This window comes from Scardinius erythrophthalmus (assembly GCF_964197995.2).
Source record: "Scardinius erythrophthalmus genome assembly, chromosome: 9".
Lineage (NCBI taxonomy): Eukaryota > Metazoa > Chordata > Actinopteri > Cypriniformes > Leuciscidae > Scardinius > Scardinius erythrophthalmus.
The window spans coordinates 20,052,788-20,124,876 of record NC_138229.1 but is presented as its reverse complement, the minus strand read 5'-3'; the positions used below and the strand labels follow the sequence as shown (position 1 = coordinate 20,124,876).

Here is a 72,089-nt window from a genome sequence, read left to right as displayed (position 1 = left end):
CGCCCTTCCGTTCACAATGGCGGTGTTTGGGTATTATTGAGCGTTCAAAAACAGGTGAGCCCATGCCGGCCCCGTCCCCGCGTGATTCACATTTTACAGACAGAGACTTTTTTTCTCCTGTGCTTATGCACCAAATGGACCGGCCCCAGCCCCGCGTGACTCTTTCTTATTGAGAGCTTTCTCTGTTGGTTTTGAGTCCACTGTATGTACGCTCCCCTGCAAAACATACGCCCCCTCTGGCTCAAAAGAGGGAGAGTTTGAGTCCCACCGAGGCCAGACCAATCTCCTGAAAACGTCTCAAACATTCCCCAGTCCCCTCTTTTCAGGCAGCTGGAAATGTTAATACTGCAGTAAACGGGTCTGTTACAAAACACGCACACCTGCAAACAAACACAGTTTTCACGACGACACAAATAAAGCACGAAAAGAGCTCTTTTCTGTCTGTGTCATATGTAGGTCACATGCCCACTATAATGTACGCACCCCTACTCACAAATTCGGCCGGGGGATTGGTTTTTCTTCAGTGGATCTGAAAGATGCTTATTTTTACATCCAGATATCGCCTCATCACAGGCCATTCCTGAGATTCGCCTTCGAGGGGCAGGCTTACCAGTACACAGTACTACCATTCGGCCTGTCACTGGCACCTCGTACATTTAAGAAGTGTATGGATGCAGCAGCACTAACCGAGCTGAGACAGCGGGGAGTGCGAGTGTTAAACTACCTCGGCGATTGGCTGATTATAGCTCAATCGAAGGCGCAGTTGATAATGTACAGATCCTGGCTCCTCAGCCATGTAGAATGCCTGGGTCTCAGGATCAACGCTGCCAAGAGCACACTGTCTCCCAGCCAAAGTATTTCTTTCCTGGGTATAGTGATAGACTCTATGGAAATTAAAGCACGTCTTACACCAGTGCGCATGCTCTCCATTCAACGCCTATCAGCATTTTTCAGAGCGGGCGTGCGCGCCCCCCTCAAAAGATTTCAGAGGATGTTGGGTCTCATGGCTTAAGCATCATCAGTACTCCAGCTAGGACAACTGAACATGCGTCCTCTTCAGCGCTGGCTGAAACCCCGTGTACCCGCTCACGCGTGGCGATCTAGCCAATTACAAATCAGAGCGAGGAAGGCGACCGACTGGTACCAGTCTGGCGTGAGTTTGGGTGTGGTTTCAAAGAGAAAAGTGATCTCGACAGATGCCTCCAACTTAGGTTGGGGGGCCCTTAAAGAGGGCAGGCCCATCTCTGGCCTATGGTCAAACCCAGAGAGGCGCTTACATATAAACTGTCTAGAGATGAGAGCGGTGGCTCTATCACTGAAAGCTTTTCTCCCATATCTAAAATACCACCATGTCCTGGTCCGGACGGACAACATGGCAGTGGTGTTTTACATAAATCGCCAGGGTGGTCTCAGGTCAAACAACCTGCACATCATGGCCAAGAGTCTCATTCTATGGGCTCAGCACAACCTGCGCTCACTGAGGGCGGCGCATGTGCCAGGCATTCTGAACCAGGGTGCGGATATGCTATCCAGAGACAAAGTTCTCCCAGGGGAATGGTTTCTTCAGTCGATTAAACCTAGATGTCCTAGGCTAGATATGGATTATTTATAGGCAAAAGCCACACCCATTTTGGCGGGCTCTGACGTGTGAGGGTGGGAAATGCCTCGATTGGTTCACACGTCTGAGCCGCCTCGCCATAGCTTCATGCAGTTGCTGCAGCACAGCCAATGACCGCGTTGACGCTCATCTGTGTCTGCTTTGCAGCTGCACTGCGTTTTAAAGATTTTGCAATAGATTTTGTAAGATTTCTCAATATTCTCGAGAAAAGGAGTTTTCCCCTAGCGTAAGCTAGCCTTACGCAATATTCGTTCCCTCATCTCAGGGAACCGAGGTTATGTTAGTAACCGAGACATTTTCTTTAATGACTAGGCTACAACACATAGGCCTATTAGCCTAGTACAGAGAAATTTAATGTCGGAGCACTGCACACGACATTCGCATACGATTGTCGCATTTCTCCCCCTAATGGCAGTCACATGGAACTTTCATTACGATCGTACACGGCAACATGGGAGAGAAGGATATGTATGATATAACTCTTGAATCATACAAAGACGTCAGCAGGAAAAAGCCAGGTAGTGTTTTACCCACACTGATTTGGAGTATTTCTTTTTGCATCTCCAGTAAATGAGTGCAACAACAAGAGCCTTTATTCTCTGTGCATTTACCATGGTTGAATGAATGAATGAATGAATGAATGAATGAATGAATGAATGAATGAAAATTTGCACAGACTGATTTGAGTGTACTACATTGGAATTCATCACATCCGGTCGGCCGGTCGCATACGGTCTATTCGCAGAAGTTCAGAAATTTAAACGGATCCGAAGCTCGAATCGGATCCAAATTTTCCACATACGCATATGATCGGAACTCCCCACAGCTCCCGTACGACTCTCCATTGGAAATGAATGACTTCTGGTTTGACGACTGTTGTTTGTCTTGTGCAGTGGAAAGGCAGCTTTTGTTCGCTCAAATCCCGGAAACATTAAATTTCCGGTGAGCATATGGGGGGAGAAAATGCGCCGGTGCATTTGTTGACCCCAGAGGATTAACTTTAGCCTAACCATAAATTGTGATTAAAATATATATGATCACTCACATCAAGACGCCGCTGCGGTGGTGGAGTCCATGCAGGAGGAGCAGCGTTTGGCACTGCGTCGCTTTTCAGCGCGAGCTGTGTGGAGAAGCCCATTTCCACCTCTATTGCGTTGGAGAAGCAATCCAACGTAAAATGCAGGTTGCACACTTGACCTCTAGGCGGAAACTCACGGTCTTCCAGGCCAAGTGCATGCAACCACTGGTGCATAATTTCCAAGTCTGCTGGAAAGCTATGCAGTCCAGCAGTGCTGTTGCAAGCAGCAACACCACACCTACGTACCATTCTGACCACTGTACTAAATACAGATAAATCTACGCTAACTTGAAGCTATCCTAACTGATTCAATACTATGCTACTAACTAACTATGCTTCTAACAATACTACACTAACTATGCTAATTAACTACCTAGGCTACACGAAATAATCTAAATAACTATATAAATGCTATGCTAAATAGATGCTAAAATACTCTATCCTGATCGTTTTCAATACTCGCCATTCCAACTCCTGACTCGCTACAGTGGTTTTGACGAAACAAGATGGTTTTTATACTGCCAAGGGGGTGGTGAGCTTGTACCAAGGGCGTGGTGAGCTGGAACCTGCTTACGTCATGCAGTACTGCAAACATCCAATAGGAAAATTCAACTGCAGTAGCCACCGTTCAACCTGAAGAGGGCAGCACTCAGATGTTTTTACACCATATATTGTAGAATTAAAACACTTTATACCCAAATGTCAAAAAAGTTACTCGAATCAATGAACAGCACTAATAAAGCCCCACTCTTACAGATCATTAACTAAAAAAAGTTGGTTTAGGGTTTAGTTACCCTTTAAATAATCAATACTTTCCCAAAACACCTTTTGTCTTCTGCCCCCTGGTGGATAACATGTGCCAATGTAGAAGATCTTTTAACCCTTTTGCACATACAATCACACTGGTGTGATCAGTCTAGGCTGATCCCTGGAGCATACGATCACACAGGTGTAATTAGAATGGTCAGTGCATCACATGATCAACTGCTAAATTCAAATGTGATTTTGGCGTTGGCTGGCGCTGAGCCAGACACAGGGTGCTCAGAGCTGTCATATATCACAACTTTTCAGTGTTTTCAACCAAATAATGTTTATTTTAGGTTTCAGACATATAAATCACATAAGTACTAAAAAAACAATACATTTAGAGTTTGTAAAATACACACTGATGTCTATGGAAAATCCTTTCCATTATAATTAGACACATTTTGTTCATATCAGATACACAAGGTGTATTACAAGGTGTAAGTTTACTCTATTCTTCTCCCAGTTCACCACCCACTTACTTTTATGTATTTCGGGAGAAGTGGATGAATTCAAGTGCTCAGTATTGCCAACTATTTTCACAGGAAAGTAGCTAACGCCTTCCCTAAAACTCGCTAAATGTCGCTAGATGACATCATACGTCAATTAGCATATTCATGACGTAATCGCTTCGTACAGTAAGTGCATTCTGCCTGCCTAATTTAATTTCTCTCTAAATTAATACGCACATACTGTATTTAATATAATATAATATAATATAATATAATATAATATAATATAATATAATATAATATAATATAATATAATATAATATAATATAATATAATATAGCCGAATGTCAAATAAAGCTGTTCTCATTTCCTATCTTTTTTTTTTTTTTTTTGTCTGACAAGAAGGAGTAGCTAGCCTATATAGTGAAGGACTACATTTTTTATAGGCCTATGTGGAAAATTATCTGAATTGAGAGAGTTCGGGAACCGGATGAACTAAAGCTCTGTGATAGTGAGTATTACAAGTATTAAGCACAAGAAAAGAAAGGAAATTAAAATGGTTAAACTAAATTCTTTAAATATAAAACAAAAGCAGATAGGGGAGAGTGGGGTGATTTGTGCCGGGGGGAAGTAGTTCCACCCTTGTTTCTGGAAAACCATAGAAGAAATTGGTCATGTGACCACATAATTTTGAAAAGCAATCACTTTTACTCTCCTCCAAAGAAGAGAGACACATGGCATGAGAGTTAAGCATATTTTAGTGCAAAAAACTGTTTTTTCCATTTCAAAGTAAAATTTCTATGATTAAGGTTTTTTGATTGTAGTGTCTGAACAATTATAGACAAGTTTGAAAACATTTCACACATGTTTTAGTGCTTTAGTAGGCCACTCAATGAGTCTATACAGTTAGCATGATGTTAGCTCTTACCTGCTGGATCATGCTAGTTTTTCAAACTTGTGGGTCTGGGGTGATTTGTGCCAAAGGGCTTGGGTTAAGTTGTGCCAGATCCAGACCACCTAGAGACCTACATACTCACAGGGGATAATCTTGAGAAGTGAGGAGATGGGCATGCCTCATCAGTGTTTGACTTAGGCCTACCTGCTATTTGTTTAATTTAGCTAACACTGATTTCAGTTTTGAGTTTGCGCTATGTTATTAAAGAGAAGTTTTATTCCGTTTTTAAGTAGCCTATGTCACAACAGGATGTTTAGAAATTAGCCTAGTCACTTTATTCTTATATGTTACATAATTGACAGACAGCGCTATGTCAACAGGCATCTATTGCCAAAGCCTTTTTGCCTGAAATGATTCACAAATATCATATATTGTGTTGCTATGGTGCTCTAAATGGTTGCTAGGGCATAGCTTGATAGCTTCACAATGATCCTGAGAGACTTGAGTAAAATGAGCCCGCCCCCTTGTCTCTATGACACTGTGATCAAGAGTTATGTTCAATACAAAATCCCAATGCAATTGACCATAGGAAAAACACATGCTATGGTATTCAAGGGTGACAATATCTAAATAAACCTTAAATTAGTAATTTTGTATTGAATTTATCTTGCTTTCATATAGCAGTATGGTTCACAACATTAAAATGTTCTGTTTTACTACAGAAATCACTGGCACAATTTACCCCCAATGTATGCCCCCGCACCAGGGGCAAGTTGTGCCACGAGACCACTTTTTTTCCAAGAGCTATTTCTGAAACAATTTATTTCAGATCCAAAGTTATTGTTCTCAGGGATGCACCACGTCCTGAAATATATGTATATCCTTAAGTTGAAGGCATTACTGCCATGGCCTCACTTTAAAGTCACTTTGAGTAAAAACTGGCTCAACTCACCCCACTCTCCCAGTGATAAGTCCGTGGAAAAACACTACTCATTCACGTCTGTCAGCAGCCGTGCGCTCAACAGATGAACGTGCTGCTGCTTCTCTCAGCCATTCACTGAACAAGGTAGACGCAGCTAGACGTGACGGCGTGGAGAATGCAAGATCTCGCGCTCGCAGGAGAGTATTGGCAACATTTGAAGGTTACTGAGGTTTGTGTTGCATGCCCATCGTGCATACAGCTCAACTAAAGCGATCGTTATAAAGGTGTTTAAACAACAAAACATTTCCATTTGCATATATTTGACAATCGGAATATCAGATATTTCATGCCACAGCTAACAAATTTGTGTATATTTTGAATAAAAAAGGAAAAATGACATAATAGCAGATCATCATTCATTCAGCGCTGTTGCTGCTGCTGTGTGTCACGCGACAAGCAATGACGCGTCACCATGGAAACCATAAAGTGACACGTTCTAAATAACGGTTGCCTTGAAAAACGTCTCGGTTACTAATGTAACCCTCGTTCCCTGAAGGAGGGAACGGGAGACGTAACATCGACGTGACAAAATAAGTGGGATCACTTCAGGGAGCCCTATCAACTTCGAGTGTCTACAGAACGAGCCAATGAACGTTGGCGTGCACGCGTGAATTGCGTCACGCAGCGCGGGTATAAACAGGAAGCGGGCGCACGCACACATTGTTTTTCGCTGAGGAGCCGAAATTTGTGACGGCCATGCAGCGATGGTCAGCAACGGTGGCGACGGGACGTTACGTCTCCCCTTCCCTCCTTCAGGGAACGAGGGTTACATTAGTAACCAAGACGTTCCCTTTCAGTCGCTCACGTTCGACGTAACGTCGACGTAATTGGGATCCCTTGGAAAACGCCACGGTTGCTGCCACATCCAGCGCCCTACGCAAGACTGCATTGTGCATTGCCATTACTTGCTTACACCTTTGATCAAACCTTTGCGATTGGTTTGTGAAAGGTGTTTCATTGAGTTGAGTTTTCTCTACACTTACACTGTTCTTCTGACCAGCATGGGTCGCCATCGAGGCCGCTTCAAAACAAAGAATCATTTGTGCCACAATTGACTCCTTTGATTCAAAGCATCGAGGAGCTTTGACTCTCGTTACTCGTGTTCAAATCACTATCCCTTTGTTTCAAGGGCCAAGGTCCAAAGTCTATAGTCTTTGGTTTAAAGGTTACACTTTACACTCACACGTGTCTAAGTTTTAGCCGGCGCTAAAAGCTATGCGTCGAGGTAAAGGGCTTTAACTTGTATGCGTGTAGGGTTGCTAGGGAGCAAGCTTATCACAAGGGTCTGTGAGGTTTTGTGCTGTTATCAGATTATCAAAAGTGCCTGCTCGCACTTCGCGGTGTCATGTGTTGCTAAGAGACTCATGCCAACCAACAACACAAATCGAACGGAGCAGCGATCGGGTTGTGATGAAGGTTAGCATTGAGAACTCCAATTTAAACACATTAAGTTGCATGCAAGTGATGCAACTCTTTCACAAATCAAAACAGCACAGTCCCTTTACAGACAATGGCAAATTTCTAGTTAGCTAGGCTAGAATTTATACCACTAATTCGACCTGATTGTTTCATATGAGCGTTTCAGCGGTGAATACAATGACGTAACGAATAATAAGGCCTTAATCGGTGACTGAGGAGCAAAAATGCTGAAAATGGGGATTTCTTCGCCCACCTCAGATTAATTTTGTTCTGGTACCCTTTATACGTGCGGCTAATCTGAGATTTCTTCGTCAGAGAAGGCTTACGCTCGGTGTGAACACGGGTGAACAGAATGCCCTTGAAAGCAGGGGGGCACCGGGCGAACTGAATCGCATAGCCGAGTCTGATGGTACGGATGAGCCAGCGAGACGGGCTGGGAAGCGTTAACCTGGCTCCCAGAGACCGAGCAAGCGGGACCAACGGCACCACAGACGTACCCGGGGTGGGGCAGCGCGGCGGAATGCAGGGACCCGACTCGGGCGACACAGTGGCCCGAAGTGGGGTCTGAGTGTGTGGTGCAGCACATACTACCTGCTTCTGTCGAAGGGCAGAGTGAGTGTGCGGAGGCGTCAGAGCGTCCAGGACACAGCCACTGCTGCCTGCTGGCGATAAAAGAGGGGCTCGGGGGTGACAAGGCATAGCGTTGTCGACCGCCAAGTGCACCCTCTTGGGGCCCAGAGGTTTCATAAATTGTCTTTTTTTGAAAAGGTGGGACAAAGGCGGAACAAAAAGAAAAGGAAACAAAAGATTCTCCACCTGGCCCTCCAGCGGGGGAAGGAGTGGCGCGTTCGCCATCTCCTGAAGAGCAACTTGATCCACCTCTGGACCGCCCATCTCAGGGTCGTTTGCACCGTCGCTTGCCTCCTGGAGCCCCAAAGGAAACGGTTGGTCGTTCCGGAGAAGGACCAAGACGTTCACTAAGGGACTCCAATGGCAACAGCGCTTTTGAGGCATGAGGGGCCCACGGAGGTTGTCTCGACGGGGAAGCCCCCACGGTAATCCTCAGATCACCAACGCCCACCGATACCGACACACACACAATACACAAAACAGCCGTGCTGTGAAAACAGCAGTTGTGAGCTGCAATGCTCGCGGCCACCGCTGATCACGGCGTCACACCAATACGAATGAGAGTCTTCTCGTTCTCAGTAAGCAGTCTGTAGGTTCAGAAGTCAAACGAAAGCTCGGCTCCGAAGTGAAGCACAATGTGGGCGTGCGTCCGCTTCCTGTTTATACCTGCGCTGCGGGGCGGGGGCGCGATTCACGCACGCCAACGTTCATTGGCTCGTTCTGTAGACACTTGAAGTTGATAGGGCTCCCTGAAGTGATCCCAATTACGTCGTTACGTCGAACGTGAGCGACTGAAAGGGAACTCACACTGGGGGGTCAGCCAGAATATTTTAAATTTACATGTGAAAGGTTTTTTTTTTATATTGTTTCTACAGTATCTACCTCCATTTTGCAATGCACACGTCTTTTAAAGTAACGTAACAACCAGAAAAACCTTTATATTGATATTTCACTCCTATTTTGTGGATTATATGTATAAAATGTGTATGTATAAAATACACATATTTGCACATTTACAGTATTTATTTATAACTTAGTTTCGTAATTATGTTGGCATTTTAACTCTTGACTACAACAAAACAAAATTAAAAGGCTAATTTATAAACAATAATGTTCATGCAGTGTTCAGTAAATGGAATGAAAAATTCAATTCTGTTGTTATCAGTAAATTGCCATTAAAGCCTAATGGGAAAAATATGATGCATAAAAACAAATTATTGTTATAATATTAATATAATATAATAAATTGCCATTAAAGCCTAATGGGAAAAATATGACGCATAAAAACAAATTATTGTTTTATTGGCAAAACAAAAATGGCAAAACACAGGCCAGGCAAAACAATCCAATGGCAGACGAATCCAAAACAGTAGGCTAATCCAGAATCGTGAGGCAAAAGAGCGAAAACAATGGTCATAACAGTAATCAAATACAATGGCATGGAAAAAAATCACTTAGTAAGGCAGTGAAACTGGCAATACTTAGCAATATTGCAGTGGGAACAAATGGCTTAAATAAAGGGTGACAGGAAATGGCAAGACAGGAACTGATATAAGAGGAACAAAAAGTGACAGTTACATTTTCTGGTGACGGCTGAGAGGGCGGAAGCCTGATCAGACGTTACACAGGGTTAGTAATTACTTACATAATTCCTGAAGTTAATTAATGAATCTGCCCATATGTAGAAATCAAACAATCATTTTGTCTTTCCATCTGTACTGTAACTCCTTTAAAAGCTCTGTACATCTCTCTCTTGAGTTTTCTTAAGGCTTGTTTAGTTTGAATGCATAGTGACGTGTGTGTCAGGCACATTTTATTTAGACACACAGGTAAATTAAGTCTTCTCACACATTTGCTGTGAAAGAGGGACCACTTGGTGAACATTAAGTAAACTTGTTGGTAAAAATATACACATGATTTGAAATAAATAACACATTTCTAAGATGGTAAAATCCGTTTTCAGAGCTGCAGCTGTAGAGTGAAGAGGGCTACATAAAACAGCCTCCTTCGACATCCTTATAGCACACTCGTTACATTTTTCATCTCCATCTCTCTCTAGACTACAGACAATAGTCAGGGAATAGAAACCATATTTAATTAAAAACCAGAAGGAAAACCAGGCTGTGAAGGTTTGATGTGCAGTCTGCTGACAAACAATTGAATGGGCTGCAAATATATGCCTCACAGGCTCATCTCTATTTGCATACAATCAAATATGACATCTATTTAGGTATTTTATGCCTTATGTATTAGCTCACATATTTATTATTATTATTATTATTATTATTATTATTATTATTATTATTATTATGATATTATTTTCATATTCATCTAAAGAAGATATTTGGTAGAATGTTTCAACTGTTTCTATGTACATACAACATTGGACCTGTATGGACCAAAAATAAATTTTTCTAAATATCTTCATTTGGTTTTCACAGAAGAAAGAAAGTTATACAGCCTTTGTACAACATGGGGGTGAGCAAATGATGAATTCTTTGGCTGAACTTCTTCAACTTCTCTTTAGTTAAATGTTAGTTTTGTTAGAAATATGGACTATTTAAGGAAGGATTTTTTTTAAGTTACCTTTATTTATCTAATACAATACAGTTTGTTTCAATACAGCTTTACATTATTAAACAGGTAAATAATGATCAATGATGCAAACAGAATTCTAGAAAGACAATAGTATCATTATTCATTTGAAATCAGATAAATGTTGACTCAGTTTAGTTCATAAATTTTGGAATGAGTTCAATTAATCTATAAAGCAGCTCTGGAGAAAACAGTAATGTCATCATCTAGCTCAGTTCAGTTCTCATCCGATAGTGTCAGTGCAGACAAATTCATAATACTACAGAATATTAAGTGTCCCCAACTAAGCAAGCTAAAAGGCAACAGTGGCGTGGAACCCAAATTTAATCTGTGACAGAAATGGAGTAGAAAACCTTGGAAGAAACCTGGCCAGACAAACATACATGGTGTGGTTTAATTCCAGGCTGCATCACAAGTCAGATTGTGGATTGATATCATTCACAATTTTTCACTTAGTTCCTTCTGCAGAAGATACATTGGCATAACATTATGCCAGCATTTGGTGGGAGGCAGTTGAAGCTGGAAATAGAGTCTGTGCAGAGGACTTGTCTGGTTATTGTGGTCTTCACTGAGGATCTGTGCTGATGGCTGGCTAGTCAATGAGGTCTTCGCAAGGGATCTGTCTCAATGGCTCGTCTAGTTGTCATGGTCTCCCCTGACATTTAGGGCAGTTGTGGTCATCTGCAGGTGCAGGTCCATCATCATCTGGTCTGGATACGGACAGGATCCAGCTGACTACGGTAACCTCGGGATAAAGAATGTGACAGACAGACTAATATTACCGTAGTTAACACTCCTCTTATGATGTAAAAAGCACATTGGATGTTATGGGAGTGTTCCCAGTTCTGGTCACGTAATCTATGTTGCCTAACAATTCTTTAAGGGATTTGTTTAAGGGAATTATTAAAATGTGATAGTGTGTTTTGTGTAAGCAAGGTTAAAAAGATGGGTCTTTAATCTAGATAGAAACTGACAGAGTGTGTCTGCATCCTGAAAAAGGCTAGGAAGAAAAAATGGGAAAAGGATATACCACCTGCAGTCGATTTTGATATTCAACTGGCCATTGTATTATCAACTGGACAGAATTTTGAGATCACAATGAACATGAAGGACTATAATGCGATACTATAACATACTGAGGAGCTAAACCATTTAGTTTTTATAAGTAATTAGCAAGATTTAAAAAATGTATGCCATGTTAAAAGGGAGCCAGTACAGTGTTGACAAAATCTGGCTAATATGATCACACTTCCTGGTTCTAGTAAGAAAGCTAGCTGCTGTATTTTGGACCAGCTGGAGTTTGTTTATTGAGCCTGCAGGGCAACCACTCAGTAAAGCATTACAGTAATCTAGTCTTGAGGTCATGAATGCATGAATTAACTTTTCTGCATTTGATAATGAGAGCATATGTTTATGTGTATCTATGTATCTATCTATCTATCTATCTATCTATCTATCTATCTATCTATCTATCTATCTATCTATCTATCTATCTATCTATCTATCTATCTATCTATCTATCTATCTATCTATCTATCTATCTATATATATCTATCTATCTATCTATATATATATATATATATATCCCACGAGGTGAGATCTTGCATGGTGCCCCAGACCGAGGGAGACTGACCGTCATCTTGAACTTCTTCCATTTTCTAATAATTGCTAATAATAATCCTAATGATCTACCAAGGGTAGTATACAGGGTGAAGAGCAACAGTCCTAGCACTGAGCCTTGCGGTACTCCATACTGAACTTGTGATCTGTCTGATACCTCTCCTACAAATTTTATAAATTTAAAAATTTACAGCTACAAATTGATAACGGTCAGATAAGTATAATTTGAACCATGCTAATGCAATTCTACTAATGCCAGCATCATTTTCAAGTCTATTCAAAATAATGTTGTGGTCAATAACGTCAAATGCAGCAGTAACACTAATAGAGAGATGCAACCACGACTGGATGATAAGAGCAAGTCATTTGTTAGTCTAATGAGAGCAGTCTTAGTACTATGATATAGTCTAAATCCTGACTAGAAATCCTCACAGATACCATTTCTGGAACATAGTTGTGTGGATACTGCCTTTTCTAGTATTTTTGACAGAAAAGGGATATACAGTATACTATAATAGTATATGACTTAAAGTTGAACTTCTAAATGACAAATAGCCATATGTTTTCACAGTGCTGCAAAGTCCTAAATATAACTGTTAATTTAAGATTTTAGCATTGACGTTATATTCATTGTATAATGAGGCTTATAAATTGCCCCATAAAAAGTGAGTGACCAAACCATATGACCTCAGAAGAGATGGATGCACCTATACTTGCACTCATATATTCGAAAATATGAGTGAAAATTCTCATATTATGAAAATTCTCATCTAGTTTTGGAGGAGACGATATGGAACTCAACATCAGAACAATTCTGTTGAGTATATTGGGGTGAAGGCCTAATTATGATCCCTGCATTTTCGAAAACATAAAAAAAATAAAGCTGCAGGGTCAGTTCAATTAACCGCTCGAGCATTCATACAGCCAAACTGAAACTATTTTAACTCGGATCCCCTCAGTGTTCTAATGCAGAAAAATGTCGGAACATGATCCCATTTTAAAGAGGCTATGTGCGCCATGCCCTGTAGAAGCCCTCAACGCTTTCATCTCCAATTCCAAATACCACCCTTTAGTAAATTATTTCCTTTCACTTCATTTGCCCTTTTAATGTGCAAGACTAATTTCTGATTACATAAACTCTGCGGTTCAAATTTGACTGACTCGCACCAAGCTGCTGACCTACATAAGTCAAAATGCCACTAAAACAAATGATAGAAATTACGTTATTTTATTATGGGGTGATTATAAACTAGAAGAGTCATGTTGTGGAAAAATCGAGACTAGAAAACGCTTTTGGATGAATGTTAATGTCAGAGGTAATAAGGATTGTGTAAGCCCACAATTGCAGAAGAATGATGCCCCATATGGCAGTGGTGATATTTGAAATATTGTTCTGAAATGCCTTGGGTAAGATTATAGGGGCCGTGGCCTTTCAAACAGCTGTTTAGCCTTTGCGTGGATCACCCGTGGCAATCTGCAGCAGCTCAGTTATATATTTTTTATTTGCAAACCCGCTCAATTTAGGAATGAACTCTGCTAGACTTCTGCCTTTTGTGTGTGCCACTGAGTGGGCATATTACACTCCGCTTCATCGTTCAATGGCTCTGTGAGTTGTTTATTTGATGAGAGTTTTCTTATTGAAAGATGTTGTTTTGTCACTCAAGGCTATCCAGTATGGACACACTTTATCTTGTTTCACCAACCCAGAGTGGATACATGAATCCAACTGATGGGTGACTCAGTTCATATGTCTCTCCCAAAGCGCTACACATCCTTTTATCCAAGCCTTGCTTAATCCCAACAAGAAGAGAGGGCCTCTAAACTGTACTGGGCTGCTGATGATAGATAGTGGGGATGATAAAATAATGCGAGCATGATGCCAAGAGCGCATTTAGCCCCATAGAGGCTGTACACAAATGAGAGGGGAGGAGGATATGAGAGGGTCCTGATGGATGAGGTTTAGGGGGTGGACCAACATCAGGACAGTGATGGAGGGGGAGATGTGAGCCACAGCAGGTTCAGGTAGCGTTGTACGAAGTAAAATAAATAAGGGGTGTTTGCCATGGTCTGTGCATCTGCGGTTGACCACCCATAGTTATCTAATCCCAAAAGTCAAGCCTTATGTCGAGGACTGTGCACAAATCAACAGATGACAAATGAGTGTCACCTGCAGTGTTTTTGGCTCAGTGACAGTCTGTGATCTGTTTCTTATTATACTTGTCAATAATAGGAATTATAATAAAAATTAAACATTGCAAACACATTAGGGATGCATAAAATATTAGCACCTTATGAATTATCAGCCAATGTTAGAGTTTTTTTTAAATGCATCAGTATCGTTGATATTTAATATGAATTTTTTCATGATAATTCCCCTAGTTTTTACAATTAGATTACCTTTACTGCCATCTAATGCTCATTTAATCTTTAAAAATATTACTGTTAAATATATCCTTATTAAATCTCAAAATGAATGTATAAAATATTTATTTTAGATACAGTACATTATAATGCTGTGATGCCTAAATTCACTTGTAGCATTTAAATTGTTGATTTAAGTTTTTAGTGTTTTAGTGAATTTTAATATCGATTTACCCATCAACTACATTCCAGCAAACAATTATGTTTTTATTTTTTTTACCAAATATTCTCAATAAGTTATAAAAAACATTATTTTCTAAAAGTGAACATACAGAATTTTCAGTTTTAAGAAAAATGTTCTTTGGTTATATCATGAAGGTCAAGGAAAACATTGACAGAACAACTGCTGTAATTGTATTTTTATGCCAAGCATCATTTAGAGGAATTGAAAACATGTACAATAAACATTCAAACATGTATGTTACTCTTTTAACCAAAGTGACCTACGGTACATTCCACATGAATTGAACCCATGACCTTGGCATTAGTGGAGCTACAGAAACCAAGGGTATATGTTCATTAAAATATATGAAGTCTGAATAAAATATGATTCAAATTAGAAATTCTGTTGAAGACAAGCAATCTTTTTGCACAATCGTTTTCAATGTCACCGATCACAATATTATCATTCTTTTCCAGATATCTGTGTTCATGATGTATAGGAGCAGTGTTTATTGAGAGCAGCATGTTTGATATCCCTGTATTTTATGAGTGGACTAAAAAAAAAAGTCAGTTCTGTTCTCCTGCAATTTGAGGTTTTGCATCTGTTACTACAACAACAGGAAACATAAAGGGCACCTATTATGCCCCTTTTTACAAGATGTAATATTGGTCTTGGGTGTCCCCAGAATGCATTTGTGAAGTTTTAGCACAAAATACCCCACAGTTAATTTATTATAACCATTTGAAAATGTCATTTTTGGGGCCTGTTTTAAAAAGAGCTGTTTTGTGCGTACCACTTTAAATGTAAATGAGCTGCATATCCCCGCCCTGCTGCTGGACCTAGATGATGAAGAGACTCCGGCACAGAATAAACACGAATGAGAATGGACTAAACGTCTCGGAATGGTAATTTGATACATTTATGTAACTTACTTACAAAGTTTTAATCGCGTCCTCTTTGCAATTATGGATGTGCAACACACACACACACACACGAACTGTGATAACGTTCGCGCAATTTTTTTAAACTACACACACACACACACACACACACACAAATACTGTGATAACGTTTGCTAACGTTAAGTACAAACGATTTATTTATTTTTTTCTTAAGGGGAGGGAGATAGACGTTTATATACTGTCTATGGAGATAGAGCAGACCTTAATTTATTTACATTTGTATTTGCTGCAAAAAATGATAGCGTACATGACATAAAACAGTCTGACGTTGTTTTTGAGACATCCTATGACGACGACAATAAATAGCTTTAGACGCATTTGTTGTTGAACTGGCTGACATCGATTGAAATGACTATTTGCTCAAAAATAATAAAATACACTTACTTCTTCTGGAGGTGACGTTGGATCGCGAACAGTAGGCAACGATCCACACTTGAGGATTAATTTGAGGATTAACTTCCTCGTTCACTAAACAGTCAGAAAATGATTCTCGTATTTAGGAAGTTTAAGTGGCGCCTTTTCTTCATAAATAAAATCCATCCGCTGCGTTTTCAGTGGCTCTGATGTCAGTGAAGACTAGTATGTCCATTCTTACATCCTGCAACAGAACACCTACACTTCTTATGAGACATTACCGGCTGTCGTTGAAACAATGGAGGATGCAGATCACCGAGGGCGGGGTCTATGCCAAAACCAGATGTCAATCAAATCATGTCGGTCGGGCTTAGCTCATTTCTACGTCACAATGAGGGAAATCTAGAACAGGGTGTTCTGAGACAGTGCTTATGATTTATTGAGATAGTAAAAAAAACTACTGGGTGGATTTTTATCATTCTAGGGTGGTTTTGCTCACACACTGCCAACACACATTTATGTTCAAACACCATGTAAAAGTGAATTTTGCATAATAGGTGCCCTTTAATTTTGCCTGCTGGCACAAACCCTTCACCCCTGACATTACGTTAACCCCTTCTTTACAGTTCAGTGACCCTATGTTGACTTTGTAGACAGCTTCAGAGAAGTGACATGGGAAGACTGCTTATGACTAAATGTCATATGGCGTCATGGTTAGCAACATTTTAAATATCTGTGAAAAATATAGAGATGTGAGTTGATTACAGCAAAAGAGGCAAGCAAATGCTTTCAGAGAGCGACGTAGTCACAACTGAGCTTTGCTAACCCTCACAAATGTCAGGAAACTGTTTGGCAAAGAAGATGGAAAACTAGATTGAGGCTTCTGGAGGAGTATAAAGATTGTGATATAAAAGGTGATGCAGGTTAATTTGACTTTTTGCTTCTCTGTTCACCTGCAGTCATTCATAGATTCTTTTGAAATGGTAATAAAATAATCAAAGAGCAGGAAAATTTCAGGACACAGTCTCGTTTCCTGACAGTATTAGGTGTCCATATAAAGCAACTGCCTGATTGCAAGACAGATTTCGGGTTCCCCACCCCGCAGTCCCCTCTGCCTCCTCCCAGCACACTCCTGTCTTTGAGCAGACCACCACCCTTCCTCAAATCTTCATCAATCTGCTTCATTCCTGATGAGATTATAGCCAAACTTTGATCTCTCCCCTCCTGAGGATTCAGCCTCACTTTGATGTGTTCCCTTCTTGTTAACGACAGAGCCGATAGTAGATGACAGAATCCCTTCTGGGTGAGAGAAAGAGATTGAACGGCATAGAGGAGGGGAGCAAAAGTATAGGAGCCGGGGTGGAGTGGACATGGATGAGGGATGCTCTCTGGCTTGGCATAAAGGAAGAAAACAGGACAGGCTGTCAGAGTAGATTGATAGGTGCTCCTCTGCTCTCTTTGAGCCTCCACCTCACCCACCCCCCATTACCCCAGGCTCCGTAGCCATGCCTGTGCATTGAGCTTTTGTGGAGATGAGAGATTGGTGCCCTCATTTATTTCCTCTTCTATAGGAGATGTTTTAAGTGGTCCTCCGGGGTAATAGAGAGAGAGGATTTTTTTTCCTCATTCCCCTCTTCTTGCTCGTACGGGCCCATTGCAGCGATGCACCAGGAGAGGAGCAGGTTTATTAAGCTATCCGTTACTAGTATCCGACCTCAAATTGAATTCAATGATGGCAGTGAGGATGTAAATAAAACTCAGGCAATACCGTGTATATTTATTTGAAAGGGAGTGAATTGTAGGCGATGTAGATGTGTGAAGAGTGGAATGTTTTCACTCAAATATTTTCGTTTCATCATAACATATAAGCATCAGGCTTAATTTCCATAGCAATATAGTGACATTAATATCAATATCCATCCAATTTCTATATTACTGTAACAAACACTTTATATTTCTTCTCATATTTTTTGGTCTTGTTACTGTTACATTTAATATGGGCCTATATATCAGTTCCCTTTCGTGGTCACTACGAGTTACGTCACTTAGAAAGCCTCTCACCTTCGAGTATACAAAACGAGCCAATGGCAAGAAAATGCCATGGGTCTTCGGAATTTGCATAGCGTAACTCCGCCCCACCTCGTGGGTATATAAGGAAGTACGCTGGCAACATGCAGTTATGTTTTCGCTTCGGAGCCTAGAGTCTTCTTTACTCCACAAGCCATTCTGAATTATCTTCACTCTACGAGACGAGCAGCTCTCCAGTGTGTTGGTGCAACGGCGCGTTCCAGCGAGATCACATTGCCTGCTGCTGATCTGTGCAGTGATCTGCCGACAGTGTGTGTGCTTCTCCCTGGGTGCTTCAGCACTCTGCTGGGCTTTTTCCTCTCTCTAAAAGAGCTGCACGTGGCACGTCTTTTTCAAGACGGCTCGCCCGTGTGTTTTCTGGATCTGCAGCGTGATCCATCTGCCTAATGGTCACGAGCGCTGTTTGGCGTGTTGGGCTTAATCACGCTCAGCAGCGCTCGTGGATGAGTCATGTTTTCATTGCGGGAACATGACCATTGCGATGTTTAGATCGAGACTCAATGATCTCCGTATGGGCAGAGTCCCCTCTGCCACACCCCAACCTATCTCTTCCTTGAGAGGGGATACTTTGGCTGGTGGCCAGGGTGATCTGAGGGCTCAGTGTGGCATAATATCGACGAGTCATTCCTCAGGCCACGCCTCCCTCCACATCACAAACCGTGGAGCTTCCGTGTGTGCCTGGTTCCTCTCTGGGACCCAGTGTTTTCATTTGGTGCTACGGCGGATGATGTTATGTCACTCACAGCATCACAAGGCGGGCTTGATTCCTCTGGAAATGAGGATTCGACTGCGTTGCCTCCCTCGGGAATGCCAGCGTTAGCCGAGTCAGATCCAGAGCTGACGGCCATGCTTTCCCGGGCAGCTGAAAGCATCGGTTGGAGTGGCGTCTTTGAGGCAGTGCTGACCCAGGAGTTCTGTCAGACCAGGCCGTTGTGGAACGCTGGTCCTTCCCTGGCCAACACTGACAGAACGCGGAAACTCGACCACGCCCCCACGCAGGAACGCTATGCCTCCCATGTCCGGGCTAGTCGATCAGCCGCACACTGTACTGACCTCGCTCTACGGGCGACATCGGTACCTGTGTGATCCCTGGGTCCACAAGTGCGGTCCATGAATGGGGTCAGCCAGGTTGATGTGAGGGGGTCTAAGAACTCGTTTTCTCAGCTCCCCCATGTCCCAGGCCCCCGTGGAACACTGGTCCTTCCCTGGCCTCCTCTGTCAGGACTGCGCCCCCACAACGGGACGCTACTCCCCCTGTCCGGGCCGGTCATTCCGCCTCGCTGCCCCACTGAGAGTACGTCTGTGGTTCGCATGACCCCACTGGTACAGTTCTTGGGAGCCTGGTTAGAGCTTCACAACCTGTTCCACTGGGTTGCGAGAACCATCAGGCTCGGCTATGCGATTCAGTTCGCACGGTCTCCTCCCCGCTTCAGCCCACTCCTCATTCACTCCCAGAGAAGCTGAGCTTCCATGGGCGGGACATAATCGCAGCATTCATCCAATGACCGTCTAGTTTCGAAGCGCTGAAAAAAACTGTTCGAAGCAGCCCCATTGAAGTCAATGGAAGCTGGGCTTCAACAGGGAAATGCACTGTGACGCTACGAGAATGAATGAGACGGAAATCGAGTCTGCAGTCCTGCTATATGTAGCCTAACTGATTCTGAACGAACTCGTCTTTGAGATGAACGTTTTCTAACGCATTTTTAGTCAATAAAATGTTAACACAATAGTACATATTTGACCATTCATTTTTTGACATTATAGGGGAAGCCGAGCTTCCCTTGCAGTCTTAAAGAAATCGCCACTGATCCCAACACAGTCGAAGGTAAGTCCATGGGGAAGCACGACCTGGTCATCAGGTTCCTGAGAGGAGCGAGGAGACTGAATCCTCCTCGCCCTCCTCTCGTACCCTCTTGGGACCTCTCAGTGGTTCTAAAACGCCCTGCAGAGTGCTCCCTTTGAGCTTTTGCAATCAATGGAGCTTAAGTCCTGTCAATGAAGACAGCGCTCCTGATTGCATTGGTCTCCATCAAGAGGCTAGAGGACCTGCAGGCATTTTCGGTTGACGAAGCGTGCCTGGGATTTGGACCGACCTACTCTCACGTGATCCTGAGACCCCGACCTGGATACGTGTCCAAGGTTCCCACCACTCCCTTTTGAGATCAGGTGGTGAACCTGAAAGCGCTGCAAGCGCTGCCCTCGGAGGAGGCAGACCCAGCTTTGGCACTGCTCTGTCCAGTAAGCGCCCTCCGTGCTTACGTAGACAGAACACAGTGTTTCAGGACCTCAGACCAGCTCTTTGTCTGTTATGGTGGGAAGCTGAAGGGAAAAGCTCTCTCCAAGTAAAGGTTATCTCACTGAATAGTGGATGCCATTGATTGGCATACCAGCAGCAAGGTCGACCATGCCCCCTTGGTGTGAAGGCACACTCCACCCGGAGTGTGGCGTCCTCTTCGTGTCCTTCGTCCGTGCTAGACTTACGACAGGGAGCTCAGACTTACGCAGGGCACTGGAAGACAGCCAAGGTGGCGTGATTAGACTGGGAACCCCATTCGTCGTCACGACATAACTCGTAGTGACCACGAAAGGGAACGTCTCAGTTACGTATGTAACCCTTGTTCCCTGAGTAGGGAACGGAGACGATACGTCTCCCTGCCACTTCCGCTGTACCGCTGGAACTGAGTTCAGTCTCGGCTCCTCAGCGAGAAAACATAAACATGTTGCCAGCGTACTTCCTTATATACCCACAAGGTAGGGCGGAGTTACGCTATGCAAATTCCGCAGACCCATGGCATTTTCTTGCCATTGGCTCGTTTTGTATACTCGAAGGTGAGAGGCTTTCTATGCGAAACCCCATTTGTCGTCACAACGTAACGTCTCCGTTCCCTACTCAGGGAATGAGGGTTACATACGTAACCGAGACATTTCATTGCTTTGAGGCCTATATGATTAGCAGTACTATTAGAATATGAATACATGACTTTACGGTATGCAGAATACATAAATAGAGACTACAGTTTCGCTCTCCTCATGTTAATAATAATACAAAAATAATAATACAGTACAATAATATTATTGCAATAATAATTCTTTATTAGTTTAATTTGTATAATTTAATTAATAATGAAAAAAACTAAAATATTATATTTGGGGATATAAAAGTAATAATAATACTTTATTGTATTGTGTATTATTATTATTATTATTAAATATTGCAATAGTATAAAAAATTAATATATTTTTAATTTAATATAAAAATTTTGCAATAGTATTATATTTCTTTATTGATATTTAATCCTTATAATTTAAATAATAAAACATATTATTCTCATGGTAATAATAATAATAATTTTTAAAATAATATTTATATTTAAATTAATATTATTAATAATTATATATATATGGTCTCATTTGTTAACATTAATGTATTAACTAACATGAACTAACAATGAGTAATACATTTGTTACCGTATTTATTAATCTTTGTTAACGTTAGTTAATAAGAATACTGTCGTTCGTTGTTTGTTCATGTTATGTCACAGTGCATTAACTAATGTTATCAAATACAATTTTTGATTTTAATAATGTATTAGTAAATGTTGGAATTAACATTAACTAAGATTAATAAACGTTGTAGAAATATTGTTCAGTTTTAGTTTGTTAACTAAAGTATATAACTAATGTTAACTAATGAAATCATCTGAAACCTGAATAAGCTTTCCATTGATGTATAATTTGGGATAGGGCAATATTTGGCCGAGATACAACTATTTGAAAATCTGGAACATTGAGAAAAAATCAAAACATTGAGAAAATCGCCTTTAAAGTTGTCCATTTATGTTCGCGATTGTGCTGCATTCACTCACAAAAATAAATGTTTTATATATTTATGGTAGGACGTTTACAAAACATCTGCATGGAACATGATCTTTACTTAATATCCTAATGATTTTTGGTATGAAAGAAACTTTAAAATTGAAATCGATAATTTTGACCCATACAATGTATTGTTGGCTATTGCCACAAATACCCGTGTGACTGGTTTGGTGATCCAGGGTCACATATATGTATGTATATATGAACTTTAACTTGCATATGAAATATATTTTTTTTACTATAATCGTTTTTGTTGTATAGTCATACTGAATGTTTTCCTTCCTGATTCATACAGCATCCACATGCAGACATGATCACATTGCTGACGGCTTCATGGATTGTCCTTAATTTACTCTAACTAGAAGCAGGTAAACTTGATTTTAGACTGATTTTCCTTCAGGGTTTAATCTGTCTATTAGCAGTACATCAACTCATCAAATACAGCTGGGATTTTATCATTTACCTTGGATTTATGATATAAAACCACTCTGAAACAGAGAATCTGTTAGATAGCTAGGTTAACAGCACATAGAAGCAGCTGCCAGTCTGTCCAGCTTGTTCAGATGGATGTACATGTTCTCCAGTCCAGAGCACAATGATCAATATAAAACTCCACAAAAGTGGAGCTCTTTTGTTTGTTTCCATCAGTAAATCCACAGTATTGAAAATGCACTACTGTTTACTCTCTTAAATAATCAAACAATCCTCTAAAATAAAGTATTTTTGTTAGCTATCTAATGACAATGTTTTATCAGGGGAGTTTTCATGTATTAGTGGACTTATTCCATTCATTCCTTTTCTTGGCATCACAGCATGCCTAATGAGGTGTGTGTCTTTTGAGAGTTGAAAATTCAAATGTGGAGCCTAACACAATGTGCCCAAGAAAGTGGGACAGCCGTGCTTTATGGCAGCCAATTTAAATGTATTTTCCACTTATGGCCTTTCCCACTGGGATGTGATGTGAAGCATATTACTTTATTACGTATGTCATTGCTGTCAAACAAAAGCATTTTTTAAACAAAAAACCTGATATATTATTAATTTGACAAACGTAGATTCTTAAAAATCTGGATAATCATTCAGAGAATAGTCTCAACCCATGTGATATACACTTGAAACAATGTTTTAGTCGGCATGAATACAGAGCAAAAATGTTCTCTTTCTTTCTTAAAAGCCCTTAAGACGAAGTATGGTCTCATTTGAAGTGATGCAGGTGGAGCCGTCGGCCCCATGTCTAAGAGCGCCTTGGAGCCTCTTAGAATGAGCGGTGTGGAGAAGATCAGACCAAAGCAGAAGTGGCTGAAGTACCATAGATGATTTATAGGGCTCTCAATATCTGAAATAATCATGAATGAAGGTGAGTGTGGAGAGCGTCAGTGATTAGATCACTCATGCTTGAAATGAACCATAGATCTAAATGCAAGACTGCAGTTGCTTGATATCTGGGACAGAAACTCCAAATGCCTGAAATGGGGATTTTTTTTTTTTTGTACAATATGGTGACGGTCAACATATCTGCTTGGTATGGAAGCTTGTTTCCGCCACAAAATAAAAAAAAAAAAAAGATAATTGCGACTTTTTATCTCACAATTGCGAGTTTACATCTCGCAATTCTGACTTTATTCAATTCAATTCAGAATTGCGAGATATAAAGTCAGAATTGCGTGTTTTAAAGTCGCAATTGCGTGTTATAAAGTCAGAATTCTGAGATATAAAGTCAAAATTGCGTGTTATAAAGTCAGAATTCTGACTTTTTTTCTCGCAATTGCGACTTTATATCACGCAATTCTGACTTTATATCTCAGCATTCTGACTTTATATCTCAGAATTCTGACTTTATATCACGCAATTGGGAGATATTAAGTCAGAATTGCATGATATAAAGTCGCAATTGCGTGTTATAAAGTCAGAATTCTGAGATATAAAGTCAGAATTGCGTGTTATAAAGTCAGAATTCTGACTTTTTTTCTCGCAATTGCGACTTTATATCACGCAATTCTGACTTTATATCTCAGAATTTTGACTTTATATCTCAGAATTCTGACTTTATATCACGCAATTGGGAGATATAAAGTCAGAATTGCATGATCTAAAGTCGCAATTGCGTGTTATAAAGTCAGAATTGTGAGATATAAACTATTCTGAGGTAAAAAAAAAAAAAAAGTCCGTCTTTTTTTCCCCCTTAGAATTGGACTTTATATCTCACAATTCTGAGAAAAGATGTCAGAATTGCGAGATATAAACTTGCAATTATGTGTTATAAAGTCAGAATTGCGTGATATAAAGTCAGAATTCTGAGATAAAGTCAGAATTGCGTGATATAAAGTCGCAATTGCGAGAAAAAAAGTCAGAATTCTGACTTTATAAGAGGCAATTGCGACTTTATATCTCGCAATTCTGACTTTATATCTCAGAATTCTGACTTTATATCACGCAATTCTGACTTTATATCTCAGAATTCTGACTTTATTTCACGCAATTCTGACTTTATATCTCGCAATTCTGAGAAATAAAGTCAGAATTGCGAGATGTAAACTCGCAATTGTGAGATAAAAAGTCGCAATTATCTTTTATTTTTTTTTATTTTGTGGCGGAAACAAGCTTCCATAGCTTGGGCATTGTTCAGTCTTCAAAAGTGTTTAAGTGTTTGGAAGTAAAACTTGCATCAGGTCCATTTACAGTTTTTTTTTTTTTTTAAGTTTTATTTGGAGGATGTTTTTGGGTATCTTGCCCTGAAGTGAGTGACTTCTATCCATTTTTAATGAGTGGAGAATACGAAAGTACCAAAAATGTGAGAATACCAAAAATACCAAAGTTAATCCTTTAAATGTTCATTTATAAATCTTAAAAAAACAGTAGATACTTAAAGGGGGGGTGAAACACTCAGTTTCAGTCAATCTCATGTTAATCTTGAGTACCTATAAAGTAGTACTGCATCCTTCATATCTCCGAAATGTCTTTAGTTTTATTATATTTATAAAAGAAAGATAGGCTGTACCGAGTCTTTCCGAAAAAAAACGAGTGGCTGGAGACGTGCCGTGTGGGCGGAGCTAAAGAATCACGAGCGCTGTTCACTGTTTACTTGCTGTGCTTACGCGCCGATAGCTAACAACACACAGACATTTGAAGCAGTTTTACTCACCGCCTCCGGTTCCAACGCACGACCGTGAACCTTTATCGTTGGGACTGCTCCATCCTTAAGCATTAGACGATCTACAAATCCGGCAAATACTTCCCTAAAGCCGAGCACAGCGCTTTGATGGGCGTACTGCTTTCGCTCTCTCGCTCTGGTCTACGGGTGCGCGCCCTTTCGGTTGAAGTACACTTAGGACCCGTATAAGGAAATTCCGCCCCATCTGACGTCACACATGCCCATACTCGAAAAAAACTTTCCGAAACTTGTGACAAACCGGAACTTGTTCAAACGTACAACTTTATTTTTGAAACTTTGTCCATGTTTAGCATGGGAATCCAACTCTTTAACAGTGTAAAAAACTCAGTATGCATGAAATAGCATTTCACCCCCCCTTTAAATACAAATATGCTGTATCCACTTCATTAATGTACAATAATGCATCTGCTGTAGGTGTCAAACACATCCAAGCAGTTAACCATTAAATACAAATGTATTTGACTCTAAAAATTAGTAGAAAAATATGCTTTTCTGAAAGCAGTTCTCCAGAACACAAATGTGGTACATGGTGCATCATGACAGAAAAAGACAATGACTACTGTGATGTGACCAAGAAAACTCTTTACTGGTTCACTCTGCTTGTTTATTAACCATTTTATTGCCATTTTATATGCATCATGTGGTTGCAAGTTGAAGAAAATTGGTTTGTTATTGGTTTGTTAAGCCAAATGGTGAAAGCGCATAGATCGAATCAAGAACTCAGATCCACAATGAAGAACAGTATCAATTGTAGTTTGAAAGCATATCTATTCAGTAAAGTTTTTTTCTGTAGTTATTTCAATTCTGCATTTCCATCGCAAGGCAAGAGATGACCTACAATAGACAATGTTTAATTTTCTCTGTTTTGTCGGTTTCTTTACAATCTTGTCCTAGAAAGGTCTTTACAATAAATTATACTCAGAGGAAGCGATTGTGTTGTTCTCCGTTCGCAACAAGGATTATTAATAGGTAACTGGACTGGTTAAGAGAGGCTCTTGAGCTAAATCAATGAAGTGCTTGAGAAGGAAGCTATGCAAGAAGACCTAATGGCCACTTGTGATCAAACTTGAAAGGACCAGCACTCAACATGAAAAGGTCTGTAATCCTGTTGGAACTAGTGCAATTTTTATATCTCCCATTTCTGAGCAAAAAGCATGTTTAATACACTGAAGTCTTAGACTTGGTAAAGTGCCTCTAAGACGAAAATGGAACCATTTGCCATATTGCTATGTGTTAGCCACTAAAGTGAATTCAGTGACATTTGGGCGATCGAATTGAAAACAGAGATACACTTACATTTGAAAAAAAGAAACATCTACAAATGCACAAGACCCTAAAATAGACTAAAACTAAAAGTTCAGTTAAAAGGGCCAAAACAAACATTTCAGAGGGCAGGAATATTTTAAAGAAAAGGTTCCTGCTAATGGACTTTGCTTTTAGATGCCCCCATCGGAATGCGGGTCCAATCTTGTGGACACGAGGGAGATTCCATACCACCGCATGTCTTCTAAGTAGTCTGTGATCTGTACTCATCCCTTTTTTCATGTCCATTGAATTATAAATATGGGCATCATCTATGCTGGAGCCGAGTGACCTCAAAGTCCAATGCCTCTGTGGGGTTGTTCAGCTGAGAGGGCCGAGAAGTGGAAATCACATTCTACAGGCAACGCTGGAGCACATGAATTATTCTGATCATTTTAGGGACAGGAAAATGAATACTGAGGGTGAAATGAAATGTAGAAAAGCGGATGAGATGCGGCAGACCCGATGATCTCTCATTTCTTCTCCTTCGGACCCCTCCATCCCCCCTCCGAGTAAACATAAAGTCATAGACTTGGCAGATAGAGGCATATTGGAAAATCTCAATTTGACAACAGCTTCACATTTCCGCCGATAATCCACCACCTGATGACAAAGCAATAGCCGTGCTTTTTGGAGCCACACCGGGGCAGGTAAGCGCTAAGCTGTGGGAAAATGGGAATTTGGGGTAAAAATTTAATGCCTTCTTTGCTTTCTCGTATTGACCCGTGATGACGGACATTGTGTGGCCAATAAATGTTCCTTGCTTCCACTGGTGTGTGGTAAAGGCTGCATTTTCCGGCCCATTGGAGAGAGATGTAAGCACCTCAGGTGTGCGTTGTTTTGAAGTGAACATTCACGCCCTCTCTAGCAGGAAACAGTGTTTTCCTAATGTGGCTGCAAAGGTTCAGAAGTTCAAAAGAAGAGCACCGTGACCCCCCTTCCGCACACAAAATAGGGGTGTCTTTACAGATCTGGATCCTCGCATGGCTTCACATTTGCTACAGACATGAAAAACTAGACATGAAACCCAGTGGGAGATTGTTACTTGGTGCCTTACAGGTTCAATATTTCAAGCTCTAATGAATTTTTGCTGGCCTTTTTGACATCAGCTGTCTTCCAGACCGCTCACTCTTCAACGTGCTGTGTTGTTCTGATGGGCAGACAGTGATTACCAAATACCTGTCATGTACCCAGATAAGCAGGGTGAAAGGACAAAAAAAATATATATATATTGAAGGCCCTGTGATGGGACTAGTGTGATGCCATCTAGTATTAGGGCTTTTGGTTTGGAATTTACAGTGGTTGACGTTAAAGTACTGATACCCTAATAAATAAAATAAAAATTGTGATAATATATATATATATATATATATATATATATATGAACAATCAGTATGTTTCATAAATTATAGATCGATGTGATATATATATAGTTGTAATCAAAATTATTCAACATCCAACAACAGGTTTATTGGCAAAATTTACAGACTTTCAACTGTTTGCAATAAACAAATCAAACAAAAGTAATTGAAATAGCTCAACACAAGTGTTTCAAGTGGTTTCCCCAAATTCAACTGAAAATGAAACTTTTAATGACTTCTGCAGTCTCAAATTTTTTTAACCCCTTCATGACAAGCATCTTTACACCCTTTTGATGTTATGACCTGCTGCAAACAAGCGAGATATATAACCAGACACAGAGCCGCCTTAACCTAATGTTAGGCCCCGGGGCTGAGAGGTTTTGTAGGCCCCCCATCCCCTCAATTTATAGAGTCTCATTTTAAAAAAAGTGTAATATCTAGGTAATCTACATCACAGAATGCATTAGTTTCTTTCAAGACCTACAACAGTGAGGTTTTTTTTTTTTATATTGTTTTCAATTTTAATATTGTTATTAACATATCACTGAGCACATAAACACAAGACACAACAAGACACTTTATTTAACAACCACACACAGCAACTAAATTTCAACTTTATGCAAATGAGAAGCGATTTTCGCGAGCGACAACCAATAGGAAAGAAGCCTTTCAGTGGAGCTCAGCTCCCGTCACCGTCTCGAGTGCAGTGCAGGCAAGACAGAAAAGTTCGAGGGCGATTTCACTGTTTTATATGATTTGACTGTAACTAACCACAAACATGGATAGGCTATAATAAAATGATGCATGGAAAAGAAACTGTCGACAGTCTCAGTGAGTTTATGCTGGATTTAGTGCGTACTGCGTAAATCATTTTGTTTACAAATTAGATGCTTTGCAGTTGTTATATAGCCTACATGTTATAGATTTTATTTTGGATGTGTTCATTGTGATTATATTGGCTGGGTTTATAAAAGTTTATAAAATTGAAAGGATAATTGCTTGGTGCATTTGGAAACAAAGCTTGTCTATTTCTAAATGTAATCGCGTGCATCTGTCCGTGTGTTGAAAAAAAACTTCTATTAAACACACTCGCAACAGACACAAAGCGAGACGTTAGCGGCACTGAGTGGACTTTTGCCTCATTCGCGCCGCGGGACCTCTAGACGCGTGTAAACGCGTCTTTGCATTGACTTAAAGGTCCCGTTCTGCGTGATCCCATGTTTCAAACTTTAGTTAGTGTGTAATGTTGCTGTTAGAGCATAAATAATATCTGTAAAATTATAAAGCTCAAAGTTCAATGCCAAGCGAGATATTTTATTTAACAGAAGTTGACTACAAAAAACGGCTCGATTGGACTACACCCCTCTACTTCCTGCATTAGTGACATCACCAGAACCGTTTCTTGACTAACCTCCGCCCACAGGAATGCTCCCTCAACTCTACTGGCTACTTGCGCACTTCTTATAACTTAGGCTACTGTGTTTACTCAGCTCTTACGGTGATTTTCTGAAGTAAAACTGACGCTTCATCTTTTGTGTGATGTACAATAAACTTTATTAAACTCATCAGTACATGTTTGATCATCATTCAGACAGCAGACTTGTAGGCTATTAATAAATAATGGATACATAGCCTACAAGCAGATGACAAATACGTTATAATAACCGTAATTAAACTACTAAACCATACCTGTTTCATCTCTATACAGCACTCTGACTCTGTAGGCATTATTGTCCGACTCGAAATGAACGCCGTTACTGAGAGTTTCTGATATTATCATCATTCCGTGAGATGAATTTTTCCTGACAGACTGAGCGCGAGCTCATGAAGCTCCGCCCCCTGGGTCGTCCAGCAGCACCTCATTTGCATTTAAAGGGCACACACTGAAACAGGTCGTTTTTCTGAGCCCCAAAAAATGTAAATTTAAACATGCTGTAAAAAATGATCTGTTGGGTATTTTGAGCTCAAACTTCACATACACACTTTGGGGACATCAGAGACTTATTTTACATCTTGTGAAAAGGGGCATAAAACGGGACCTTTAACATTGAAATCACTCGCGCGGCGTCGCGCCAGACGCTCTATTCGCGTTTGGTATAAACGCACCATAACAATAACATTAGAGCGACAGCACTACCAACGTCCACAAGCGACTAGCGACATACAGCGACAAAATCTGACAAGTTAAAACAATATGACCTTTTCAGCTCATCATAAACCTGAACATGGGAGGCGAGGCCCCTGAACTTGGGAGGCCCCTGGGCTTCAGCCCAGGTAAGCCCGTGCATTAATGCGGGCTTGACCAGACACCAGCTTTTGACACCGTTTCTGAGGAATCTTAGGCCATTCCTCATGAGCAATGGCCTCCAGTTTAGTAGTATTTTTGGGTTTGCGTGCTGCAACCGCCTTCTTCAAATCCCACCCATGGGGTTCAAGTCAGGCGGCTGTGATGGCCTCTGTAGAATCTTCCAGGACTTCTTCTGCTACCAAGCCTTGGTGGAATTTGAGGAATGCTTGAGATAATTATTCTGTTGGAAGGTCCAATGACGCCCAAGCTTCAGCTTCCTCGCTGATGGCATGACATTTTCTCCTAAAATTTCCTGATACTTCAATGAATCAATCTTGCCTTCCACACGCTGCAGGTTTCCAGTGCCCGAGGATGCAAAGCAGCCCCAGAGCATCACCGAGCCACACCATGCTTAACTGTAGGCAGTGTTCTTTCAGCATATGCTTCATCATTCTTCCTCCAAAAAACCGCTGATCCATCGAACATCCACAGAACAGAATCCCAAAACTTCTGTGGCTGATTTGATTTGATATGATTTTGATCACTTTTTTTGTACTTTTGGGTGAGTAGTGGTCAATGTCTTGGAGTTCTGGCATGGAAACCGCATGAGTTTAGTACACGCCTTACTGTGCAAGCTGAAACCTCAGTGTCTGTTGCCACCAGGTCTTGCTGCAGGTCTTTTGCAGTCACTCGAGGGTTTTTATGAACCTGCCTTCTCAGAAATCTAGTTGCAGCCATTGAAATCTTACAGTTTTATAACCAATGATTTCAAATACAATAAACCTGAATTAAGCATTAACTTTTTTTGTGAAATGTCATGAGTAAAAAGTAAGATTTGTAATAGGCTATAGTGGTAAAAGTGATAAAGTAAAGATAGCCTGCTTGAAAATACACTTAAGTAAAATTACTTTACCACTGGCAACTCATAGCTCAAAAGCTATACATCACCTTTCATATTTTCATTATACATTTTCTAAATGGTTTGAATTTTACACATACAGTTTCTTGTAGTTTTCCCCACAAGCTTTTTTTCATACATTTTATGGAGGCTTTCAGATAAAAAAAAAAAAAAAAAAAAAGAAACCATGGGGGAAGATCATGTTGCATTAATGCTTCAGAGACTCAAAGAGTTTTCTATCAATGCATATTAGGCTGAAAAGTTCAGGAAGTTTGGACACTTTTGAAACATGAAATGTGTTGGACTCCGAGATAAGAGACTTCCCATCAGTACCATTCCAAGAAAAGCGCATGAGTCCATATATTAATTAGAATAATCCATCAAAAGCACTCACTGTATCAGTGTCTAATGATGGCTATGTAAAATTTTAACCGTCACTGTTGCTTAAACTGGTGAACGATGGTATAAGTATCACTAAACATGCTGTTCGGGAGATTATTTTGAGCCATAGCTAAATGTCTTTTGTATGGCAAATAAACAGCCTATTGCTTGTTAAATGAGACAGAACTACAAGTAACCGAAATGAGTGTACAAGTGAATGGGACTCATTCGGTGAATGACTGGAAAATAGGCCATGACACAACGCATTCAAAACAACATCAGGAGCTCTTAGATAACACAGACAACAGACCTTTCAGTGCTCTTCACAACATTTGCAGCTTGACAGATTGAATATAAACATCATTTTTGGCACAAAAGAGAGCGGGAACGGTACTTTAGAACTCTCTGGAGTAAAGTTTAATCCGAAAATTTTACATCTTTTTGTGAATAACAATGAAAACTTAGTCTGTCAGCGATGATGGCAACAGCGGAGGATATGGCACCCCATGAAAGCGTGGGGTAAAAAGAGAAGAAAATCAAAGCCCAAGATGAGGTAGATTGGTGTTTAGCATTTCCCCTAACATGACATGCCCATTACAGATTAAGGCTAAAGAGACAGGCGAGGCTAATGGGAAGCGACGCAGCGTTTTAAGCCTCGGCCATGATGAGTTACAACCCTCAGCAGCAGCACGGCTGCGGTGACATGTTGACTGCCCTTGATTCAGGCACGAACGCCGCAGATCCCCAGCGTACATCCAGCGCGGGCCTGAAGCACAACCAACCTTTAGTCGGCTTAATGTTACAGAGATTAAAACACACTTGAGTGTACATTTTTCTTCTGCTTCGTGCCGCCCTTGCTTTCATTACTGCGTATTTCATGTAATCTTGTAGCCTTCGGGGCTTATCCTACGATTACCAGCCGTATTTGATTCGAGATATATGCTTGTAATGAACTCAAGTCTAGAGAGATGTCTTAAGAGTTTGCAACATTTTAGTGCAACATAACTTAATGTCAATGCATATCAGGTAAAAGCTGTTAGGTTTTGCTCAGGCTCCATTATACTAAAAAGCTGTGCCTTATGACTGAGCATGTAGGCTATATGTTAACGAATAGTTGACCCATTATTTACTCACCCTCATGTCATTCAAACCTGTAAGCTGTTGTTTCTTTTGAACATGGACCATATCATTTTCCCATAGATTTGTTTCCCATACAACAACAGTTTGTAATGACCGCAGAGGGACAACAACAACTAATCAATATAAAAACAACACAGAACCATTATCACTGAATTTGAACTGAGATGTAGGTCAGTTGTTCATTTAAAGCTATCATAGCTTCAGAAGGTTTGGAATATAGCTTCTATGGATGAGTTTTATGGTGCCTTAAATGCAAATTAAATTTATAGAAATGTATCTTTTTTTATTGACTAAAGAAAAAAACAACAGACAATATTTTTGTGTTCAAATTTGTTTTACTTTATATTGTTATTTATTATTATTAAATAATTTTATATGATTTTTATTTTATTAAAAATTGTATTTTTTCCAAGATATGCATACTGACCCTTCTAAATGAGTTTAGCGCCCCTGAATCCTGGAGTGTTGCTTAAGCCTTTAATGGCCTTGTAGACACACAGAGACCAGATGAGACTAGTGTCTACGTACATATTTGCAGAGAGCGCTGGATGGCAGGGTGATTGAGTTAACATCGGCATTGTTTGAAATGTCACCATCTGCCTCACAACAGCTCATCCCCAATCAATTTAAAATGAATACTGTTTCCTCTCCCTCCAAATCCAGTAGCGAGCTTTGAGATCATTATAGATTGGCTTAATGAGCTGACGATCTTGGGCAGTTCTGTTAACGATAATGACATTTGGCCTCTAAGAATCATGTAAAAGTCATGCCCATATATTGAGCATTAAAGATATACTAAAAATAAATCCTATCGTATAATAATACTAATATATGTGACCCCGGATCACAAAACCGGTCACAAGTCACACGGGTATATTTGTGGCAATAGCCAACAATGCATTGTATGGGTCAAAAAGATCATTAGGATATTAAGTAAAGATCATGTTCCATATAGATAAATTTCCTACCGTAAATATATAAAACATTTATTATTTCTGTGAGTGAATGCAGCAAAATCGCAAACATAAATGGACAACTTTAAAGCGATTTTCTCAATGTTACAAGTTTTTTGCACCCTCAGATTCCAGATTTTCAAATAGTTCTATCTTTGCCAAATATTGTTATATCCTAACAAGCAATACATCAATGGAAAGCTTATTTATTTAGTATAAATAAGTATATATAGATGTATAAATCTCAATAAATAAAAAAAGACCCCTGTGACTGGTTTTGTGGTCCAGGGTCACATATATACTTGTATGATTCTCTCTCTCTCTCTCTCTCTCTCTCTCTCTCTCTCTCTCTCTCTCTCTCTCTCTCTCTCTCTCTCTCTCTCTCTCTCTCTCTCTCTCTCTCCTCCCTCTCTCTCTCTCTCTCTCTCTCATATATATATATATATATATATATATATATATATATATATATATATATATATATATATATATATCATAAAAAATACATTTATTTTAGGTTGATTGAACTTATCTTAGCTCACAAAATGGGCAGCAGACCAACTGTAATTTGCAAAATAAATAAATAAATAAATACAAATTGCTTGTGATAAGTCAAAAGCTTAACGCAATGCATTTGTAAGTGTTTTCTGGGTGTGCAAAGAATTGCAAAGGTTTTCTGTAAAAGAGAACATTTATTTTAATGAAAGTTTGATTCCATTTGTACATCATCAAATGAACTGCAACCAGCTCACATTTATAGTTGAACACGTTCAAAACACGAGAACAATAATAGCGAATGTACATATTTCAAGAATATTTAGTCATCATTGTGGTATATAAATATTTGGTACAAAATTTCACAAGATATAAAGTAAAGTAGTACATGGACATAATCTACTCTCCCAAACCACTGGTACAAAGCACTGTTCATTAAACCAAGTTTTTACAGCATGAGTAACCATCTTTTTCTTTTTTTTTCTTTCTTTTTTACAGCATATCAATGACAAAGAATGGAAATTCTGCTTCTAAAACACAAATATTTACCAGCTCGAGCACTGTTCAGAGCTGACCCACCCCCTCCTAAGCGAAGAGGTGAAGGCAATCTCAATGCTCATTTTCTGGTTTGAAGAGAGGGCGCAATCATTGCGTAGTGATTTACTTTAAGATTTGACTCACACCTCGATACAACACTGTTGTGGTTAACATTCAGCCGAGGAATAAATCAGTTGAGCTTTTATTACTTCCCTGGCTATTCGTTTGCAGCATGTCATTAAGGGACCGTGTGGAAGTGTGTCTCTCACAAGAAGAAAGTCATACTAAGCAGTTCTGAGTTCAACTAAACGTTAGTCAGACTGCTAAAAGAAGAAAAAACACATTTAGGTCCAATGACATAGCAGATAATTGTAAGCTTCTGGCATTTTTTTTCATGTGGATGATGAAAACCAGTGCCAACCATGAAACATCTTCTGACCCATTTTCTAGATGGGTTTCACACAACCAGTCTTGATTCCGGGTAACAGGACAACACATATTTTCTTGAGTGCGTAAGTAGATTAATAAAATTATGCAAATTGTTAATAGTAAGAGTTTGAAAATTCCTCCCAGTTATTTGACAGCTCCTATGATGTTGAATTGTTTGATTCTAAGCCGCCCGCAACACATTGAGGTCTGATGGTGAATTCACAGGCCCGAGTTTGGCGGTGGTTTCATTACTTTCATAAAGTACTCGGCCTTGGCCTTTCAGTCAATGACCTGCTCAAGTTCACTTCAAGTGTTTCACAGGCTCACAGTCAACTGATAAACTGTTCTTTGCAGCAGTGTTTGAACAGCGCCTCCGCATCAGATGCTTGGCTTTTCAGTGATGGTTACAGATATGAAAAACCGTAGACATTTCCAGAAAAATCTGGGATTATGCAGAAAGATGTCACCGCAGATGATCTTTCTGATGAGAAGTCCGCAGACGGATACGTCCTCCTCACGGAGCGTTAAGTTCGTCTCCTCTTTTGAGAAAACGCACAGCCAATCACGACAGAGAAATCGTCTGTCTGATTGTAGGACAAAGAGAAGGATAAAAGGGCACTTTGTAAAAGAAATTAGGTTGCCTCATTCTGCCACTCCAGTCTTCATGTAGAAGCAGTTTAGCAAATGAGTCTTGTTCCGCAGTCTGTCCATTAGGAGTCCCAGTCACTGTCCTCCCCGCCGTACATGTCTGCTAGCTTCCTGAAGCGTGGCCCCCACTCACTGAGGTAGTTATAGTCCTGCGCCCCCTCTGAGGACACGGACCCCAGTGAGCTGAGCGAGTCGGCCACCGATCCGTTACCTTCGTACGCGTAGGTAGCCAACGAGTCATAAGGAGGAGCCGTGGGGTTGCCGTCATTTTCCTGCACGCGCTGGTTGATAAAGTCCATCACGTCAGTGTTCTCTCGGGACGGCACAATGGTCTTGCGGAGCGGCAGAGAGGGGTAGAGTGACTCGGAGGGCAGGATGTCCCGACGCATTTTGCTGTCCTCCATTGCTTCCGGATGCCGAAGCGCTCCGATGTCAAAGGCCTGCGTGTCTTCCTCGCCGCCACCCTCATCATTGTAGCTGACGACATTGTCCCTCACGTCCTCCTTGGAGATGATCAGGGGCTCTTTCTTCTTCTGACGTTTCAGGGCAGCAAACAGCACTACAATCACTACAGAACAAGAGAAAAAAAAGGTAAATATTAGTGATGCACCAGAATGAAAAAGATTGACTGCTATTATGTATACTCATAATTGTATAAAAATTAAAATTTAATTCAGCAAGGATGCATTAAAATGATCAAAAGACAATAATGACTTTTACAAGTGCACAACTGTTTTCAACATTGATAACAATAAGAAATGTTTCTTGAGCACCAAATCAGCATATTAGAATGATTTCTGAAGGATCATGTGACACTGAAGACTGAAGAGTAATGATGCTGAAAATTCAGCTTTGCAGTTTAGTTTCCTGTGGTTGAGTTTGGTTTCCTTGGTTTTTCATGGACTAATTATGATCTGCAAGTGTTCTCTATTTCATTGATTAGTTTGACTTGTTACTTGCCTTAAACTTAAAAAAGTTCATTGTCCGTTCTCTGCATTCTGAAGTGTTATCTTGAGTTTGTTTTCAATAAACATTCACTGCTTGCAATTAAATCCAGCCTTTTATTTCATCGCGTTTGCAACCAGCACTGACAACTTTTTAAAGATATTTAAATACAAAATATTTATTTTAAATAGTAATAATATTTCACCATATTAATGTTATTACTGTATTTTTGATTAAAAATACAATTAAGCATTGGTGAGAGTTAGATATATAGAATTACACCAACTTCCTTTTGGTGTGGCTTTACAATAAGACATAGGGCCCTATCTTGCACCCAGCGCAATTGACTTTGTACACCGACGCATGTATCATTCTTATTTTGCACCCGCGCAAAGCGGACTTTTCCCTCCACAGAAGCACGTCGCTAAACTAGGGAATGAACTTGCGCTCCCTGGGCGGTTCAGCAAAAAAAAGGAGGCGTGTTCTGGCCAAACGTTCCTTCATGCTATTTTGCAGGTTTAGAAAACAATTGCGCCACTAACCAGGAAAAAATAGTTTAAAGTCAGTGGCGCATTGCGCATGTTATTCATATGCTATTTTAAGGGCGCATGCTTGGCCATAATCAATGTAGCGTGTGCACAACGCGCATACACTTTGATTCTCTCATCTACACAGAAGCAGCAGTTTTCATTTTTGCAAATCATACATTATTAGGCTACGATAGATAGATAGATAGATAGATAGATAGATAGATAGATAGATAGATAGATAGATAGACAGACAATTTATTATAAAAGCATACATCTAGCTTACACATTTACACAATTTCTCATACGCCTTTTTAACCGAAGTTAATTTGGGTGGGTTTCTCCATCCCCAACGTCCCTGACGAGAGTGTTGCTCTCCTTGGCTGTGAACCGCTCCTGGCGCGCGCCTGGCAAATCCGCCGTTACAATAGGAATCCGCTTTAGAAAAAGCGCGCCTGCTCTTAAAGGGAATGTGAGATGACGCTTTGATTGGTTTATTTCACATTACGCCCAAACCACACCTATGAATAATGAAGCTACTTCAGACCAACCCATTTTAGATTTGGGCCTTGCGCAAGAGTCATTTATCCCGCCGGGAAAATAGCAACAGCGCCAAGACCCGCCCACAAAGTTACTTGCGCTTTGCGCTTTGACACTTGCGTTTCAGATCGTTAAAATAGGGCCCATACTGTCTTCAACAAATTTTCTATATATATATTTCTTCATTTCTACCAGATCTGATTTATATTTATAAAAATCGTATCTGGTAGAAATGTGGTCATAAATAAATTAGGCTTAATTATATATTGTGCTTTGTTCACAAAAACTCTCACTCTGTAGCTATAACCACCTACAGGAAGCAGATGGTAAACAAAATGTCATTTAAAAATGTGTACATTGTGTAAACTTCCCTTTGTTCTTTGCAGCAGATATTCATCAAATGATGTAGAAGAGCATTATTAACAGCCATATTTTCATATGTGTTGTGTAGTAATGTATGCTTTCGGCATTTTGAAGAGGCGATTCAGATAGCATGTGGTAATTAACCACACTATCAGTGGGAGCAATTCATTTTACAGTAAACCCCCCCTTAGTACCATTTGGTTGCTTTTATCAGTGATCTTTCACTGCAATGGAGTAGGAAGAGTTTCATACATGATGCATTACCCTGTGGGTGACACCTACTGTAGGTGTCAGGTCATCAATATCTACTGCACACAGTTCACAGGTGAGAACTACGAGTAGCTGATGTTAACAGATAGCAAAACTCTATTAAGCAAGCTTTTCTATAGCAATTCAAATGCACTGTCAAAAAATGACAGTAAATTGATCAATTACACATGCATATTTCAATTTAAATTAAGTCTAGAACTCAAATGTAATGTTCCATATTTTGTTGAATTAAAACAAGACTGGATTCATTTTCATTTAATTTAAATGTAGCCCTTGTTATTCAGTTTCCTGATTAAATAACCAACAAGTTTTATCAGTTCAGCCATCTGAGCATGTCAGAAACTGTTTCCTTTATTTTCTTTTTCCCCTAATTGCTAATTATTTTACATGCAGATCAGGCGTACACACTTCAAACCACTGGAATTGTAATTAATCAAATGGCAGCGCAGACAAAAGTGCTAACTGACAGGAAGACAGGTGGGAAAATGAACTGAAAAGTCTCGCTAACAAAGGGCTTGAAAGATGAACAGTCAGATGAATTCACAGATGGAGGAAGCGGGCATCAGACAGATGGACGTATGAGAAGTGATCTGATTGTCAAAGGAGAGAACTGACGGCTACTTACAGAGCAGGATGAGGATGCAGAGCAGGATGGCCACCAGCGCCCCTGTGCTGAGCCCCGCAGAGCTGGTCAGAGCCTCTGCATTGCACATCTCCATGTTGCCATCTCGGTCACACGTGCACACCCGAACTGTGAGCGTGCCCGTGCTAGTCTGCATGGGAAAGGTTCCATCGGAGATCACCACCGCCACTAGATGGGTGCTCTTGTGCATTCGGCCAAATCCGGCGCGTCGTGTAAAGATTCCAGCTGTGTTATCTGTGGAGAGTTGAGCGCTTAGCTTGTTAACCCTTAAACGCATACCTCTGGTCTTTTTCGACCCGGGATGTCATTCACTACCCTCCCCCTCATTCATTTTTTTAAGTTAGACATCCACATTATTAGTATTCCTCAATCGATTCATTATAATCAATGTAACAATAGTTATTTTTTTCTTATAAAAGAATGTCTGTTTTCTAATTCATTTTTGTAAAAAGTGTACAGGTATTTTTTTGTGTGTATCAATTGAATCTCTGATGACCCAATAAGTGCAATTCACCTTTTTTCCTCAAGGTGGCAATGTCTGATACACAGAGATGACGTGATGTTTCACTCATAATTACCGAAGACATAAAACAAAAGAATACACAAATATAATCAGCAAAACTTTAAATGGCTTATTAATTTATTTCAGAGCAAGTTCTGTACGCAAATTAGTGTCACTGTCACTTGATGGTGGATCTGGTGGGGAAGCTGTCAGTTTTGAAGACGTTGAAAATGATCGTTTTGAGAATATGGTTGAGATCGCAAATATGAGCCAGAAGCTGAATGTACTGGGGATATGAGCTTTGACAATGACAGTGATGATAGTAAAAAGCATCTGCTCAAATCGAACCCTTCCAAATTAAAAGGTAACGAAACATGCTTTAATTTACTTTTTTTGGCAATTGTTTATCAGGAGAGTTTTATACTATTGCAGCAGTTAAAGATCACAATACATGAATACGTATTAATTATTGGAGAAACATTTATGCATGTAAGGGTCAAAGTGCCCCAATTATGCTTTTTCAGATATTACTTTCTCATGCAGCGTGTAATAATGTAGCTGTTTGTGAATGTAAAAGGTCTGCAAAATTTTAAAGATCAAAGTGTGCGATAAATAAAGTCATTGCCTCTTAAAAAAAAAAAAAAAAACTGAACTGCTCAAACGAGTCGTCAGTTGCCGTTCCAGTCTTACTTGCGTAACTTACATACGTGACAGTGTAACACATTTGCATAATGCCCACCTAAGTTCTTCATTGGCTGCACGCGAACAACATCTACTTTGACCCACCCTCAAAAACTGTATCAGTGGTTAAAATTACCACAGCGATACAACAGCAGTATAACCTTTTGCCGATTGCTTCTCAAGAGAGGTCTAAATGGGATTTACAAAACGCTTATCCATTAGAGATGGGACAGTGCCCACTTTATTTGGACCAACTTGCTCCTCAGAATCACAGCCGTAAGTTTGATTAATTATTGATGTATATATTTTCTCCCGGGTGTTTAAAATACAGTACGTAGTTTTGTGTTTTATATTGTGTAGGTCTCCAGCTAACTGGCGTTATTACTGTCTTACTGAAATAGTTCTGCTAATCAGCTGTGGGCCACTATTACCTAAAATTGTGTCCATTAATTCCGATTGTCTGTTGTTCTCACTACTTAGAGTAATGATAAATGATGGAGCAAGATCTTTTTTACAAACTTTAGTGCTCATCTAATGTATGCACCGTTATTATTGATACAGTTAATGATACAGTTCCCAAGTGTGCACCGCATTAAATATACACATCAGTTTGTTGATTGACATACACTTGTTACTGCTGATGCGGATGGTGAGGAATTACAGTTGCAACATCTCATAATGTACATCAAAATTGAGTAGCTTATCACTGAGAAACATCTTGCTCAAGTCGTCCTTGTGATGGAGGTTCGGGTTGAATAACTAGTTCTTCCAGTGATTCATAATTGAACTTGAATCGACGGAAGCCTTCGGAGTTGAAATTCAGTTATAATAATGGGCTTTTTGTTTAAGACACATGCTGTCAGCAGTAGACCGATCACAACAGACTGGGCCATCTGGCCAATAAGAGCAGAGTAGGCTCTCGGGAAAGGAGGGTTTAGAGAGACTGAATCTTCGAACGAGTCGTTTGAGAATCTTTGAAAAATGTGGTGATGTGCAATGTATATTATGAGAAAATAAAAGTGTATTTTGACCTTTTATACATGTAAACTTGACGTAGGGGACCTCTTAAACAAAAATAGGGACTTTTAAAAGACCATAATAGGGGCACTTCAAGGAATGAGGCAACTGTCCTCTCTGCAGACCACAACAGGCCTAGAAAGACCTAAAGTTATATCTACAGCAAAACAACATGGCTCAGTTTAAACAGCTAGATGTGAAAAGGCCATGTGTCCTAAAGATTTCTCCTGTTTGATTGGTCTGTGTTGTCATGAAGAGAGACAGTGAGCTAGTTAGAGGGCCAGACGATGTGAGAGGGCACCCACCTCCATTATCTCGGACTGAGAAGTTTGCTCGCACTGAGCTCTCTGGTGCCAAGGAGAACAAGAAGCGATGTCCACCGACCGGGTCATCTAGATCCACTGCACTTATTGTCTGGATTTTCTGTGGGAAAGAAGCAAATGATGAAAATCACATATTTACCAAAATTCATAGGACATGCGTTACAAACTGTGTTTGGGGGCGCTGTGTTTTTTAGAAAGTCCACATTATAAATGTATTTTATAAATTATATTTGAGATTAAAATCATATTAGTTTCTATCATCACTGTTATTTATATAACAAATTTGGTTTAAGAAGATGTTGTCATTTTTGTCAACATCTAATATCAAAACCTGGCATTCTCTAAAGAAGTATTTGTGTTTTTTTCTTCATTTCTCACACTGAAATAATGATATGCATAGAGCAAACAAAAAAGCTATTTTTATTCTATTCTCTTTTTCTCAAATGCATCAAGCAAAAATAAATAAATACAAATAATAAATTATATGAGCAGTCTAGTTACATGATGATATGTTTTTATTAAATGTAGCAGAAAAAAATGAATATCCTTTTTAATTTAAATATTTTCTTCTTTTCTTTTTTTTTATCAAACAAAACATGCATTCTTTAATATATGAAGAGTTCAGATGCAAAAGCCTCTAAGTGCCATCTGAAATTTTCTTCTAGAATGATCATTTTTATCAAGCTTGTATGTTTATGTTCAGTTATTTCACTTTAATGCCTCCTGTTAATTATCTTGACATTATGTAAATGGTGTGAATGCAATTGCATGAGCTCTACAGGCACATATTCATGTAAGTAACTACTTTTTTTTTTTTTTTTTAAGTTACAGAGCTGGAAAGGTACTGCATAACATGAATGACCTATTCACAATGTCATCTTTCAGACCTTACAAGTGTTTACATGTAAACACTATAATCATGTTTACAGCAAGGAAAGATGTTGGCTCAGTGATAGAGGCACATGGTTATCTTTAGTTGTCACCAAGGGCAATTTTAGTTTAAATGCATCTCTCAAGGGTGCACTGGCAACACGCTGTGACAAAAATGTAATCATCCATTGTGTGCTTCATGATTTTTTTCTCTACCAGGCTTACGCACTGGCCAGATTTCTTGCTTGCGTGTTGCTGGCTGGCTTCCCTTTCCTCTGGGCTTTACTTCAGTCTGTTAGAATATAACTGCTGAATCAAAATCCCAGCCTTATCTCACACTGCCGTCGCTGAAATATAGCTAATAAACACAATACTAGTTAATGATTGTTTGGTTTAATCTTACAAGTAACAGAATTGCCACAGTCTCTTTTACCTAAAGTCTCTTTTATTGTACCTAAATGTAATTAAATTGAATTATTACAATTATTATAACATTTGTATAGATGTAGTTGATAGTATATGCACTTTACCTAAAAAAATAAATAAATTGTGAAATAATTTGTGTAAAATAAATAGTTAAATTGTTCTTGCTTTGTATATAAACCTCACTAAATTGTATTGCTTAAAATAGGGGGAAAAATGCAAGACGTCTATAGTATTTTATGTAATTTTGCTTCTCAAGTAAAATGAGAAAGATGAAAAGTAAAGTCTTGGTTCTTTTTGTTTCCAAAAACTAAACCATGGCAAACGCCAGGTTGAACAATTCTGCCAGGCGCTGAGGTGGGCGGGTCAGTGAGGTGGGTGATGACGGACAACGAGGGATACAAGAAGAGTCAGGAAATGGAGGAGAGGTGGACAGTTATTATGAAGTGACTGTGATATGTGACAGCCCCTGTCATCCACCATGACACATAATCTCATCAAGCCTGACAGAAAAAGGCTCTGCCGTCTAATCCATGAAGGAGAAATACTCATCACTGATCTCTATCTCGCTCTGGAGGTGTGAGTTCTGTAGAGGTCACACACTGTTTAACAGACGCCCCTGCTTTAAATCAACACATCCATCCACTGGCCGAACAGGAGAAGTGGACTTATTCCTCCTTATCTTACATCGAAATTGACAATGTGGCAGATAAATGGGAAACGTATACTAAAATGCTCTTTACCTGTCCGACTTTGGCGTTTTCACAGACGAAGGTCTCGTAGAAGGATGCCAGAATAGGGGGGTTATCGTTGACATCCAGTATGCGGATGTACACAGGCACTCGGCTGGTCTGCTCTGGGTTGTCTAAGTGTCGTTAAAAAGATGTGGCAGATGATGGTTGACTACTTGAGATGATAGAAGCTCACATTATTGGAGCCACGGAAGGAAACTGGATTTCTAATTTAAAAAAGTAAACTAATATATTTAGTCAATATAAGCTGTCATGGTAAATGAAAATGCGGAAATCTTACTGGAGAAATTTAATGCTGGATGACTTGAACTTAACAACCTAAATTCATTCCAAATGAACTGCGGCTGTGAGCCGCATGGAGTTACTTACTGAACTCGGTTGCGATCACTGAAATGTTGTGCCAAGCGAATTCCTCTCGGTCCAGAGGCCTCTGCAGGAATATAGATCCATTCCCAGCATAGACACCAAAAACCCGGTCCACATTTGTGTGCCGATCAATCGAATACCTGCAAGTCAAACCATTCAGCTCAATTGTCACCAGTTCCAATGTGTTTGCGACAGTGTTCTTTTCAAAATAGTGTAGAGCAGTTAAACTATGATGTGACCTGTGACAAATCGGTTTGGCTCAATTATGCTCAGAGAAAATGGAGTGTGAAAATCATTAAAAATTCTGGGAAAAATGCAAGACTGTCAGTGTTGTCATAATCATCGTTTTGTAGGGAAGAATAATAAGATCCCCACTCCTCCCATACTTGTCCCTTTCATTCTCATATGTAGCATTGGAAAGTCCAATTTATCCTAGTGAGAGTATCAGTAATTGAAACTATTTGATCTGAGTCCCTGTGCAAAAATCCTTGGTGGCATTTTAGGTCTTCTTTATTTTATTTCAACAAAAATATTTAGTTAAATATAGATTTTAGTTGTAATTAGTTTAAATTGATCAGTTTAAGTAAAAATCTTTCAGCCTAGTTGAGTTTCCACTGTCATAGAAAACCTGGAAATGCCAAGGAATTTTTAAATGGTGTTTTCCAGGCCTGGAAAGCCATCAAAAATCATTACAAAAGTATTCAAAATAAAAAGTCATAGAAATCTCTATAGTGACAGTAAAACTTAATTGACGTTTGCCAGAAAAATACATATACATATACATATACATTTCAAAAGATATTGCACCATCTTTTTCTGTAGTGAGCTCTTTTTGTTAGTATCTTGTAAAGTAAACTACTTTTTTCAAAAGAGTGCATTTACTAGTTTGACTACTTTAAATTCTAATTTAGCCTGTAACTTGGCAAAACAGCTTCCCCAACACTGGTTTACAAAACCGTTAAGACAACTGAACCTTTAGAGCAGAAGACACTTGAGGATGCTTGATGCACACCACAGCTATAACTGCATGAAATCCCAGTGCCCTGAGCCCACACATGCCCAGTTCCCATTTGTTCTTCTTTCACCAGAAGATCACAATATTGCCCTTTCAAATGTAATCAATCAGTGGGATTGTTCAATTTCCTAATTAGCCTCCTGATGTTCAGAGCGACAGTGTTGCCCGTGCTTCAGATGTCCCTGATAATTACCAGCCCTGAAGTCCTGTCCTCTGCTGCAGAGGGCTTCTTAATTGCGCTTCCATTCTGCATTCTTATTTACTGTGTTCTCCGGAGGGAAAAACATCCATTTATTGTCCTCCTGAGCCTTCTGCATCAGATTTATCATTAGGGCGCTTTGGACAGTGATAATATCCTCATTTATTCTCATAATTGTAGTTTATTACAATTATCTCATAAAAATGCTGCGACTGAAGGACCTCTTGAATTAAATGTGAATTTAATAAACATGCTCCGAGGAAGCAGTCCATCTAAACTCATATTGCTATAGCTTCAGACAGATTATTCAGGGTTTTGCAGATATCAAAAGGTCAAGGGAAGAAACAGGCAGGGGTTTAAGAGGCTTGCAAGCTACTGTCAGGCTATTGTGTGTTGGGCAATGTGCATTTAAAGAGATTTATGGTGATCTTGTAAATCTAGATGATGAAAACAATGTGATGGGATGATATTAATGCAAAGCCCTTACTTGACCGGACTGCTGCGTATGTCAGGATCCATGGCACTGACCGATCCTATCACTGTGCCCACAGCCGCGTCCTCTTTCACCTCAAAAATATAGCTGATTTTCTCAAATTGTGGGGGCTCATCCACATCCTCAATGCTGACCCTGACAGTTGCCATGTCCTTAGCGTCCAGGCTCAGAAAGCGTGGGTCTGGATGTGTGTTTTGGACCTTGATCTGAAGCAAGTATGATTTCTTCTTCTCATAGTCCAGAGGCTGCAACGGAAACACATTCACAGGAATAAACAACCCACTCCGAGTTTAATTTTCATCCCTCATTCCCATTTTATTCACAAACCATCAAGTGCAACTCTTTTAATCTAAAAAAAAAAAACAAGCTTCTTAAACTTGCATGAGTGAAAATTCTGTTTTCAAACTCAAAGCACGAAAGAAAGTTTCTTTGTACCTTCTTTACGCTAAGTATGCCTTCTTGGGTGTTCCTGTCAGTGCTGATGTCGAACACATCCAGACCGTCTCCACCAACAACGGTGTAGTCCATCTCTGCATTTCTGCCGACGTCAGCATCCACAGCCTCGATCCTGCCAACTGATGATCCTACGCTGGTGAGCTCTGGAACACTGAACTGATATATACCTGGGGAACATAATGTTAATGTCAGGGTTTGTGCTTGAATCCGTGAATTCTCTTGAGAGAGGATCTACACTGTATAGTGCAACAAGAGACCATTTACTTGTTCAAGAGAACATAAAAGAAGAGTTTGGAGGAACAAATCTCATTTGACCATTTGCATTTGTAAATCTACATATCCGATCCCTGTATCTAACACTGTAGCCAATTAAAGTGCTTTTTAAAGCTTTTTCACCTACTCTTGGTGTTCTCTTTACTGTAAAAAATGGCCGATATTGTGCTGCCCGCAGAAAATCCGCTTTGTGCTGATAGCCTGCATTCCAGAAATTCCAAGCATTTTCTATTTGCATGCAGGCTAAAAGAATAGATTATTTTAAGAGAAACACAAAAGAGTAAGTGAACTGAGCCCACTCTGTCCATTTAATCAGGATTAACACACACGCAGTTGGTAAAGCTTTACCAATAACCGTTTTCCTTCCCACAATGACAAAAAATTGTTTTTTTGTCTTTGTTTTGTTTTTTAAAATTGTGTATTATATTTGCTGTTTATTCCAAATACAAGACTCATACAAATGAAAAGAATCATTGGAATTATGTTTTGTGCAAACATCAATTTGTTGATATTTACGAATTTACATATATATTTGCTATCTATGCATGCTTACTCTGTGTGAAATGAGGGGGGTTGTCGTTGACATCGGTGAGGCTTATGTTTACTGTGGTGATGCCTGTTAAGCCCCCCTTCTGGCCGGCCATGTCTTTGGCTTCGATCACCACCTGGTAGTGCTCCCTCTGCTCTCTGTCCATATCGGAAGGTCCCAAAGCTGTCCGGATTATACCTGAGGTAAAGATGACTTAGTTTGTTAACATCCAATCCAGCCCAGTTCCTTACTCTAGGAGATGGACGACACCAGACCGCAGTTGCAGCTGAGTCTTTGTTGTGTTTGAACAGTGCAGAACTAATTGCGTACATGCACTGAGACTGACATTTTGCCGCAGAGATTATTACGGGCAGCAGCTGCTGATTGAGAGATCGCTGCAGGTTCTGAAGAAACAAGACCTTGGATTATTAAAACCGGTGTTTTACAAGCTAAACCAATTTGGTGACAAGCTATTTCAGAGTAAGACACTGTTGGATTTGCTTGACAGTGTTGGACCAGTAATTTTTTTGCAATAATTATTTTAGATTCACAGTAAGAATTCTAAAATAATACAAGACATAATGTACAAGTTGGATTGAATTCTTGAATTGAAATTGAAATAAATAAACTAATAAAAAAAAAATGAAACAGCAAGTAATCATAATTCAATTTTATCATATATATATGTATATATATATATATATATATATATTTTTTTTTTATTGTCTTCACAATGACTTTTTGTCTTCATACTGACTTTTTTATTGTCTTCATAATCTTTAATCAATGTAACAACTTTTCCTCTGATGTCAGTTAGGAAATGCAAGCTACTGGATAATGTTAACCAATAGCCAAATAGCTTTAATGGGATTGATTAGCAAACTTACTTTCTGATATGTAACGCCCACTTTTAATGACCCAATTAATTTTGTGTTGGATAAAATCAAGTCCCATCCTACATTCTTTCTCATTGAACATCCTGTTATATCACATTACAGAAGTAAAATGGCTTGCAAACAGTGATTCACGTTGACTTTGAACATAAGTATGCCTGATGTCCCGGTTAGATCCAAAAAAGGCAAAAGACAAATCCAGTAATTCACGTAAAGAAGAATCCAAGCCCTGCTGCTTCTTTGAATGGCACAAATGTTCTCAGATTAACCCCCAACTCTAATGAATATCCCTTTTTTTCAGTCTTAGGATTTCATGTGCTCATGGACATCATCGTTCGTGTCCCATCTGGGCTAAAGCATATCAGTGTTAAGCTGGACACTAATCTGCCATGGGAGCTTTTGTGTTTCTATTTCTCTTTTGTTTAAACAAAGACCTCTGCGGGAAATGTTCCAGGGCACACATTAGCAATGATTAAACTCGCTGGGCGAATTTTCCCGGCTAAATTGCTTGAACGACAGAGCTGCAGTGCAACCCTTGCCCCATTTCAAATCATACAGATACACATTCTCTCTTTCTATTTCGCCATTTCTGTCTATTATATAACAGTTCAACATGGACTGACCTGTGTTTGGCTCTACTGAGAAATACGGATGACCCTGGCTGATGCTGTAGGCTAGCTTTGCACTGTAGCCAAACATTTCATCGTCTGCATCCTGGGCGGTAACTTGAGTGACATAGGTGCCTGAAAAACAAGAAATTAGAGTTCACCTATAGTCATTATGTACTTGCTCTCATGATGTTTGTTATGACTTTCGTTCTTCAGTGAAAAGCATAAAGGAGGAAATGACTAAGGAATTGAATTTCTGAATGATTCACTCACGAATCTGTCTGTTTTTGTTCTCAAGTTCAACTTACTGATTCAGTGATCCAGTTTCAGCAATTAATAGTTCTCCAGGGGAAGATTATCAGTGAATAAAGACTAAAATGACTAAATTTGGATCCTTTTTTAAAGCTTGAAAGCTCTATAAACCATTTAGTAAACTGCATGGAAAATAGTGACCTGCACATTCTTCAAAATATCTCATTGTGTTATCTCAGTATTCATAGAAGAATGAAACTCATACAGATTTGGAACCAGATGCAGGAGAGTAAATAATAAGACTCAAAAAGTGAAAGACTTCCTAATCATTTAAGTTACAATTGTTTTATATTGCTATACTAAGCAATAGATTGTTTTGTAATATTTCTACAATATTGATATACTTCATATGCACCTACAAGACTTTCAGTGGTTGTTTTTGAAGCTGCCGAATCTTACCAATGTGTGACCTCTCAGGTACGGACGCTGTATAAACCTCCTTGTCAAACTTGGGCTCATTGTCATTGATGTCGTGTAGTTTCACAATAAACTCGGTCTCTGGCTCCAGTGGGACGCCGGTCTTCTTGTTGACAGCCTGAGCTCGGAGCGAGTAGAGAGGTTTCTCCTCTCTGTCCAGGCTCCTGGTAGCATGCAGATCTCCTGAGTTGGCATCTATCACAAAGATCGTCCCCGCACCTTCACCTGAGAGAACGTACATCACTGTGCCGTCTCCTTTATCCATATCTGAGTGAAGCTGTTGAGAGGAAGCAATTCAAGCATTTCATCAGCACCTCCGCTCATTCTGCCGTTGATATGGCTCATGAATATGTATTGCATTCGATATCCTGAATGTATTCAATGTCCGTTGATTTTGAAGGAATAAAACAATAACGAAATACTACAGGGGGAATGTAGCAATAGACAGGTACTCCATGGCAAATATGTGAAAATGAGTCCTTGTGGAATTGAATTCTGATGGCATATCAGATGAAAGTACAGCACCCTGAATATGCAATCAAGCTGAATGCCTGTCTATTATGAACAGTGACACTGCTGCATGGTGTATTTTGGTGCAACCACTTTTGTCAGATATTTATGAGGTAATCAAACTTTTTTACTTCTTGTCTCTATGTGTGTATAAAGCAGTTTTGAATTTGTGTTATTCACTATTGTTACACAAAATGATTAAATTGAGTGATAGGAACATCTCATTTTAGAGCTGAAGGTGGGATGTGATTAGCTTTGACAAATACATCTGATAGAGGAGTGAGAGAATGATTTGACACTTCTTTCCACTTGAATAAGCCGCTTTGTTACAGTAAAATAGGGTAGTAAAATACAAAAGACCATTCAAACACAATGGCTCTTATGCTCTACATGATTTTCCCTCTGAACATTATAGAAATGGCTGCTTCTACTCCACACACTGACTGCTACATGATCCAGGCACATAATGTCCATAACAACAAAGAGAGCTTTGTGAATTAAGCACTTGCAACATCTCACATGAATAATCCACTGGTTGGTGATCCTTTGCGAGGCTTTCGAGTCTCTGAACCAGTGGTTCTCAGACTTTTCAGGCCAAGTACCACCAGATCAAATCAGAACCACAGAGTTAATTCACTATAACGTTTATATTTAGATTCCACTATGTAAAGACCATTATCAGTTCCTTGACTGGCCTCATGCAGAACAGCCTCTACAAACACACAGCACAACATAACATGTTATTGCACTTGTTAATATATATATTTTACAATCAAATTCAAACTAATAAATATTCAATATTGTATAGCATACACTACTGTTTAGAGCAGGGGTGGGGAACCTTTTTCCTATCAAGGGCCATTTATAATTTTTTAACATTCTTTAAGGGCCATTGTAATGAGCAGGGGCGTTTCTAGGTTTTAAAAACATGGGGCTGAGCCCGAAACATCAGGGGGTGGGGGTGGGTAACAAGATAACATGATTCGATACAGAGAATAATGTATATTTTAGGCCTATATGCAGGGGACATACTGGTTAAAAAATTCAGTCCTGGCACTGTAGCCACACCAGCCCATATTACCACACAGACACACACATTCAAATGTGAGGTAGTTAGGGGGGTTCGGGGGCATGCTCCCCCGAGAAAATTTAGATTTCTCGGACCTACATATGTGCATTTTAAGGTGTTTGAAGGCCAACATTTTTTGATAACAATAGCTTTAAAAGCATGTCAGTAGGCAGTAGCATAAATTATCAAGCAGATAACAGATTCTTAAACAAGAGAATGAGGATAAATGTTGAAATGAATGATCCACACTACAAACTGGAAATGCAGAATGTTTCTGTTTATTGTTGACAATACACAATCACATATTCCAAACAGGAATGGCCTTAAATGAGAAATCTTTCAAGGATTATTTTGCATAGATGTAAACTTTTTAGCATTAAAGATTGGTTTCAGCAACTTGTTTCTTTCTTGAGTTAATCAATGTTTTTGGCACTATTAAATCAGTTCAATTAAATTTCAATTGTTCACTCATAAAGACAGTCACTTGTCACCACCTACTGGCTTAATGATGCAAGTTGCGCAAACACAGACAAGCGGAGTGATACAAACTGTGAAAAGGCTGATTCTGGTGAAATATTCGAACACATTCGACTCGAGGACCTTATATATATATATAGGCTACATATCAGAGTTAAATAGGAATACATTGTAATAATGTTAATCAGGCAGACTCAATCACACGACTGCGCAGAAATATTTAAGCTCATTATACAAAGGAAATAATAGGCTACAGATCTAGAAAAAATTGGGTTGCTTATAGTTAAAATATTTTTTTTAGTCGGCCACTCATTCCACTTGCTGTCGGCCACTTATTCCACTTTAATACGCAAATGACAAAACGAAAGTAAAAGCAGCAGCCCCTCGTGGACGACAACCACCCACACGCACACGCAACACACACACACACACACAACACACGCACACCACACACAGTAAAGTCCATGCCTGGTCCTCCGCTGTCTTCGTTCCGATCATGCGCCCCGAAGCTGATCAGTGAGAAACTTGAAACCGGTACGGCGCGCGCGTCTCCGAAGCTCATCCGTGTGAAACTTGCGGCGCGCAGGTGACTCATTAACTCTCGCGCTACTGGCCTCGCCCTGCTCTCACGGCTCGTGGACTCGTGCTGCTTGCCACTTTGCCTATTTTGTGTTTTCTATCACAGGAAACGTAATTGCTGAGATTTTTGTTTCTGAAGTTTTTTTTTTTTTTTTTTGGGGAGGAATTGACTCGCGGGCCGCATCAAACTGTTTTGCGGGCCGGTTACGGCCCGGGGCCCGGACGTTCCCCACCCCTGGTTTAGAGCTTTGGGGTTGGTAAGAGTTCACCAAAACTTTTTAAAAAATACAGTAAAAACAGTAATAGTGAAATATAATTACAACTTAAAATAACGGAATTTTCAGCAGTCATTACTTTAGTCTTCAGTTCCACAAGATCCTTTGAAAACAGCTTTATATTTTTGTGGAAACATGATACCATTTTTTCAGGAGTAGAAAAAACTGCATTACTTTGAAATATAAATCTTTTGTAAAATGTCTCTACTGTCACTTTTGATCAATTTAATCTGTACTTGCTGAGCAAAGGAATTATATAAAAATCTTACTAACCCCAAACCTTTGAATGATAGTGTATATTTAGGGATGCACAATATATCGGTACTACTGTATGTTTTTTTTTTTTTTTTGCAATTATTTTATGTAATTGTATATGTTAATTTCCCCTATTTTTACATTGATATTACATTTGCATCATCTAATCTTTAATAAATCTAATAATTTAATAACACTGTTTAATGTAATCTTATACATTTTTCATATTGTACATTATAAAGCATAAAATTGATTTTAGCTTTAAATCTTTTAATTTTTATTTATTTAGATATGGTAGTACAGAGCTTTAATATGGGCTATTTATCGGTTTTCAGCCATAAATGTAAACTACGATCCACTTATTAGTATCTTCAGATTTTTAACACTGGTGTGATATTTCATATAAATTTCAAACACTGCCACAATAATACGAATTGTCTTGGCTTTCATGTTCTGTTTGCAATAAATTCTTTTTTAAATGAACTTTTTAACGGATTAACAGGTTCATCTAACAACCTTATTTAGTGTAAATCCTGAGGTGTGTCGCCTACCACCTGATGGCCAAAGTTTGATATCTTCTGCAATAAGAAACAGTAGCATACTGTTATACATTTTTTTAATATTTGATCCTCTACAGCTCTGAGCTTCAGATGAAGTGTGAGGTACCAGGGAGGTCAGATTTCACCCAGCTCCTTATCTCAAATCCAGCAGGCTCTACGCTGGAGATCCCTACATATGACTTGGCCACAGTTTTGATCATTCAAATTTATTTATTGGTTTATTAACCTCAGAAGCCAGAATTAGAAGGAGTGATGAAACCAAATCTATCTCTGCAATCGACTCTATCAACATTACTCCAGCATTGCTCAGACCACATTTATACTCTGAAATAGAAACATGATCTCTTACCTTGCCAATATATTGGTGATCTGTTCCTGTGTATTCCTCTTGCAGAAAAAACTGTCTCCACATCCATCCTCTCTTTGAACGTCTGAGCAACTCTTTGTCTTGCGGTCCTTCAATTTCTTTGGTTTTCCTTCGAACCGGCTCTCTTGAAAGGGCAACTGCATTCACAGTTTTGTGTGCACATGCCCACAGAAGAAGTACAATCCAAGTCCTCATCTTTCCGGCTCTTAGGGTGTCTTACAGGGGGATAATGATCCTATCTGCCAAAGTTACAGAGCTCTGCAGTGCAGGCGGCAGCCACCCTCATAGTCCTTCCTGCTGCCAGCGAGCCACACAGTACCTGCAATAAGAGATAGAAACTAATTGAAAAACAATCAGTTACTGGGCAAAGTCTCAGAGTGTTATCCTAGGGCTGCTGGGAATGCTTCCCTTCCTAATTAAAGGCAACTTCAGCTCCTGTATCATATGACAGCCATCCCCTTATTAAAGATATCTTTGAAACATTCTCCATAAGATACCAGTTCCACTGCAAGTCTTGTAGCCGATGCTCTGATATCTATATAATTGGCGTCCCACATTCACAAAGTATAAAAGCAGAGGCCATTCGAAGGGCTGCAGCCATCACGATAAAAGGCAGAAAGGCTTTTTTCCCCACCTAGCCATTAACCCCCGACTTTTAAAATACTGCAAAGCAGGCCAATGGGCGAGATCTCACAAATCTGTAATCAATGAATCAATACGCATGCTCTCTAAATGCCCTGCTTTAAAGATCTAACCACTCACAGCGCTATTAATTCAGAGTTTCTTTGAAAAAACAACAACAACCAATGCGTGTTGGGTTTTATCAGCATGCATGGTCACAATAGCCTGCTGGCTCTGAACTGACCTGCTGGAATGACAGTCTGATAGACAAAAGCTTCCTGCCACCACATAATAATCAGCAATCAGCACGTTTCCTGTTTCCACATCAATCTGAGGCTTTGTCTGCGACTGAACGCATGCCCTCGCTCCCTCTCGCACTTTATCAAGCAGATTGCAAATGTGATTGCGCAAAGTGGTGAAGGGGAGACGTGGGCCTCTCAATGAATCGCATTTAAGTACCTCTGCTTTTTTGATTTACAATATTGCTTGCGACATTGGCGCACCTCTCTCCGTCAGTGTAAAAATGCATCAGGTCAACATCACCCTTCATCCAGGAAGAGCGACGGCTGAGGGCCAGCGATTCAGATGGAAATGCACAATTGCGATGCCGAATTGACTTTCATAGTTCCGTGTATGACTTAAATGGTGCAGCTATTCCCCTAATAACATTTTCCATTAGCTCCATTATGTTCTGCTTTATGAATTGGCCTAATTGAATTAGGTAACAATAGATAGCACAGGATATTGATTTACTGTCAAAGTCAATGAGCTAGAAATTATTATGGGGGCTCTACGTATGTATAAACATACTGTATGTGTGTGCATGATTCTATGTGTGCATTTCAGTACAAACAGGGAAGCAAAATGGGAGATGCGGGCCCTGTTATGTCCAACAATTGTAGTTTACGGATGCTGCTCTTTAATGAATTGCAGCCACCCAAAACTCCTGGGCAAAGAGAACGGGCTCCTGGAGCACATTAGTCAAACTCAGGCAGCCATTTTGCTCAGCTCTGTGACCTGGCAAATCCCTTGACACAGTCCTGCCGGGGGAACTCAGCTGGATCTAAAGCGGTTTTGTTACATGGTGTGTCAGACTGAACAGACACAGTTTCCAGCACAAAATGTCTGCTCGTTCATTTACAAGTCCATCCTGCTGGGAGGGAGATGGATAGTGAAGGATGAAAATTCCCCTGCTGTCTTTAAATATAAGCACAAACCTAAGACAACTCAATGGGACACTATGGTTTCACATAGTGTCTCTCGCAGCATTTCATTTTACAGCCTCACCAATGTGTCATTTGATACATGCTGATCCACATCACTACAGACTCTTTATATCAGTCTTATACTGTGAAAGTCATGATTGAGTTCCTAAAAAAAAGAATACACACAAAAATGAAAAAATCTGTCATCATCGTTCCAAACCAAGGTCATAATCGTAAACTAAAAAAAGAAGACAAAATAACATTACTGGGAAAAAATATATTTTCATGATTCTAAACCTAACTAAAATAAAATAAAAATTATAATGTCTAAATAATATTTTATATAAAATAATAATTTTTAATTATAATTATAAATATAATTTTTTTTGCACCATATCCTTAAACCCGCCATTGCCATTACGTAAAAGTGTCACTAGAGGGTTATAATACATATGACTATTAACCTCATCCTGTAAGATTTTTTTTATTTATTTAAATTTAATAAGATCTTTGCTTAATTTGTTTGCATTGGAGCGACTTCCAATTTCCAATTTAAAATTAAAAAAAGGGGTAACATGTTAGTGTTTTATGTTTTTTATGATTTTAATGGATTTAGAAAACTTTATGTTGGTTGCCCCTGGTTATTTTATCATCATTATTATTATTATTATTATTACTACATGACTATTGAAGCCCAAATAATACGATAATATATTATTTTGGTAAACTAACAATTAACTTAAAGCTGTAGTATGCAATGTTTGTATCACTAGCATCACTAAATCGAACTGCAAAAATAATAACAGTTTATCCAAACGCTCCCCCTGTCAGCGATTGGTCGCAAACCAAACAGTCCCGCCCCAAACTCACCCCATTGGTTAAGGCAATGTTGCAGTGTCAAACTGGTGTGGAATCTCAAACAACCAGATGCAACCAGTTCAACTTCACACTTTTCTAAAAAATTAGCCCACATGGAATAAATGACACACATCACCTTTAAACTGACTCCGTTACACTAGCATGTTTACATTTTTCATGTTTCAATTAATGCACAATAAAGAAATTAACTCTCAGGGTGCCTGCCATAAACTGCGCCACGGTTGTCTGCTATCCAAAACACAGACAAAACAAATTAACCTCAACAGCACCTCACTCGCGTGTCCCTGAACGTAATCTGCTTTTGTTTTTAGATCAGACAATTTACCATGCAGTCTGACCTTGAGACATCACATGTCCTATTTGTATTCTTTTTTATATATATTTCTCTCAAAGACACAGTACCCTCAGAGGCCCTTTGGGAACGTGAGCGAAGTGGGGGCTGACAGGTGAGGGTCTGAGGGAGGAAGAGGAAGACCGGCGACACCTGTGGAGGACGCGGGGAGTCGGTCAGTCGGCAGGAAGTGCCAGAGAGAAGGAAAGAGAGAGAGAGAGGCGGGGGCCCTCGCACGGCCCTCGCTGAAAGCTCTGCCACGCTGCAGACAGCCACAGCAGCCCTGATAAGTCCCACAGGGGCAATTAGGAGTGAGAGAAGGAGAATGTCAGCCACGGGCAGCGAGAAGGGAGGCGACAGGTAACAATTCTTGCTGCAGGAACACAGACCAGCAGAGCAGAGAGAAACAGAGCTAGCTAATGCCACACACTGTCTCCAGGCTCTCTATTAAAATGAATAAGTCACCGGACCACCAGCCATTAACTAGAAGGACTAGACGTCACGTTTTTTAAATAGGTCATTCTTGTTTGCATAGCCAAGGTATATGATATAGCGTCTCATGATAGCGATAGCATAAATGTTTGATTTCTCTGAGCTGTGCGAATCTGTTTTTTTTTTTGTTTTTTTTTGTGGCCTCTGCAAAGAAATTCTCACGTACCTTCTGGCTACATCACATCTTAGTGAAAACACCAAGAGAAAACTCTCTAGCTAGTACTCATCTCTCTCGAGCAAATGGTAGGAGACATGTGCCATGTTTGATTGTGGTTCTCTTCCTACCACTGAGCTACAGTGCATGAGAGGCAAAGTCGAGATCAGGTGAACACAAATTCAGTCAGGGTGGCACACTTAAACAGATTCGAGCTCCTCTTCGGTCCGCTTGGTGCACTTGCCTGCCAAGCAGCGTATCCGTGTCATTCCCCAGGGCATAGCGGGTAATCAATATATATTGATTTGTCTGTTTGGGGGGAAAGGGCTGTCTAGACAGCCTTTTCGAATGCTAAGGTATCACTTATCCTGCAACACTCTAGCTCGGCTGTAAGCGATGATTGATTTATTCATTTTAGACATACGTTTTTTTCCCCATATCTGACCTACCCTACATTTGCCAGGGCTATTTATACACATCACTTGAGGTTTAAATGCAATAACACGTTTACCTGATGGCAAAAAGGCTAAGATGTGAAATAAATCAGTGATAGTAAGAAGATAAATATATAGCCTACTGTGGGACTGGAGTATCATACAACAGCACACAATCAACTGATATACTGGTTTTATGATCGATACTGATGGATTTTTTAATGTTAGGAATTAAGTATCCAAACAAAATTTGAAATAGCCTATTGTATTTCTGCTATTTGACGCAAATGAACTAAAACTACAACATATGCATTATTTTTTTTTATAATTATTATTATGATAAAAATATAATTCATATGATTTTGCCAATAATTATAACAATAATATTTTATTATTATCATCACTTTTATTTTCATTTTCATTTGCAATAAGAATTATTTTTATAAGAAAAATATAATGCATAGTATTTAACTATAATAATAAAAATAATTATTATTATTTGTATCACTGTTTTTATTTCCATTTTTATTTGCAATAATAATAATAATAAAATATAATGCACATTATTTAGCTATAACAATACAAAAATAATAATGATAAAAATTATTGTTATTATCATAATGAAAAAACTACATATTTAAAGTTTTTTTTTCCTTAAAAAAAAATTCTTCATGCCTTAAAATAGTTTGAATATAACTCTACACCCTTGCCTCATTTAGTATGCGAGTTTCTATGAATATGCAAATTAGCCAGGCCTCCACTCATACCAGCTCAGACATCCACTCATTGACGATCACACGCTGATGTGATTAGTTACAAGGTAGTTTGTGACGTCAGAAACACCAGCGATTTCAAAACGCGTTTTTGAGACTGTCTTTAGATCACTGCAGTTTTAAAGAGAAAATACTCAGCATTGGTGTTGACTTATGCATTCGCACATGGTTTGTCTTAAAGCATTTTAAAACGCCACATAGACATATAAACAACATTAACAGCTTGATTTTCACCACAGGGGGAATTTAAAGAACCCCCTAACATATTCATAAAAAGTATGAAATGTATGAATATCGTCCTAAACCGATTATCTCTAGTCTACACACACATAAAAGAAGTCACTTGATATAACAGCATATTGTAACATACTCCCGGCATGTGACAAGATTGTTGGAAGTGCTTAACCAACAGGGCTACCACACCATAGACTTAATCCTCAAGTCTCGACCCTACAAGACACAAGCGTCCCCCGAGCCTCCACCATAATCTCCCTGGAAACATGTGCACCCTAATCTGAACAGTAGGAGATAATGGATTCATATGTTGGAGGTCTTTTTTTGCTCAATGGGATGGCCATGTGCACACCAACACAATTAGTGTCAGGGAGCGCTGCCCGTACCAGATGGGTCCTCTTAATTACGTAACGAGAGAGGCCATAATGTGATCTGGAAGCAATGTTGTGCCACTGACTTAGAATCTGCTTTTCCTGGTCGGCCATAAAGACGGTGAAAGCGTGTGTTTTTGCTGCACAAATTGCCTGGAGCAGACCGTCCTGTGTGCTGAATTAAAGCAATTTAGCCAAACCTGCTAAAATCAAATGCACCTCAAATCCCCATTTAGCCGCATAACATTCATTTGCTCACGAGAGCGTCGCGTGATAGACTGCAGCTTGTCCTTCCTTTGTCAATTCGTGCAGACTGTTCAAATAGATAGCACAAAACACCTGTTGACCTTTGTGTCAGTGTGGCCCTGGCGTTTACAGTGGAGCTGGAAAGGTTTCCCTGTAATCCCATAACAGCATAGTGGGGTGTTTGTTTTAGGGTTCCCCTCATGAGGCAAAGGAGAAGCCGTGGGAACAGCAGTTTTACGGCGTGTGTAACGAACTCCGCGGGAGCCTACGAGACAGAAGCCTCCCTTCAGCATTGTGATTCAGCCCTGGAATGCAGCTCCCATTGCAATGCAAATGTATCCGCGTCTGGTTGTTTTGTGCGTGCGCGTTTACATGCGTGCTTGTTTACTTGTCACTTCCATGACTGACAAATGCGCAGATCACAAACATGGTGCTAATGGAGTTTTTGCAGAGGCTGTCAAAGTCAAACAGACTCTTTCTCGGATCATAGTTTATATTTATTGTGTGTTCTACCCTGAAGGCCCTTTTACAACTTGACAATGCCATTAACTCATCCTCAGACTCACAACATCTTGTAAGTGTGGCACCTTTACCTCGGTAAACACAAGAGACTTGTGTTTCAGACAGAATGAGACGTGGTTGTTTAACCCCCAGACTGTGTTCAATTTATGGCCGTGATTTTCATGAAGGTATCTAAATGGAACCGTTCCTGACTAGGTCGTAATTCATTGTGTTGTTTTATGCCTTTTACTCTAGCTTTGAGGAAAGAAGTTTCAAAGACAGGATTTTTACAATCAAGGTAACAATGCTTCCATTTCAAAAGGTCACAAGAAGTCATCGTGATTGCAATCACAACATACTCTGACATTTGATTCTGCATCTTTGTTGATATAGTTCAGGCCCCACACGACAAGGAAAGAAAAATATATATATATATATCAACAGAAATAATCAATAATGACATTTATTGACATTAACAAACGCAACAATACAATTGAAAATCTCAATGCTCTGTGACCACAAATAAATAAACCCAGTGACTGGCAACTGGAAAATTCTTTGAATTAAAAGCCACCATATACAGTATGCCGAAGGCAAGCAGAGAGCAAAGGTTAAAGGCTGTTGATTAAACTGACTTCTTTTCTTTTATACTTTCTTTCTTTGGACCAAGCTATGTAACGGTGGAAAAGCTGTACTCTGGCGGCCCTGGATTTGTCAACTGTTACGATAAGACTTATAAAATAAGATTTTTATGCTAGTATGGACAATAAACAATTATGGCTGATATTAAAATGCAACAATATACAATGTCTAGATAAGAAAAAAAAACATAATAATAATTGTTTTATTGCTAGGTTCTACAAGTGAATATATTAATATTGTATATTATAATTAATATGAAAAATGGATATACATTTTGGAAAATGCTAAATATTACATTTAACAGTAATTTTAAAGGTTAACTTTAAGTAAGTGCAAAGGTTATCTAAATGAAGAAATACGAGAAATTAGTATGCACAAATCCAATATCAACCAATTAAAAACAAACTGATAAGCCGATTATTTTTTATGTTATGGAACAATAAACAATAAATATTGGATATAAAAATTCTACAATAGTTTTTGTCTAAATTAATATATATATATATAATTTAAGTTAATTCATTAATATTGTGTATTACAATGAATATCATTTTTTTCATATACAATACATTTACAGATTTGTTAAAGACTACTTCAAGTGGCCAAAGGTAATGTATAAAAAAATAGGAGATGCACAATTAAATATCATGCACAATTTAACAACAAATTTAAAAAGTAACTGATAAGCTCATAATTTAAAAAAAACAAAAAAAAAAACAATTAGCCGATAACTGATGTAGGGGATTTTACTGCTACAGACCCAGATATGATGAAGGAAGACCAGGAGTCAGAGAATGCAATCTTCAAAAGAAGAGCTTGCAGTTTCATCAGCAAAAGCCAGCTTCAACACTCAGCAGGACCTTAGACATACAGTAGTTGTCTTGTACAGCTGTTATGAATCTTGGCTAATTTGGTTCTACCATCAAATTAATTAAATGCAAAGCAAATACATATTTATTATCTGGATGCCGAGCTAAATGAGCAAGCACTGTATTACTAAAATGGATCAGACCCTCAGTCACCTCTCTGATACCAAATACATATATTACCTGTAACACAAATACCAGAATTATATATATATATATATATATATATATATATATATATATATATATATATATATATATACACACATTTTTTTTTAAAACTATGATTTCCAATTCATTATTAAATACAAGAAAAGGAATTGTCAATCCACTCCTTTCACTGATTAGGGACAAAGATATTTGTGCATACCTACAAAAAAAAGTGTATTCTTCCAATAACAGATTGTACCTCATTTGCCATTAAATACATCAGCCATACAGTAATAGCTTGTATTTCTTGCTCTTTGCTCTTGGGGTCTGCATGTGCCCTTTCTGTGACCACACTCTGACTGTGTCGTCTTCCAGTTAATAACTATTTGCTTTTGGGCCATGCTGCTTGTATGACAGTTTGTTTTTTCAAGGGTAAATATATCAGTATTGCAGTTTCGGTGTGAGATGTCACCGGCAGAAAATATCCAGGCTAGATTGTCTGACCAATCTAGGTTTGAGACAACTGTGATTCCTCAACAGAATGGACATTTTCGGTGCTGGTGTACTGTAATTCATTTCACACATGTCCAGGGCAGGTTTGAAAATTGGAGAGCTGTAATACATTCTGCCTCATTCTGGACTGACTCGCGCGTAATAAGAGAAAGCAATCAATTGAAAGAACCATGACAACTGAAAAGAACATTAATGACATTAGGCCTATTATTGTGCCTGAAAGTGGACTACATGATTGGATGCTGCCTGCGCAGATAGCCCATTCTTGACAACTCAGCTCTGGTGAGTAATTAGGTGCCGCCACATTTTGTGGACACAGTTTCAACTTCCAAAGGGGGGAAGCTTCTCAGTTATGCAAATCTAGACTGTGTTACAAGCTATGCTGAAGGAGATATATCGCCACACAGTGAGCACTATAGAGTTCAATGGGGCTGAATTTCAAACACCAGCCACCAGATGATTAGCCACACGCAAATTTCCATGCACAAGGGACTTGTTCCCTCCTAGTGTAAAATGGCGAACCTATGGAGACAGTTAGGGATGTCTTGTATATGACTATAAAAAATTTAGATTGCGGACTCATGTTTCTCTGCATACATGGGTGGAGAACTCCGCTTCGACATGTACCAGCCAGAGCAGATTACATCAGCAGAGACAGCCGAGCAGAGCAAGTCACTGCGAACATGAATCAAGTCACTTCAAACACAAATAAAAAACTTTGAGGAGGATTTACGATTAAAGGATCTCCAGACTCGCAAAATCAAATTTGTGCTGAACTACTAATAACGCTTTATCAAAGCAACCATCTCTAAATCTTAACGCTGATGACTGAAGGATACATAAGCACCGCAAACGTTTAATTCAAAAAGTGTCCCACCCTTCTGATTAACCGTACACAGTACACACACTCAGAAGATCCAGAACTGAAGTTAAGCTAATTCACCAGGGTCACTGTGATTAAGATGGGGAGAGTCACAGGTCGCATTCAGAGCAGTCACGCGCTGACCGAATAAATCATCTTACATAAATGCAGGATCGCCAGCATGGTGTCTCTGTCATCTGCATTCTTATTACACACTGCACTCAGCACAAAGAAAGCAAGCGATCCTTATTTATTCTTAAGCACCAGCATGAATGGCAGAAATATTCATTGTGCATAGCAAATTCTGTTTCAAGTTTGTTTTTCATCATCAATGCTATTTTTTCCCTCAAAATTCCCTCCAACTCGCACTCTCTGTGATCTGCCCTGTCATCTTACACACTGACTGATGTGCTGAGTATCTATGGAGGACGTCCAGAGCTCTCATATCCTAATTTCCTATAGGGATATGTGGATGAAAGAAAATAACAACACCCTGCTGGAAGATGCAAACTTATTATCATAGACAAAAATGTTGAAGAATATTTTCCTTTGCGAGCCCATTTAAAGATTCACTTGAGACATGGTTTCAGTCGCCAGGCCCTCCGTTCCCATCCGTTCAAATTAGCAAACAACAAGAACAACAAGCCAGGAAACCGAAAACAGATAGTGGACGATGAATTGGTAAAGAAAATCAATCGCCTCGTATTGGACTAAAGCGGCTGTAGATAAACACTGTTCTATTGATTTTGGAAGTGTTCTACACATAAGAACAGCAATTTACCCATACCTTGGAAAAAAAGGCTTAAACTCCAAGTCATGCTTTTCTTGAGAATAGTGTTTTTTTTTTTAGTTTTTTTTTTAGTTCAATTGTCTGAAAGTATAATTTTTGTAGGTATTTATGTGGTATTCCATTATTGGGGTAAAAGCATGATGGAGGTTCATAAATCACTCTTGGGTGAAATTAATCATGTGCATGTGCTAATCAATGTTATCCTGCTTCATCTCCTGCGAGCAAACACAGCTTTTACTGGGCCATTGTCATGTCAGGTGACAGATAGCTCTGATCTAATTATCATACAGAGACTACTGAAACATTTGCATACAGGCTTCCTCACAATCTGAGAATGCAAAACTCTCAAACTATTAAGACTGTCAAAGTGTGAAACTTTTGATCAAAAAAGAAATTCTATTGTTTGTTAGAACATCATATTTTAAAATCTGTTTGTTTGAATGTAGCATGACCGCTATGACAATTGCCATTAAAATGCTTCTATTGTTTTTTAATAAATAAATAACCTCTCAGACAGACTCTCAGATTTAATTAAAATGGCCATGATAAAAACAACAACAACTAATATGCACTTGATTCTCCATCCAGTTGTAATGTGGCTTGTTGTCAAAGAATTTCAGCAAGTCAAAGGTCATATGGCCTTTTCTATCTTGTACAATTTGGCAATCTATATCTGAACCCAAACAGAATTGCAAGCATTTTCTAACCCTTTGATTATTAGGTGATATATTTCTCAATATGATTACATTCAAATGATATGTTTGTATTTTAAAAAGCTGTTGGATGTTGTAGGCTTTCCATTATCTCTTAAAAGACCCATGTTTGACATTAAAAAAAAATAAAAATAATAAAGGAGAACTTAAACTTGCATATCGTTTCATCCAGTATGCTATTAACTAACATCAACTTGAATAAACCCATAGCAGTTGCCTTATTATTTCTCAAAAATATTCTTAACATTAGAATTGTCATAAATAACCAGATCTGCTGTTTATTACGTACACTATATGGCCTAAAATCCAACCAAAGTATGAGTAAAACACCTTAGAAGCAACCACATCTTCTGAAGACCACAGTTGTTCAACCAGTATTTGCCAGATTTTTTACAGCGTGTCAAATCCGGCAATTTAATGGATTAAAAAATGCATTGCCGCAGTGACTGGAAAGTATAAATATTAATATATTTTTGTACAAATACAACTAAATTGTCAAAAAAAAAAAGACAAATTTTAGACATTTTTTTGCAACTACTGTGGTTCTTCCTCAGAATAAAATCTGAAGAAGTCCTTGAATTTATGAATAATTTATATAATATAGAACAACTTTAATCAATCCACCCAAAAATCTACAGGTGCCTGACATAAAAGGCCTTGAACAGTACTACAGTCTGAACATGTTCCCACACCTTTTGATCATTGAATTTCCATGACTTCTCCATTAATTTTTCAGTCATTCATAATTACTGGATGAGGATTTTAAAATAATTTTATAGAGATTGTACTCACAAAGCATAATGTCTAGCATATATATATATATATATATATATATATATATATATATATATATATATATATATATATATATATATATGACTTTTCAGATCTGGTAATCACAATTAAAAAAATAACTCAGTTTTAACAGGCCTGACACTGAAATACGATGAATGCTGGAACAGGTTTACAAATAAATACAATAAATACACTTATTGTTTGGTTGTTGTCACCTCTGCAAAAAAAAAAAAAAAAAAGGCTGGTTGAAACAAAAATAACCAATGACATTACTTTCTGCCATGCAACACAACAGATGGACAGTGAATAAACTGTACAACATGTCAACCCACTAAGACTGAAAAAAATTAAGTTTAATAGCTAAATTGTTAAGTAAAACCATCAGGTCACAATATGCAGTGATACATTCATTGCACCTTTCCCCACTTTGAATTGAATTACTTGTTAAGAAAATCAAGTTGAAACCATTAAAAAAAATATGAAAAAGTTATTATTTTGACAAGTTAAATGGACAGATGGAAACAAACATGACAACATTTTTACGGTAGGTTGTAGCTACAACTACAATAGTCCGAACTTTCCTCAAGAAATCATATTAACATTTTGCATTAAAATATTAAGTTGCGCATTTAAATAAAACAAGAGTAAATAAACAGCAGTTCCAAGAGGGTCCTCGCACCTGGGTGTTCGGGCCCTGACAACACTATCGCGTGCAGTAGCCTATTATATCTGGGCGTGTAAAACTAAAAACAGTACATTGGAAATACAATTAACAGGAAATAATATGGTAATAATATGTTTTGATGCTATGATACGTATCACGCTGCGATACAAATCACTTAAAAGTAGCTTAGTAGTTTGCAAAAAAAAAAAGTATCCCGGCAAATTTTGACAGCCATCATAATCATCCACGCGCATCCACGAAAGTCAGTCTACGGAATAAGCTAAGATCTAACTGTTGAGGTCACACGTTAAATGTTCAAAGCAGAGCCGTTACATTAAACGCAAAATGAGGTAAGTAGGCTACAGTTAATTTCCTCCACTCACCTCAGTGCTGAGGAGTCGACAGTAGTCCTGGTTTCGATGTGTATCCCCTGAGCGCTGTGAAGACACTACTGTGTGGACTGAGTCAGGACTGCCTGTGTCCCCTCCACTGTGCGGAGCATCTCTCTCTCTCTCTCTCTCTCTCTCTCTCTCTCTCTCTCTCTCTCTCTCTCTCTCTCTCTCTCTCGTGCGGTCTAAGCGACAGAGCCGCTGATTGGCTGTCACATAGCGCGGTGACTGAGAGGGATCATGAACATTAAGGGATGCGAAAGTAGTTTGGAAATTAAGCCTGCATTATTTGATATCGTCTCGTCTGTTTGGAGATTTGGGTCACTAGCTGCTATTACCTCTACTTTAATTCAGCTTATCATGAATCTATTTTTTTTTTTTGGCGTAGAGGAAAATTTTATTTTTATTTCTGAAATAAATTATGAAAGTTCATTGCGTTTACCTGGCTTTTAAATAGATATTTCTTAAAAAATGTAAAAAATGCAGATATATATATATATATATATATATATATATATATATATATATATATATATATATATAGCCTATATATATATAGCCTATATATATATATATATATATATATATATGTAATGTTATTTTAAACCTGACTTATTTCTGAAGAGCTCAAAAAGAGATGTTGGGCAGAATATGGCAGCCTTAGTCATCATTCACTTTCATCCTTTTTTCTTCTTTTTTTTTTTTTCTCTATGGCTATAATGAAAGTGAATGGTGACTGAGGCTGTCATACATCTCCTTTTGTGTTCCACTGAACAAAGACAGTCATAGGGGTTTGGAACAACGTGAGGGTGAGTACAGGAATTTTATTTATTTCTTTTTTTCTTAGTGAACTATCCCTTTAAGTCTTCAGAAACATGTTATGTGAGATGGAGAACAAGCTTTTTAGTTCATTTTTCAAAGACTCTGACTTGGTGTCATAAATCTGTTGACCCCATGAAGCAGTTGTGGGCATGAAGCCTGCCATTTTACATTGAAGTTTTACCATCCATATACTTTTTTTGCTGAGAATCAAAACCCCCAGAAGACCCCAGCTGACTTCTTTTGCACTATGATGTTTTAGCACTTTTCTGACTAGTGATAAAATAGTTACTGATGTATGATCTCTGGTTATAGAAGCAGCTGCACAGCTAGTCTCCTCAATAAAGGAAATGCATCAGGCTGTCTTTATGAGAAGGATTCTTTTATTTACATCTAACTATTATGTGATGTTCTTGGCCTTCTTGCATTTAACTGAGCTCTAAATGAAAGTTTGTGAGAAGCATGTTTATCTAGTCCAGTCCAGTAAGAAGCAGCTGCTCAGCTCACTTCACTTCATTTCGGCATTCTTTATTTTGTAGTATCTCTACTGAATATTAAATGATGTACTCTCGGGAGGAAACTCGGAGTTTGAGCGCTCCATTACGGACATTAGATAAGGGGTTACAAACTCAAAAGACTTCGGGGCACTAGCTGAACATTTGAAAAAACAACAAAAACAAATGGTTTACAACCATTACAACATTTTATCTATAAAGTTATGGGCACATATATACAGTTAACTTACAAACTGGCAAGTGTGTACAGGCTTGTTTGTTGCTGTCAACTAGACTTTTTCAAACTTTTATTCTATTAACAGTAAAACTGTAAAAAATTATATATAATTATATAATATTATATATTATAAAATTATGTATATATAAAAATGTAAGAAGTATATATATGTATATATGTATTTCTTACAGTTTTATACAATATATATAGCATGTACTATAAAATATTTATACATATATAGTATGTACATCCAACACTACTGTAATAATAAGTAGAAAAAAAGATGAAGTATAAGTATATCTCCATATAATATATGAAAAATTTAGCAAATTAATTTTGAAAAGATTTTGTCTTCATAATATCACACTTAATTTTTTCACAAAGCATAAAAGAGTCATGAAATAAAGCTACCTTTCTTTTACAGAGAGGAGTCCCAGTTGCATGGGAACGGTCATGTTTGACAAATATGAAACTAGAGATGAATTGCTTCTAAGAATATAAATAAATATCTGTTTAATTCCTATAAACCATGTTGTACAATTTGTATCTACAAATGATTAGATAGAACTTGTGAACCGACTTGCTTTGATAACAGAAATAGCTAGCTGTGCATCAAAAGTCAAGCCCTAAAGTCAAAAACCACATACCATGTTCAGTCATCAGTCAGACACCCCATGAAACCTGGTCACACTTTAACAAAGTCAGCCTGCTTCCTGTTGACTCCAACAACTCCTCAACACAATGAGAATTCCTCTAGGCCTGATGATGCCTCATTAGTGGGTCTGTTGGTGGGGGCACAGAATAAAGTTATTGTTTAAGCAGATTTATGACTCAGCATTTAGAAACAGACTTGAATGATGTGAATTTTTTCATTGCTTTGCTCACAAGACCCTGAGACATTTCACAACATCAGAAGACATTCTAAAAATTGACTTGAAAATTTGAAAAAAGAATGACCGAAACAGCACCAAAAATTTGAGTTACCAGGAATGTGACAAGTGCGCTCACAGGCATGATGCTAGACTCTGGAAATGGCATGCGTTTACACACCAGCTGAATTCTAACTGATGAAATCCTGACATGACCTAAATGTATTCTTTGACATGGCTGATGCACATTCCACTTGACTGCTGACAAAGCAGAAAGTCTTGCTCAAGTCAGCGTGAATGAATCTATAAATGCTTGTATAAAAATGGAAAAAATGGGGAAAAAGTGCATATATTCAGTCATACACTTAATTCTGTATGTGCATGTGAATTACAGAAAATATTTGTCATGTAGCCTACACAAATAGATTACTAATAATACAAATGGTTTTGAACCCAATAAACCGACCTAATACTGAAAATTCTCAATATTGCTGTCTCCAGTCTCATGCTAACAGAGATTACGGCTGTAATATGAAGATGTGTATGAATGTGTTGACGGAGGACGGATGGATAGCACATGCCCTATGTAAACAGCCAATCACTCAGCAGATGTTTATGTTGCATTAAGTGTTTTCTAATCTAGCATTGCTACAACACACACTCCATCACTTATTAACTATGAAAATATCATGTGGGGATTGTAAAGAAGCTGAGTTTCATCCAAACAAAGTAAATATTGCATTAGAAAACGAAACAAGACTTTTTTTTTTTTATACCCATGTAGATTTGTTATAATATATATATATATAATATATATATATATATATATATATATATATATATATATTTGTATGGTATTACATATCTTTTATTGATTTGTTTTTGTAATTTATTTAGTTTCTTCATGTTTGTCTATATATATATATATATATATATATATATATATATATATATATATAACCAATCTACATGGGTAAAAAAAAATAGTCTTGTTTCGTTTTCTAATCCAGGTCTGCCAATATGAATATTTTAAAGGATTTCACTGAGGCTTAGGACAGCAAACGATAATCCGCTTTAAATCAGTAACAGCATATTGGCTCAGGCTTATACCTTATACCACCCAAGACAGAGTCAAGGAGCAATGGGTGCAATGTAAAATAATAAGCAGCCCAGATATGTCATGCAATGCCGTCAACATTTCAAAGTGGGGGTGGGTGAGGGAGTGGGGGGGGATGCACCGAGCAAGCAGCGTTTTGTATAACATACATAATTATGGTGATGACTTCTTGTCACATCCGAGTCTTCGTATCTCCATGTTTCCGATTGCAAATGTCTGAATTTCTTTTAATGAATGTGGAAACTTCAAGGGCATCTTATTTGCATGTCCTGTAAGGCTGGTGTGTTGAAGAGAGGAACTGTAAAGTTTCTATTCCCTGAGGATCCAAATGTGAGTCATTTGAGGCCTAAGAAAGTAGTCCCGAGTGCTCTTGCTGAGCATGGCAAATCACAGGGGTTGACCCGTCTCCACCACTGGAATGTGATTTCCACCCTCAGCAAGAGAGCAGATCCCAAAGACCCAAGGCAACATCACTACAGCAGGGGGAAACATTTATTAGACGTGCTTCTCAATAGACTTTGTCATGTTGCATTTATAGGGCTACTCTCATGGGGAAACAAGAGTGAAAGAGACAAACACTGGCCTAAACAGTTCAAGAAGGACATACAAGTACGTACGTGTGTGTTTGTGTGTGTGTGTGTGTGTGGGGGGTGTTTTCAAATAAAAACAACCAAAAAAATAGGGTAACTTTGCAATAACACAATTGTTACAGCATTACAACTTAATGTTAGCTTCAAAATATTGCATTTTTAACATTATAAGATATATAAAATAAGTTAAATGTATTATAAACAAACATGAAGAAACTAAATAAATTCCGAAAAAAATCAATAAAAGATATGTAATACCATACAAAAACAATTAAAACATTTACAATATTTTAAAGATTTAAGATAACTCCTTTAATATTGATGATCACCTTATTTTGCATATGCATCTGCTTACATATCACATGTTTTTGCTTATTCTTCACCTGTGTTTTGATCAGGAGATTCAGTACTCTTTCAGAAGATGTGTAATAGCGCCCCCTATTACTGTATAACAGCGAAAACAGAGAGCATGAAATTTCCGTCAATGGTGAGGAAAGAGTTAAACAGCATATAAATCTAAACTGCCTATATTGTTAAGAATGAAATGTCAAGCTTTGGGGGTGTTGATGGACTCGATCTACCCCATGTAGTGTTTTGATCATCATTCTGAATTCGATCTAGATGTAGTCTTTGACAAAGAAAAAAAAATATGATTTTCTCAAATTTTTTTTTTTTTTTTTTTTTTAATTAAATTTACCCACATTCAAGTGTTGATAAAAAAGGAATGCATGAAGCTAGAATCAAACAGTTTTTTTATATATATTTTATATATATATATATATATATATATATATATATATATATATATATATATATATATATATATATATATTCTGATATTCATGAAAGAAAATATTCTGGAGGCCATGAAACCTTTGTAAAATTAATCAAAAATGCTGGCGGTGGCTGGCAACTTTTTTCAAAAACACTGGTGGGGAAAGAGTTAAAAATAGTTTATTTGAAATAAATATTAACCATGATTGATAAGTGCTGTAAAAAAATGTTGTTTATTGATAGTTCATACCTAATGCATTAAGTAATATAAATGAATTGAACCTTATTGCAATGTGTAACACTTAAAAGAGTAACAATAAAACACAAGTTTACATTGTATATTTTTCACAACTGAATATATAATCAGTTCTAATTACGATTAACAGCCAAGACAGTGTTGATGACAGTCAAAATGTTTCTCATTGTTTATTTGATAATATGTTTGATTTGTATGAAACATTAGCATCAATTACCTCTGTTACCTCTTCCCATTGTTTATACACTGATAAAGATGCTGACAGATGATAAAAGCGATTGAAAAGCGAATTAACAGGCGATTACGTTTGTATTTTGAATGAGATTTTCTGCTGAGGTGTTGAGCTAATCTAATCTTGTTTATATTCTGAAAAGGCATCTCTTGTGGGTTGGGGAAATGACTATTTGAGGCAATCAAATCAATCGTATTTCGAGCCGTAAGCCATTTCGTGCGATACAGAAACAGTTCTCTCTGCTTTCATTCTATTTAGACAGGTCCTTTTTCAACTGTCCATTCTTAATATCCCTCATACTGCACAGAGCTTCGGATTAATCAGCCCCCCCTCGCTGGCCCAGATGGACAGAGCCTGTTCACTGTTATTAAATCCCTAAGTGTTTTGTGCTTTAATAATCAACACATTTCACAGCCCCCATCTTCATCAGATCACATATATACAGTCTGTATATTTCAAGTGAACAAACAGAGAGTGACGTATATACTGTGAGCTAGATGGTCCAGCGATCTCTTTGTGGGTCCTCTGACGATCGCTCAGAAATCTGGGGTTGGCCCACTAATCTAGCTGCATTACTCTTTGCCAAGGGATTACGGAGTGACAATTTCAAGAGGAAGGAAAGATGTAATGCCGTGCTTAAGCCTCTGGCCCTATTAAAAGCCAAATTGTGCTGTGACATCAACACAAGCGCTGCTTCACAGTTGCTAAACATTTCATAAAGTTGATGCATTCTCTAAATGCAAATAAGGATATTTCCGTTCCGTCCCTCAGGAAAATCACTTTTCACACTTGTGCGGTTCCGGCTGTCTGAAGACTACCCTTAAGCACTTGGCATTTTATAAAGCTTTAGAGACTGTTCAGTCGATTAATCCAAGAGGTATGTTTAAATCCATCTTCAAATTAACAAGGCAAAAAATGAAAAAATCTTTAGCCAGAGTCTGGCCCGTTTACAGGCCTTTTCAGGTGTTGGTGCTTTACAAAGCCAATGGACGTAATCCTCTTTTTT

At 38.7% G+C, this 72,089-nt stretch overlaps 1 protein-coding gene across 2 annotated transcripts; it reads right to left on the bottom strand.

Annotated features, from left to right (window-relative positions):
- Window positions 1-34,127: 34,127 nt before the first annotated feature.
- Window positions 34,128-65,816, bottom strand: cdh6 (cadherin 6). Of its 2 annotated transcripts, XM_081374369.1 has the most exons (12): window positions 65,689-65,816; window positions 53,052-53,388; window positions 48,960-49,254; window positions 48,264-48,383; window positions 46,772-46,945; window positions 45,925-46,112; window positions 45,484-45,734; window positions 43,786-43,922; window positions 43,408-43,529; window positions 41,354-41,471; window positions 38,831-39,082; window positions 34,128-36,128 (listed from the first exon to the last, which is right to left on the bottom strand). In XM_081374369.1, the coding sequence occupies exons 2-12, from the start codon at window positions 53,262-53,264 to the stop codon at window positions 35,623-35,625; spliced, it is 2,376 nt and encodes a 791-aa protein (XP_081230495.1). In that variant the 5' UTR covers window positions 53,265-53,388; window positions 65,689-65,816; the 3' UTR covers window positions 34,128-35,622. The 2 variants fall into 2 exon arrangements, with proteins under 2 accessions (XP_081230495.1, XP_081230496.1); XM_081374370.1 differs by lacking the exons at window positions 41,354-41,471; window positions 43,408-43,529; window positions 43,786-43,922; ... (5 more) ...; window positions 53,052-53,388; window positions 65,689-65,816 and adding an exon at window positions 39,363-40,145.
- Between the last annotated feature and the right edge of the window lie 6,273 nt (window positions 65,817-72,089).

Excerpts from the sequence above, each read along its gene's own strand:
- cdh6 (XM_081374369.1), bottom strand. The coding sequence starts at position 53,264 with ATGAGGACTTGGATTGTACTTCTTCTGTGGGCATGTGCACACAAAACT. Across the intron at positions 48,384-48,959 it reads ACCTGAGAGGTCACACATTG|GCACCTATGTCACTCAAGTT; the intron begins GTAAGATTCGGC and ends CTTGTTTTTCAG. Across the intron at positions 41,472-43,407 it reads AAAACGCCAAAGTCGGACAG|AAAATCCAGACAATAAGTGC; the intron begins GTAAAGAGCATT and ends TCTTTCCCACAG.